This window comes from Ischnura elegans, chromosome 8 (assembly GCF_921293095.1).
Source record: "Ischnura elegans chromosome 8, ioIscEleg1.1, whole genome shotgun sequence".
Taxonomy (NCBI): Eukaryota; Metazoa; Arthropoda; class Insecta; order Odonata; family Coenagrionidae; genus Ischnura; species Ischnura elegans.
Window position 1 is genome coordinate 10,206,677 of NC_060253.1, and position 64,021 is coordinate 10,270,697.

At 37.6% G+C, this 64,021-nt stretch overlaps 2 protein-coding genes across 2 annotated transcripts; one reads left to right on the plus strand and one right to left on the minus strand.

Annotated features, from left to right (window-relative positions):
- Positions 1 to 40,562: 40,562 nt before the first annotated feature.
- LOC124164100 lies at positions 40,563 to 41,802 on the plus strand. The gene is made up of 3 exons (XM_046541271.1): positions 40,563 to 40,727; positions 40,818 to 40,913; positions 41,219 to 41,802. The coding sequence occupies exons 1-3, from the start codon at positions 40,605 to 40,607 to the stop codon at positions 41,621 to 41,623; spliced, it is 624 nt and encodes a 207-aa protein (XP_046397227.1). The 5' UTR covers positions 40,563 to 40,604; the 3' UTR covers positions 41,624 to 41,802.
- A 4,410-nt stretch (positions 41,803 to 46,212) lies between these two features.
- On the minus strand, positions 46,213 to 58,105 carry LOC124163750 (THAP domain-containing protein 5-like). Its single transcript, XM_046540830.1, has 3 exons — positions 58,009 to 58,105; positions 47,007 to 47,113; positions 46,213 to 46,618 (listed from the first exon to the last, which is right to left on the minus strand). The coding sequence occupies exons 1-3, from the start codon at positions 58,103 to 58,105 to the stop codon at positions 46,226 to 46,228; spliced, it is 597 nt and encodes a 198-aa protein (XP_046396786.1). The 3' UTR covers positions 46,213 to 46,225.
- Positions 58,106 to 64,021: the final 5,916 nt, after the last annotated feature.

The window sequence follows — 64,021 nt, forward strand, 5'->3', positions numbered from 1 at the left end:
ATCTCTGATGGTTTTGTTGTTAGCGAAAATTTCGCAGCCGTAGAGTAGTGAAGGACGGACTATTGCAGTATAAAGTCGGATTCTAGAAGAATGCGGCAGCGGGGAGGATGGGGAACAAAGGGAATAAACCGCTTGCCGTGCTTGGATGGCTTTACCAGTACTGTATTTAAAGTGGGGTAGGAAGGTGAGTTTGCTGTCCAGATAGACGCCGAGGAATGTGTGTGATCGGGCTCTTGGTATACGGATTTTGTTGATGTATGGGTGTGTTTGTGGGCTGAATTTTTGTCTGCGTGAAAAGTGTATGTGTGTGCTTTTGGAGGCGTTGATGCGAATCTTCCAGAGATTCGTCCATTTATGGATTTGTTTGAGGTGAGCGTTGAGTTTGCCGATGTTTGTATCTCCCTTCCTTGATGTAGCGGCTATTGCTGTATCATCGGCGTACATGTGGAGCGATGTTTTGCGTGTGGAGGGCATGTCATTAACATATAATGTAAAGAGTAACGGGCTGAGGATGGAGCCTTGAGGTACTCCTGCTTCCAAATGCAGACGGCGAGTATAAGAGCGGAAGAAATGATTCGCTCGAGGTCGAATGGGCGCACCGCATGTCTCTCATAGGGAGCGAAATCAATTGGCATTTCAACTCAAAGCAGTATAGGATACACGACCAAGTGACTCGAAAAAGTGACTCCGCCCACTGTTGATAGGAAATGGGATCAGATACGATCATATACATGAGATCTAGAGGTGTGAGAATTCATTGTATGTACAATGTACATGCTTGGCAGAATTCCGGTAGAAACTACTCGCATTTTCTGGTAGCTTTCTAGTCGGATGGCTTTCGACTAACTAGCATCGCGTCTTGAATACAACTAATAATGCAAAACCTCAGTTAATCACAAAAATAAGAGATAGAAGTGTATGTAATAAAAGAAATAAGTAATTATTAAATTAAACCTTGAAATGGTTACATAATATAAAGTATAAAATGCTTATTTTCTCTCCAATCAATCGACCAAATTTATCTCTCGATGACACTTATATCGCGGTTTTGCGATTATAAATATTGGTACTTTTTCTTTCTAGTATCCTTCACTTCCACAAGCTCCAAATTTGTTTACATAAATATCGTCATTGGCTAGTTTTTGGTCCAAATGGGATGTATCGTGGGACATCCCTTTCCCGTTGCATACAAATTTTTGCATCGAAATTTTTGATCCAAAAATGTTGATGCAAGTTTACCGTGGGACACCGGCTTTATGATTTGCCGAAGGTAATACAATGAAACAAGCGATTTTATTGGTTTTAAAAGTAAAACTGAGTTCACACGAAATATTTCTCACACCCCATATCCGGTTTGAGAAAGCTACCAGAAATTTTCGGTGTGAGGTAGCTACTCCCAGTTATGGAATACTAGTGGTATCAAGTCCTGGTAGCTAGTTCGAAGCTACCAGAAGGGAAGTCATAGTTAGAGAATAGACCCCCAGGAAATCGATACACGATGAAAAAAGTAATTTATAGTTCACATGGTATCACAAGATAGTGCCTTTGAAGCCTATGATAAGAAAGGCTTCACCATTTCATGAACCATTATCACGTTCACACTATGTAAAAATTGATCGAGGGTGTCCGTGGAACAAAATTCCAGTGCCGGTAGTTAAGGCTGGGTTTTTGTTTTGAATTTAGAAAAAGTGTAGCAATGGATATTCACGAAGTCCACGGAGGAAGTCATTAAAAAATAGTAGTAAATGACTTAAATATTGAGAGAAGAAACAGCGTCGGTTGGTTTATCATTATGATACCCATACTACCCATACACACGTATAACGTACTTAGTACTCTATAAATGATGAAGTTCGAAGAGAATCACCTCGTACTTTTAAATACAAACGCACTCATTTATCTCTACAACGGTAAGTAGCTCCGATTTTGGAGAGCATGCGTATAGGTAAAAAAGCCTCAATTAAGTAGATCATTTTCTGATATATACTACGGAGATTTTCCTTTTTTCCAGCATAACTACATCGATAAACTACAGCAGAAAACACATGTAATATACAACAGAATGAAGAACACGACCCCTTATAATAGTCATAAAATCAACACGAACGTATACACTACTCAAAATCAGCTACCGGTAATTCATGAGTTTTCCCTAACTCCAAAAATTTAGGGGCTGTGAAATCCGCTATAAAAATATTGTTCTATTGTGTCTGAGATTCGTGATGGCGAATATGAAATCACGATTCTTCACAGAAAATAACTATAAGGGTAGTTCACTGGTTATAGCTCACGAAACAACCGCATGAAACTTCGGTTTATGGAATTATCTATGCATATAAATGAAAGTCGAAAATCGTATTAGTTAAAACACTTATAACTTGAGAAAGGGTGCACCGATTTTAATGATATTAGGTTCTTTGGATGCGTCTCAGCCCCGGATAACATATGGGACATTAAAAAAGGATAATTTCACTAAAAATTCATGTCCTTCTTAGTGATATGTTTTTAGGAGTTAGTAACGCAACAACAATGGGGAACATGCATGAAATTATTTCATCATGCTAGTAAGTCTTAATAAATAGACAATTTTCTCACGACCCCAAATATATAAGCCAAAACTCTCCTAGTACTCCACAAACTTCAGGAAATGCTAATTAAAAATGCTCGAACACCGCTCGAAATCACGTGACCTGAAACGCCTTCTGACGTCACCGCACGGTTCACCATTCACCTCGGTAAGAGAGTAGAGCGGTAAAGCCTTAATGCAAGATATCGAAATTAAACTCATCTTTGAGATTCGTTGCAGTTCCTTAAAGGAAAAATTGACTTAAGAGGGATTTAAGAAGGCACAATACGACAGTTAGTTTTGGTCGACTCCTTTATATGGCGGCTGATTTTCTGAAAAACATTGATTGCTTCGTCACTACCGCGATGTGTGGAGTAGAAACACAAAGGTAAATAATTATGCCGTTAATGTAAATTACATTACGAACGTTTTTAAATATTTCATTTTGTCCATTAAGATTAAATAAATCCATTGCTTACTAAAAATCCATTTTACGTATTTACTTAGTAACCATGAGGAACTTTGATGAGCTCCAACCCAAAAAAACCCCAAAAAACCCCCTCGCTGCGTCACTGCTTCGCTTCGCTGCATTTATTTAGCTTCATCCGCTTTATCTTGCGCCTGATAACAAAACAAAAACTCTTATTTATCAGAAGGTGCTTGATTTAAGTCATTAAACCAGAACGTGTAGGGCACACCGTGGTGCGTTTACGCATGCAGCACGTTTACGCAGTGCGTTTTTTCCAAACAGAGATACTATAATTGGCGCGCCTTAAGTCATTTGATACGAATGCTGCTTCATAGGGGCTTTTCTTACACGATTTTGAGAATCAGTCAAGCGTCGGTCTGGCGTTGTGTTAACCTTCCCCGTGAACGGGCCAAGTTCACGCAACGAATTTGGACCTAAAAACATTTTTTTACGGTTAATAACACAAATAGCCAACAACTGAATTCGTATAATTTTTATTTCATTAACTGCTTTACAAAACCACAATGCCCAATATTTCTTAAACAAAATGTATGAATATTTATTGAAAAAGCTCCGCGTAAACGTGGTCCGATCCACCCTACGTAGATTAAATAAAGAAAAAGTCTATCTGACAAGCAATATTGATACTCATTAACGTATTTTTATTGAAATAGTATCCTTATTTTATTATAATTAATCAAATATGATTAAAAACGATGAAGCCACTCTTGATTTATAAATGGTGAATTTAACTTTAAGTTCAATGACTGGTAGGCGGTAAGAAGTTCGCCGAGTCAGTTGGTCATATTTTAAAATTATACAATTCTCTGAGCTTATCATTATCGTACTTATTATCGTAATTATTATCGTCTTCTTATACGTATAATTATCCCTATTTTGCCTTCTTAAATATATGAATAAAGACCGTGATATGCACCGTCGTACGTACGTCAGCATTTGAACTATGAACTTCTAAATATGACAGCTGCAGTTGTACTCCTTATACGTCACCGCGTCGACATTGGCGAGGATTCGGAAAAATTGAGGTTTTCGTGAATAAGTCCCCATAAACAAAGTAGATAATAATCCGCTTAAGAGCTTAAGTCAGGATAATTCTGCTAAAAAGATTTTGAAAACGCATTTTGCTGTATTTGCTGCGAGTTGTACTTGACCTTTGAATGTTTAAATATGTGAAAAAGAGAGGTCGGCTGTGCCCAGAGCCGATCACCTAAGAGTTCGCGTGTGTGGCATCTAAAGAGATGCTTCGGCGCTGTTTTCCTTACGACCTACCTATTAATCTCGACTGAATTGTGTTTGGGACATAGCACGTGGCCCACTTGGTCACCCCGACCTCTCAATTACAAGAAAAGAAAATCCATCCGCTTATATCGCTTAAAATGCATTTCGAGGGTTACGAAGTTGAACGCTAACCATTGAGGGTAACACCTCAAAATCCTGTTTCTTTAATTAAAACATGAATTTTAATGAAATTATTGAATTATAACGCGAGAATACTACCATGTCTTTTCTTCAATCAAATTAAGATACAAAGTCAGGCACATTCTGCTAAAAAGATTTTGAAAAGCGAATTAAGAACCCCTCTATCGAAAAATATATGCTTTGTTTACAGTCCTCACATTACCTTAGATTACTCCGCCTGTAATAGTAGATTATTCTGAAATAGAACAACAAGCCCTTTCGAAGATTAAATTTAAGTTAAGTATCTTCATTCCGTCAAACGGTGATTTTTAGTTAAATATACCTCAAATAAAAATGCGAATACATGAGCACATAAAAAACATACGCATCGAATCCTATGCTTATTTTCTTGTCTTGGGTCATGTATAGATAGACGTAGTACTATAAGAGTATGTATATACCTCCCACCATGCAAAATATAAAGCACTAATAACATGAGGAATGGTGATAAATTAAAAAAAAAAAAACATAGCCCCCAAAGAAATACGCGTGGAAATTAAGTGCCTTTTTTACAAAAAGAAAATCACTCCGCAGTTGCACTTTTTGTAAATCGAGGATCAACAAGACTCGAAATCAATGTCGAGGCCTATATTATGCTATTACCACAGACGTCCATGCAGAGGAATGCCTCGATTATAGCCTGAATTTGATAAATCACATCAACATGAATGTAAACTTCAGTGGACGATCCTAATTATTCTTAATTTCCGCGTAAAAACTCGGATTTATATCTCGGATTCGCTATGGATAACAACACAGAAGCCGATTAGAAGATCCTCTTTCTAATATTCGAGGAAAAAAATTGGGATTCTTTTACCCCGAATTATGATCTTCATACAAAGGAATATTGATTTAAGTATCAGATCCTTCCTTTACCTATTCATTTTATGAAAAATCCCAAATGCCGAATTAGGAGTGAAAGCACTGCAGCGCGTAAGAAAGGTGAAATGTAACTGCTGCAAAAAAAAACCATACCTGCATAGCATGTAGTCATTCAATTGTCCTTGGATCACAGTCATTGGTAAATCAGGGGTTTTAGGGGGTCAAAGAAAAAGAACTTTCACTAAAGTTAATCAAAAACTATTACATTGACTCATACTTCCAAGACTAGGGTTGACAACTTGCTTGTCCAGATACTCCACCTCATGCGTCAATAACAAATGACCTCCGTATAGCCGTTGGTGGTGAACTGGGTGATCTGCAGGCCTCGTCAATAACTTTTCAAAGTTAAAACGCAATGGTAAGTCAGTTCGGCTGCCCAGGTAGTGCAAAATAAACATCATAAACATTTGCCTAACGCATGAACCCTGGCGATCACAAGTTGACAATATCGGTATGTTGACTTAAGCATACTTGGAAACTTGGACATCTTACCAACCATGCTGCTTATGCCATCCCTTTGACAACGGTGGTTACCACCCCTGTGTCCTCATTAGGGCCACGGTATATTAAAAATTAGTGTTTTTATTTTCTCAAGACCTTTAACCGCGGTTGTGTCATTTTCACCTAGGTATTCAGAAGTTTTTCAATTTCGAAATTTCTTAGCATGCAAAACCCATGCAAAAATTTACTTATGGACCCACATTGTGAGGTCAACAATATTCTAATTTATACTGTTAAGTATTAGTGTAACTAAAATGAAAACTAGGAGTAAAAATATAATTATAAATTTTTCACCAGTAAATGAGACAAAAATAATATTACAATATTGATATTCTCAGCGGAAGCCATCAACGTGGATGGCAGGTTAGAAACTCTGACTGGGCACATAATAACAGCATTGAAGAAAAGCCTACCAAAAAAGGGATTAAAAAATCGCAGTACTTCAAATTTTTATTAATTAAAGTAATTCTACATAAACTTACAAAAAATAATATGCAAAAAGGTAATAAAAATTATTGCCATATTTTAGCATGTAGAGAAAGTTGAATCATGCATTTTACAAAAAATCCCCAATACTAACGAAAAGGAGGAACTAAAATGTATTTTACAACGAAAATTCTTAAATGGGAATATAACTTAATATTTAATTTTACAGAGTATAACATTACACAGCACAACATTATCAAGAGCAGTGAAAATGAATAAAGATAGTTAATAAATTTTAAATTACTTTAATTCCTAAAACAAAACACAGCAATACTTATTTACCATATCATTGTAATGAGAAAATATAAAAAACAATACCAAAATTGGTGGATAAAATCAGCTAAGATAGTAAAAAAGTGAATGAAAAATAAATCAGTAATGTTACCATAAAGCATATTTAACCAAAAGAATAAAAATAACAAAAAATGAAAACATTACAAACAGAACAAAATTAGATAACATTCTACCACTTCAAACCTCCTAAATACATGGCACAAATACAGAATTTGAAATTGCACTAGGATACCATACTGCTTTAGCCAGAGGAAAGTCCAACGCTATAATTGAAGCAGGAGATAACATAAATGATTCATTAAAATCAATAATTGATTGGTATAGACTTTCCTCTGTTTATCCCCCTCCCCACGTAGAGGGAGCAGTTTGGATTTTGAGGGGGAGGGAGGGTGGGGAGGGATTTTTAGAGAAAGGAAAGGAGAGTTAGTGTCAGTATTGCTACTAACACTACCATTAGTACTACTACTACTACTACTAGCACACACTCATTCATAAAATCACTTTACATTCACTCATTCATCAAATCACATTCCACTCTCTCATTCATAAAATCAATCCATTCACTCATTAATAAAATCACATTCATCCATTCATACAGCCCTGCCTACCTAAATACTACTTTATACGCCTGAATTATTTAAACGCCTAAATACGGAATCGTGGCCACGATACACGAAGACCTGCCTAATTTGAGTTATTTCTACTAGACGGTAGGACGCAATATAAAATCCCTACTCTCCTGCCGCAAATCCTAACTATACCTGGAAAAAGTACATGCATTAATAAAAAATATACAAACACCCTGTACAACAATTGCAACAAAAAAGGCAACAAAAAAACAACTATCTTCAGGTTGGTGTCTTCTTTCTTCCTATCTTCATTTTTCCTTTCTTCACGATAAAATCCTCAATTCTCTAGTTGTCGCCGCAGTAAACTTCAGATGTCCATTTCATGGACCTGAAGAGTTGTCTCCAAAAGCAATCGCTGTCGCTGTCCACAAGCTTGACCTGTGGTAATATAACAAGAAAACATTCTCATAATCCAACAAAGGGGATACCTAAAAAGTTAACTATCAGCTCAGAAATATCATTCCGAGGATGAAGTTTGGAAAATATAAACTTTTTAAGTGTCTAGAGATTTTTAAAATTAAAAAAATGCAAGAGTGGGTAATTCCAAATTATGTGACGATTATCTAATCGGCGACATTTCAATGTATTTTCATTATTCTTTAAAACTTTTATAGTTATGATTTGGCAATATTAAAATTTTTCCCGGAAATAACTACAGTGAGCTGAGTGTGTTATTAATATATCTTTTTTTATGACTTACTTGGACTTCATGGGTGTTACTAAAAATTGATAGCAAAAATATACCAATCTACATTTAATGTATGTACTATTTTATGAATGGAAAACAATAATGAAGTTATAACAATCGATACGATGAAATTATTTAAAAAGACGAAAGCAGAAGTTACAAATATGGAATCCATATCAAGGACACTACACCTATCCAGGAGGATGTATTTTAATACATTTTTGTAGGTTGTTTTTTAATAATTCAGTCTTCTGATACGAAAGAAATAATATTAGTTAATGCTCAAGATCATGCAAAGAGCCAGAGGTAAAAGTATTACGTCAAAAACAGCCATCATGAACAATTCAGAAAGGTAGAAAATGTGACCGGAATCTCATGTTTCCCTCAGGTAGGGGCTCCGAGGAAGTTATAACTTGAGCGCGCACGACGGATGCTGAGTTACCAAAAGCAAGGCCAATATGGAAACCTCGACCACCACATTACAATGAGAAAATAAAGAGCAAAGTAAATACTTATGATAGATTCACGAAAATCCCCATAACTGTCCTTCATTCGAATTATTTAATTTATTAGAAATGAAGTTTCAAATAGAAAATATTTGAAAATATTTATTTATTTTCTCACGCAATCATTACTTTTATCATCGAGGTTCCGAAATGAAAAAAATTATAGTGTACCTATGTGATCACTAAATAATGGTTCTGAACTGAATTCAAACCTTGTAAGAGGAATGAATGAAATCTTACCGTCTGCCTGCGGCAACGAGCTGTATTCTTTCGATCTCTTCGCACGTGGTGTAATCGAGGCCTCGAGTAGTCAACTCACACAATACCATCCAACGAACTCTGCAATTGAAAAAAAACAACATTCATAAGGACACAAACCATAGGAAAAATAAAGGATTGATTTTGAAGTGGGTAACCTTTCACAGGGCAAAAAAAAGTTAAATAATTCTGATTCAGAATGAAAACTCATGACGGAAAATAAATTTGTAATGAATAAACAGATAATTAGATACGAATTGCAAATAAAAGTTATTCGGACTGCTTTATAATGTGAAAATATTTTGCGGAGACTGTTAACGGAGGTGATATTTTGACTCGAAAACATTTGTAAAGAAAATACGTTTATGTGTTATTATAAGTCATCCAGAAAAAAGTTGGCACAAGAAAATATTTGGCCCATTGCAAATATTTTTTCAATTCAATTCAAAGTTAGTATAGGTCAATGAAATTATATCACTTCCAGTTACTAAGTACCAAGTACAATTTTCAAACTGAGTAGTCAATGACTAAATTGAGGAGGATATTAAGTTTATTTGTAAATTTTAATGGCATTATGGGGAAATTATAAATTCAATTCAAGCACAATTGAGTTCCGTTAATGAATAAAACATTGAACATTCTCAAGCAACTCGTTAAATTAAAAATTTATACGGAAAAATGAACCACATTTGAATGAATATTATGAAATCATACCGCTCCTTATCTGCTGCAACTTATGTAGAGCCGACAGAAGCCAGCTCGGTAAGGTACCATCCCATCTTCTTCCAAGTGTCTTCTTTCTCCTTTTCTCAGCATGTCCAGCGATGGCTTGCGGACCTAGGGAGAGAACGGGTTAGTGCATACACAAATAAATAACCCTTCCGAGGATTGCATCACTCCAAAGCAGCACACAAGAACGTGACAATGGCATCGATTGGAAATCATAAATTTCCTACCTAGCCACAACCACATTCCTGCATGACGCAATGGATTCCGTAATGACAAACCACGGCACAAAAAAACTAAAACTAACGCACGGAAAAAACGCCTCGCCTTACGCAAGTTTTTATTCATTGGCCATGAGGGCCCAAAGCTAAGATGAAGCCTTCTTCTGGTCCCGCGATTCCTCCCTCTTCTGTCGTCTTTTCTTCCGATGAATCTTCATCCATCTCTTCACATCCAGCGATGGCTTGCGGACCTAGGGAGAGAGCGGGTTAGTGCATACACAAATAAATAACCCTTCCGAGGATTTGCACCACTCCAAAGCAGCACACAAGAACGTGACAATGGCATCGACAGGAAATCATAAATTTCCTACCTAGCCACAGCCACATTCCTGCATGACGCAATGGAATCCGTAATGCAAAACCACGGCACAAAAAACTAACACCAACGCACGGAAAAAACGCCTAGCCTTACGCAAATTTATGTTCATTGGCCATAAGGGCCCAAAGCTAAGATGAAGCCTTCTTCTGGTCCCGCGATTCCTCCCTCTTCTGTCTTCTCTTCTTCCGATGAATCTTCATCCTTCTCTTCACATCCAGCGATGGCTTGCGGACCTAGGGAGAGAGCGGGTTAGTGCATACACAAATAAATAACCCTTCCGAGGATTGCATCACTCCAAAGCAGCACACAAGAACGTGACAATGGCATCGATAGGAAATCATAAATTTCCTACCTAGCCACAGCCACATTCCTGTATGATGCAATGGAATCCGTAATGCAAAACCACGGCAAAAACACGCTAAAACTAACGCACGGAAAAACGCCTAGCCTTACGCAAATTTATGTTAGTTGACCAGAAGGGCCCAAAAATAAGCCGCAAATATCGCACACGTCTTCTTACGATGCATCTCTTCTTTCTTCTGTGAATACTTCAGTCTTCAATCGTCTCTTCTCCCTGCATTCTTCACTCTTCCTTCCTTGAAGTCCAGCGATGGCTTGAATCTGTGAAGAGGTAAGATTAGTGCATGCACAAACAAATAAATAAATAACACTAACATGCAAGCCCCAACGCGACGCAACGGAAAAATACTCGCAGCACACGCAAATATAAATAATCACACGCAGAAAAATATCACACGAAATCACACGATGGATAAAAAAAAACACACGCAATCGGATTCTTGCCATTCTTCGAGCTAAATTAGATGTCTTCATTCTTCGTGGCTGGAAGGGAAAGACTTACAGACATGTTACAATTAAGTACAAAAAAGCACTCTCAGTTCAGGCGAGGGACTATCAATGTCCACTCATTCCCAATACACACACACATTATCTTCCCTCTTCATTCTTCGAGGCCCCCTGCGATGTCTTCAATCTTCGGGGCCTCAGCTACGTCTTCTTTCTTCATTCTTCACTCCTGCAATAAATGGTGTTAGTACAAAACCCACCCAAATACGTTACAAAAAAACTACACACACAAAAATACCCACGTGGATTTCCTGCCTTAGAATGCATTCTTTGTCTCCTGGGAGCGGTCTCATTCGTAGAAAATAACTTTAAAGTGCACTTTCTGGTACCTTTGTTTCAGCGCTGTTTCGAAACCTTTTCAAACTTGCTCCTTCGACCCGTTACTTTTCGTGTACTGTTGTTACCTAGAGTTCGTGCTTTGATAATCGAGGGTGAATTCCCTTTCCACCAGGAGTCTCTCATAACTCCTGTTGAGTGGTTCAGGTCGGCCCTTATTTACCATTTCACGTTCAAGATTACCTGATGGTAAGCTGATGAAAATATACGGCAATGCACAGCGTCCCAGGAAAACTGCACTCTTAACAGCCTTCAACTCAAGTCGATGAATGGTGTTCTAATTCTTCAATATTCATTCTAAAATTGAAAAAGCAAAAATTTGGATTAAAATTCGAGTCAAATCTCTCCGAATAACATAAAAGGAATTAGCATTGGATGTCCCGCGAGGCCATTGTCTTCTTCTCTTCTTCGTTCTTCCTGCTCCACCTTTCATTCTTCCCCTCACGTCCGGGGATGGCTTGCACCTAGAAGAGAGCAAAAAATTATATTAAATTCGGGGGTTAGATTATTAAACATGGGTCACTACACCTTAATTCAACAAGCTTTTGTCCCTAAGAGACTCAGATTTTGATACATGTATGGGTCTCCATCAACCTCAAACTAAATACACTCAGATCATTTTTTATATGTGGTTTTAAAACGTTATCGAATTTTTTTCCATAAAAATTGCCTTAAATCATATAAATCCCACAATTTATGTATCAAATTGTCGTAGAGCCAATATTTATTGCTTATTTTACAGCTAAGTCCTTTCGGAAGTCACTCTGAGTAAAATATTTATAAAGTGCACTTCCCTATTATTATTATATTTAAATGTTTAAAACATTGTTATTCAACTTTTCTCAAATAATCCATCTCAGCATTGGCCCAAGCATTTATTTTTTAGAATGTAGGCTCATGCATTGCCTTAGATTTACAAAAATTAAATTTAAATCAACTCCTGAATGATATTTTTTTTAAATATTTAAACGTTTACTTTTTCTCCCGCGCGGCTTTCCGATTACTATTAATACCAGTCTACGGATGTGTACTCATAGGCTGGTATTCTATATCATAGTAGTATGACCTACAGCTTCAATTATAAACTATCAACCATGAATTCATCAAAATCTGAGACCCTACGGGACAAGCTATTTTGGCAAAGAGATGGAATGACTGAAACTATTATACCCGTCTGTCTTCAAAAATCGTGGAAATGGATGCTAAAACATGGGTCTGTTTATTAAAATGTTTATTTAAAAAGAAGGGCACTCAAAAAAATCTCTAGAAATTCACATTATTGTTAATGACTTTTAAACAACGGGCTATTTTTTAGGGAGCTTGCTAACGTGATATTGAATAGGGTAGGTATATTAAAATCTCTCGTAAACAGATTTCATTATTGCACTTGAATGTGGAATTCTTTATATCCACTTGATTTTAGCAGTGAAGGATTTGTATAAATATATAAACTGACTTAGAAATATATAACTTTAATTATTATAATAGCAACACTAGAGAATTAGTAAGATAAGCAGTACCAAAGAAATATATAGCAAACTAACATTTTGAGAAATATTACACCGCATCAACTATTTTGTTTAAAAAAAAAGCAGACAGCAAAAGTTAAATACATACCTCCAAAAATTGAAGTTATTGACCAAACAATGTTAGTATATTACAAGTTGAACAAGATTCTTTAACTATATTGGATTTGTACAAAATGGAATTCAAAGTTGCTTTCCTTCCACCGAGATCACGATTTAACTTTATCTAGTTTATTTCGGATACGTTATTTTTGGATAAATTAATACGGAAGCTCGTTTTTAATCAATAATCAGAGTCAATATTTACATAAAAATTTCCTTCTCTATTCACGTAAATCCTTGAAATTGATACTGGAAACAAAGGAGGCAATCAAGCGAACTTTATTTCTATATTTCACGGGTTATCTTAGTGGTAAAATGAAGAATCAATAACTTAAAACCTTGACCCATAACCATGCGTTGTTATCACGAAAGAATTGAATGCGTATTTTCAGTGTAAATACGTTGATTTTACCTTCATTCGTTATATTTAATAAAAAGCAATGTTTTATTATTTTTTATGAAAAAAATACGTGATACTTGCAAGAACTCCCTCGTTCCACACGTGAGATTGGGTGAGAATCGGCTTGATCGCCTCGCCCCTCCTAAACGCCAGATCTAATGAACCCTTTCGCTACTAACAAAGTAAATATTTTCTGGACGGTCGTAACTTCCTTTCTTCGCAAGATTAATCGCTCACGGACACTATAAAATTAATATGAAATTATTCGTTGGCGGTATAAAAAGAACTCTGATCACTTTTTTCGTGTGGCAATGTTCTACAAATATTCCAGTAATTTTCCTGGGCAATGTTCCCGATTCCAAATGAAATTATTCGAAGGATAGAGATTTATATTATTGTACCAGCTTTAACTAAGGCACCCCTTTTCATTTTTTCATAAAAACCAGCGCAAATTAATATTTCAGTTTTCTACGGACAAATAATGATTAAAAAGCTGATTTTAATCAAACAGAATCACTACTACTTTGTAGTTTTGCTATCATTGTTCTCAGTTCATACATATGAGGTTATTTTACTAAACTCTCTTCTCTTCGGCAACCATTATCATCATCTTTATTGGGAAATTCTTTTGAACTAATATCATCTACTTCGGACACCGCAAAGTAAAAGTTTCAATATTTCTGACTCTCGTCAAGAGGACAGGGTAAAAATTCATCATCATCTGAATGAAAAAGGAAGATTACATACATGTATATACTAACGAATTTTATCATTAATTAATCGTTACTCATCATCCGGGCGTTATTTAGACGGTGCGTTACCCTTTTACACAACTAATCCACAACATAATTTAAATTATTTAAAATTATTTAAATCACCTAAATCTACACCTACATACTAACCAGCAAGCCGCCTAAATAGGCGTGTGGCAGGGGGTCACCTGCCGTTGACAAATAAAAATGATATGCTCTAACGAAATTACGCCCAGCATTTAGTAATGTCCTTTATTGTCGACGGGGGAAGAACTAATACTTATCCGTTCGGCAAAATATCTCTCTCAATTTATCGTTTCTGTCAGACCTATAAATGTGGTGGGGCTCTGATAGATGTTCTCCGTTTTCGCTTCGAAAGATATCCATTGTCAATTGCTCAAGCATTCCAAGTCTAACGCGCAGCCTCCGAATTTACAGCGATTCCCAACCTAATTCGTTTAACATCTATGTAACATTTCTGTACGCCCGAATCGGATTTATTACGAATCGTGCAGCTTTCCTTTGTTTTTATTAATTTCACGAATTCAGTCTTTCTGCGTCGGATCCAATACGCTCGCTGCATATTCAAGGTGTGGCCTGGCGAGTGCGAAATAGCACCTCTCTCTAACATTCTCATCCGAAAATCCACCCACTAAATGCTTGACGAATCACAGCTTCTTCAGGGCTCTGACAAAAATATTTCTTAACCCTTATCCGGGCACCTCAAATTTCTAACGTAACCGGGCAAGCAGGGCCCAATGGACCCTCCTTGTTAATTTTTTTGTTTTGCTCAAGTGGGCCAACCTGCTAGCATAAATATCATTGTTTTTTGTCAAATAGTGCAAATTAATACAAAATCAATGATTTCAAAATATTTTTAATGTTCATAAAGGAAAATTTTACATGTTAATTAGCAACAAAAATTTGGAATCTAAAAAAATTATGATTCATCCTTCAAAAATTGATCTCTGGTGGAAATAATTTAAATTTAGAATTAATTAACATAAGGGATAAATAAATATTGTTTACTTATGAAACGAGACACGGTAGAACATCAAAACTTAATGTTTGAGGGAAAAAACAAAATTTTATCAACGAATCCAGGATAGGCTACCCCTCAAAGCTTTTTTCACTTTTGATTTAAACGTTTTACCTCACTATGTTCATTGCGTACCGATTGCTCACAGTTGTTACACATTTGTTTTTCTTTATATTGTTTCTTTTATGGCATATATATTATCTCATTTTTGTCATACTATAATTTGATGAATGTCTTGGCTCAGAAATTCCTTCATCAAAAAGTCCTTAGCCTGTGTTCCCAGACAAACACAAGTTGGATCGTCTTTCAATGTGGACCTTAACCAGAATATTGGAGGAACTTTGAATTAATATTCTTCTTGAATAATGTTTACCAACATTTCAATTTAGATCAGTATTCATCCACACCACATACACTGCTACTCTACTCACATGCAAGTCACTAATGAAAAACGCAAACGGCCAACTATTCGTGCGTCTTTTACTCATGTGCGTATTTATCAACTGGTCAAGGAAATCGACTTCACCTTTGGTGCAATTGTAGTAACTGATAATTTCAGGTTTAGCATTGACGTCTTCAATAATTTCATTAATTTGCATGAATCATTGAATAACTACCAGCCAACTTTTCACCTTGGGCAATGACACGAACATACCATTTTTGGTGAAACCAAACAATGAAGAAACGACTTTACCACTTTTATTGGCTTGAAAATTTCCTGGAGTAAATCGCTAATACTTTCCCATAGTTCCAACGTAACTCAGAAGGCTCTATGTAAACTTTATAACAGAGAAATTTTTGTCACTCGTTTCATTTCTGTTCTTATTTTGGTATGGTTCGATGAGGTGCTGTACAACTCTTCAATCCAAAACAGGCATTGCTCTTCATTGGAACTCTCCTCTTCGATTGGCTGGTCATCCAAATCATCGTCACTAGTTTATTCAATGTTCAGCAGTTTTTGTGTGCCATCTTGAGACAAAAATTTTGTCTAGCCATGATCTAATAATTATAAAAAAAATATGTTTTTTCATAGAATTTCTCTAAAAATACGAATTACTTCCTCAGTACTCATCTATTAGAACTTACATGGGCATGTGATGTCTTCGTGAAGGAAACTTGTAAATACTTGCCATCACTCCGATGACTGTGTTACTTTTACCCAAAAGAATTGCATATTTAGGCGGTAGTTCCGTATAGAAGCCCATATTTTTGGAATCAGTTATGTGCAACATCTTATATGCCTTCATCTACGTTGCCCAGTAGCAATTTGCTAGCACTCTACTCTTTTTTCATACATGCCGTAGTTTATATGGGAAACAAGGATGGAGGATGTAGAGGAGAAAGATGGTGGAAAGATGGGCGGGGAGTGCAGGAGAAGGAGGAAACAGGGAAGGATGGACTGTCATCAATGCGTTAGGGTTTGGAATACAGGTGGAGGATTTTTAGGAGTCTGATAATGAACAGGAGCGTTCAAATTCGAAGCTAAATCATCTGCATGCTTTCTGTATGACAGGATATATCCTTTCCTTTATCCCTTGAATGGACGCCACCAATAATTTCCGAGGAGCAGTGTTTTTTTTTTTGGAAACTACTGGATCGTTTTAGTGATCATTCCCTAGGGGTTTCCCGGTGACTCAATCCAACTGAAGGAAAATTTCTCTTAGCATATGCCCTTCAACGACCGCCTCGGTAAAATAGCAATAAGCGAAGGAATGAAAAAACTTTCACCATCCTTCATTTATGGATAGAGATAATGATATTTGTTGCGTATTGCTCATTCCTCTCCCATCTCACTCTCCTTTACCAGGATTTTCCAACCGTAATGCACCAGTGACTCTCCAGCCTACTCTATATTCCCTTTTCACCTTCCCCTATATCTGCCCCTATCTTACCACCCATGATACCTAGAATAACATTCTGCGTACATAATCTAGTTATTTAATTTACACTTATTACTTTTTCCTGCCTTGATGGCAAAAATAAACTTCGTGATTGAAGCTAACACAAACTGGATATATATGCTCGTAAGTATCCAAGTGCAGCGTGTTGCATAACTGGTGAATACTCACTTCCTGCCATACGCCACTGAGTTAGGGGTTATTTAGATGTATAGGTGAACATTCCCAAATAATACTTGAAAAATGACAACATAATACCATTTATATTAACCATCTAATGATGTGCAACTGATCGCGTGTGTGAAGGGTCCATCAGACCCAGCTTGCCCGGTTACGTTAGGAAAAGTTTAAATTTACCATAAACAAAAAAGAAATATTTTTTTAAATTTAAAAATATATTTTTCTTATTCCATTTATCCGTATGAACAAAGTCACAGAAGTTCACAGCACTGGGATATTTTGTTCTCATGTTATAACCTGAAATAAAGGCTGTAGGGTCCGTTGGACCCTCCTTGCCCGGATAAGGGTTAAGGCCCGTTTACACGGTACATTAACACGTACGGGTATAACGCGAGAGTAAACGCCAAAATGCACCGTGTAACCACACAACTTACGTAAATGGATGCACAGAAAATAGAACCTGTTCTAATTAGGTTCATGCATTCATACGTGTTCCGTTCCGATCCACAGAAATCATTCTTACACGAAACATTAACTCGTACGTGTCAATCTGTCGCCATAATGTTAAAAACATCCACAGATAATACATGGAGATAGTAGGGTGACCCGAGAAAAAATTCACTGTCGTACATTTGATCAGACTAAGTTCGAGACCCCACTACTTCGTTTGAAATTCGTTGATGGAAATTAAAAGCCAGAGTGATCACTAATATGGCGGGATGGATGGCAACGTCGCGACGTTGCCATCTATATATGTGTTCGAAGGTAAGGTTCGAAGATTTAATGTTAATTCTCACAGCTATTCTGTGTTAATTCTCACCGCCATGTTGCATCAATTCTCACGTCCACACTACCACCATTTGCTTATGAGTCTTCAGATTTCCATTGTTATATCTGTGTTCTTTATAAAACAAAGTTCAAACTCGCAGATCAAATTTAGTCGGAAGTGCTTCTGTGCTTATTAACATTGAACTTTATTCCTGTTATTGTGGTTAAATTGTCTCTCGTTTCTTGTATCTCCTGATGATGTTTTTAATATGTTATGATTGCATTTTAATAATATTTTATGTCATTTGCATAAAATTTGACGATGATATTAATTCACTGTTTATTTTGCTATTTTTATTATTATAACGGTGGATTCATGGAGAGCCTTGCGGAGTAATCATCGAGAGCGTTGGCAACGGAGGTTATTGACGAGGAGAGGAGAGTGAACAAGAAGGGATTGAGAAAAATTGTATGTTTGGAGTGACTTTAATATAACTGTTTTTTTTTATATTGGGAATAAATGTTCTTTCTAGTGTTCTATGCAACAAATGATTTAAATCTAATTCGATAATTGATTTCTTAGTGGAAGTAAATGAATATCTAGTAGATGGAACGCAAGAAGAAGTCACCAAAGGCTTATTCATCTCGCAGTTAACTTTCACGTTTTACCATCGGATCTTAGCCGTATGGTATGTTTAAATAAGCACCCTGGGGATTGAAATCTTCAGTAATAAAAAATGAGCAATGAATTGAATCATACATAGATTACGTACTATTGTTTTAAATGATACGAGCCGTTGATATTGTATTCCATTCCTCCAGGTACGTAAACTCTAGACATACTGCTTGTTCACTTTGCGAGGGCCCAATGACTTCTTGATCTTAATCATTAATTTTCACCTTGAAATAGGCAAAACAGGTTTGCCCGATCAGTGCATTTCTCAAGCGTGATGCAGTGTAATTTTTCCGTATGTAATAAGGACATTCAAAATAGGAAATTTTTCAGTTCATATGGATGCAAATAAAAACTAAAAAACTGCCACCATTGTAAAACTTAAAGAAATTGCAAAGAACGCCAGAATCTAGAACAGGAGTACCAATCTGATCCTACAATTTTTGATATAGTTACATTTCATAATGACTGTCAAAAACCAAAAATGAAATTAATTTTTAGCAATATTCAAACGAAATTTATAGGCTATCTATTAAAAGGTACGTCAATAAAATGAAGACCAAGATTATGCTGTTTTGTAATGAATCTAGAGCAAGGAATGTGAGACTAAAGATAAATGCTCAGCACAAAACACATGGATCACACTATCCGACAACATTAACTTGCAACACTTTGTAAGACAAAAAAATAAATAAAATATGACTCCTGTCGTTTTCCTAAGAAAATACTGCTGCTGGCACCACATACTTGGGAGAGGAAGAAAACCCTCTCTACTGCCATATGGCGGAGTATATCTTACGGGAGAAAAGAAACTCTCGGCCCGAGAAAGACCCTCGACGGGTGAATCGGGGGACACGGCGGGGAGGACCTGCTGATTCGGTGGCTAGATTGGAGTGCAAGAGACCGCTCGCACGCGAACGTCGCATGTTTCGGGGGAGATTCCGGGGAGGAGTGGGGGGAAAGGAGGGGAGGGGTGAGGGGAGTTGAACGCTAAAACCTGTTTTCGTGCGCGATCTGTGAATCGCGGAAATACCCCGGAACTAATAATATTCCGTCAGCTGATCGGCTAGGCAAGGACGTCGCGGTGGAAACCGTGACAGGTGGACGGAGAGGAGGAGGAACGACGAAGTGCTGGATATGGTGGTTGAGGAGAGGCATCTTTTATATTAGATTCGGAGGAGACATAAGGTATGGATGGAGCGAGTACTTAGTGGGGAGGGGATGTTGAAAACAGTGTTAGATGGTACAATGATTTTTACAATGGTTTTAGGATTTGGGATGCGCAACTTTTTTTGTCAAGAAACCGTCCCTAGGATACTTCGAGGGTCGCACCAGTTTTGAGTTGGAAAACACGCCAACTGCGAACGTTTGCTCACGATTTGTTTTCATGGAGGCAAGCAAGCTTTTTTAGGATGAGACTCTTAGAATTATTCGTCGACAGAATTAAAGGGTTCATTGGCTCAATTATCAGCCAATCGGCCGCTTACATAGATTCCAATGCCAATCTTTGATCTTAATTGAATGAGAGTTATAGATACGGAAAGTGACGCAATAAGCGATGGAAAAAGGGACGGTGGGAATGACCGCGAGATTCATAATAAATGATGGATCAGTGAGCGATGACTATTTTGGTCCCTGAAAACCTATCGCTTAACCTTTCAATAAACGGGATGGAAAAATGATGGTATGATTCCGGATTCATGAATCATACTCAACTTTACAAACTAAAGAGAGCTTTGGCTGAAGTTTCGGAGAGATTTTATATCAGATAAGTGAACGAATAAGTTGATGTACAATTGATGGTGAAATGCATCATTATATGATACTATGTGACGATGAAGTTTAGGTTATTAATTGCAACCTATGTGAGTACATGATGGAGATAACAAGCATATAAGGGGTGAGTTTTAGCCAACAGGATCCGGTGATAGCAGTGAACCCAATCAATGAGCGGAATCACTATCATCAAATCAATTAAGCTTCACAAATACAAGTCCAACTAATGAGATCTACAAAGAAACTTATTAGTCAGAAGTTGTTTCTACTCATCAGATGGTAAATTTCTACAACCAATCAGGCCGCGAGTAAAATCTCCATGGCAACCATAACAAATGTAAGGCTACACTGGATGAGTACTTGCAAAAGGTAATATTATTGATGGATTTCTTATTCTGCATATGACGTAACAAAGCTTTTGGGACAATGGACTAATGCATTATAAAGGCCACCAAGTAGTCCATATAATCCAAATAATCCGTAGGCAAAACGAGGGGTGGTGTAGATATGATATCGGAAAATGGAATAATCTAAAGCCGTGGTTTGCTTCGCGCTCACCATGCATCATTATGGAGCTAGAGAGTCACTATCGTAATACTCGGTATCTATTAATTTACATCTAAAATAAATTCAGAGAAAATAGAAAGGAGGTTCTGATTCGTGGCGTGGTAAATATTTCATGTGTAACCAAGAAACTACTTCGTCTTCTAAGTCGGCAGCACTGCGTGGTTTTGTGTTCTCTCGTGTGTCCGAGTCATTCAGTCGGTTCTCTAATCTGCTCCGGAATAGTTGTTCTTGAATTGTTTTCATTGAACTTCTCAGCAGTCAGCAGCACTGTTGTGATGTGATTACGTGTTCTCTCTCTCTTAGTGATGGAGCTCAGAAAATTCCTCCCCCAGAGAGAGATCTTCGGCAGGACCCAATGACCATTCCAGTGATAAAATCAATCAGGAGAATTACCATTTACCGTAAATTAGGCGTATTTATAAGTTACCGTTCATGCGAAATAATGGGATCTGTTGATGAAGTAAAAGATTAACACCGTTTTAGGTTAGTTAAAGAATACGCTAGAGAAAATTGATATTTATAGAAAGGTACCAAAAAGGCCATTGAAAATGTTCAGTTCAATAGCTTCTCCCTTCACATAGTCACACCGTATTAATTTGTTTCCTTCAGGTATAACTAGGCTACCGCAATTACGGTTATCAGAAAAAAGAGAAAGCAAATGGAAAATTAAAAAATACCCTTGGTAACAAGGCATACAGCTCACGATTGACATTTGTAATCCCAACAGGTTTCAGGCAACATAACTAGTGAAGCTATAAATTGATTTTCATAAGTATCATCATTTTGAAGATAGTCTGGAGACTTTCAATGTCTGTGGGATGTGCGATTGAAAGAGTGAAATGAAAGTAATGTGCTGGAAAAAATTTTTCCTTGGCGAGAACTCTAAATTGAAAAGCGTGCAAGACATTACAAGGATGGAAATTCCTAGTAAAGAATTATCTCAAGAACAAGAACTTATAGAAAGCAGTGGATCCCAAAACCGATAACGACGGTAATGAATTGCCGATAAATGGAGATAAAGACTAGCTCGTACAACCGTTTGCACACTGTTAGAACCTGTATTCCTCACCAGAGCACGAAACGCGATCTCTTTGACGCGGGTTTGTATTGAGGACAACTGTTGAGGCAGATATCAGAGACACTGCAATTCGGAAGCATCCCGATCGATGGCCGATTATTTGTCGAAAGTAATGCATCTTGTTCATCGGCTTAAAGATATAGACACCAATGTTTCGAATATTGGGTCATATCGATAATTAAAGGCGGATATTCATCTATCCTAACTGATCATTACGCACCGTTGACCATGCCCATTGATGATAGTAATTGAGTGGTTAAAATTGAAGAACTAATGAATAATATGTTATCTGAGAGTGACCGGCGGCAATCCAGTGGAGTACAGAACCGTGAAAATATGGCCCTGGGGCCCATCGCAGCGAAGAAAAAAGCTAAAAAAATGGGCAAAGGGCGCGTAGGTCAATGCAGTGCTCTTGAGCAAATTAATTGTAAGAAGTTTGAATTCGAGTGCTATCAGCGCCATAAGGAAGGACACGGAGGGTCTGAATGTTAATAATGAAGTTCTTAAGGCTGCTGGCAGCACAAACGTCTCCATTTAATTTCCAAACGGTCCTCTTATATCGCTCATGTCCGATGTCGTGTATGTCCCAGAAGCAACTACTAACCTGCTGTCAGTTAGCAATGCTATCCGCTAAAGGTTTTGCGTATTCTTGGTGAAAATAAGGATGCCTCATCTTCCGTAATGATGGTTTTACTATAAACGGCGATTTGATAACTGTGCCCAAATATATCGTTGTGATTATCAGATGGAGGTTGTAACTGTGGAAAATGTGTGATAGAGCATAAGAATCCACAAGTCTGCCATATCACTACCAGTGCTAATATTCGAAGGAATTCGCCAAGGAGCCCGAATGAAAACACTCCCAAGGCTCTTCCTCAGTGCATTCCATTTGCTGACATTAATTCCTGTTTTTCACCGACCCGGCTACATCAGTTAAGTGGGGCTCGAGGGTGTCTACATTCAATTGAAAACTCAAGAGTACATGTGTAGAGCCAGAGTTCTTGTATCAGGCTCTGTCTTCAAAGGAAAGAGGAAATTGGGTGCAAGATAGGCATGAAGAGTCAAATTCCCTGCAGGCAAATGGTACTTGAGTACTCGTAAATAATAAACAAGTGCAATGTAAATTGGTATTTCGGATAAAACTGATAGTATGGGTAACGTGATTAGGTAAACGGCAAGATTAGTGGCCAAAGATTTTACTGAAAAAACGTTGTTGATATTTTTGCGACTTTTTTGGCAAAGGTTAAGTACTCAGCGTTGATGGAACTAATTGATCTATCAGCTCACTTTGGCTGGCATATGGGCCACTGGGACATTAAGACGGCATTTCTAAATGGAGCACTGAAATAAGACGCAACCAGCGGATAAGAATATTGCAGGAGAATTGCGAGTTAAAAAAGGCTTTGTGTGATCTAAAAAATCGTCTAACGAATGGAATGAGGAGTGATATTCTGTTCTACGTCAATTGAATGAGAACCATGTGCTTATGAAAGGGTGAGAGGGAAATGTATTTCTGTTGTTGCAATATTTGTATTTCTGTTTTTGGCAATGATTGTGTTGAAAAGGCTTGTTGTGCTCAAAAGAAAACTTCTGATGATGTTTGAATTGAAAGACCTCGATGCAGTGAAAACTGCTCTTGATATGAGAGTAACAAATAAAAGTTATGGCATATTGGTAGATCAAAGCAAATGATTTAATGAAGTGTTGACCAAATCTCTAGTGGGCAACGAGAGTGCTGCGCTATTAAAAGGGGACTTGTGATTACGGATTATTTTCTTTAATGAGCTAAATAATCACTGATTCATATGAATGATATGTAGATGCGTCTCACGCTGATGATATTCTAAATCTTAAATAATATACAAGGCTTGATATAATTCCAAATAGAAGAGTTTTTTTTCATGAAACAGCAGAAAGAAATAGAATGCAGCGATTTCCAGCACAGAAGCAGAATACTTCTTAAGTTCTCACTAAGGGTAAGTACCAAAGAATATACTTGACTAATCTTCTCCATAAATTAACTGGAAAGATGAATTGTGTACTCATTGTCTTCTATGATAACCAGCCTGCTCAGAAAATGCGATTAATAGAACTAGAACTAAACATATCGATGTACTTCTTCTTTAAAATTATTTGAACGGAATGAACGACAGCATGAAGTTCACAACGGAGGTGGAGGAAGACGGAGAACTTCCTTTTTTAGACGATTTCGTGGAAAAGGAGGAGAGTGGAACATGGGCATATACTCATCACTCCGCACAAATAAATGGAGTGGTAAACGCCCTGAGTCACCGCTCCAACACAAAAATCGACCGAAACAACTTTGCCGAAGAAAGGCGGAAACTAGAGGCCTTTCTGCGGGGAAATGAATTTGACGAAAGAATTACCTCACGAGCGCTGAATAAGGTCATGAAAAAGAATGATGTGGACAAAGGAGACACCGCAGAAACAGCGAACTCCTCAACAAATAACGTAAGCGACCGAAAGAAAGTCTACTGCGAATAAAGGGGACCACGGACAGATTTGTAAATATCCTAAGAACATGTCAGATAATGACAATCTTCTCTCCTCACGTGCAGATAAAAAATCACTTTAAACCATCAAGAACAGAGCTTCACTGCAAGTCAAAGGAGTCTACCGGATCCCTTGTCAAACCCGTGGGAAGAACTACATTCGCAGATCAGTTAGAACATGCCAGGAGGAACACGAGAGAGCAATTCAACTGGGGTAGTCAACTAAGTCCACGGCAGCCGAACACGCAGCGCTGGGCCACGCAATCGACCCTAAAGGAACAGAAATGGTCCCCTATGTGAAAGGCTTTCAATAAAGACTCGTCAGAGAAGCCATTGAAATAAAAATGAGGAGAAGAACAATCTTAACAGAGACATCGGCCTTCAAATAATTCGTACTTGTCAAACCGTAATTCGGAAAAACTCTGAACAACCTACTCCTCTAACCTCCAACTCCCATTCCCCCCTGAAACGAATGCCAATAAATATATAAGAACAAAAATTCCTACTTCATTTGATTCACTTGAAAGGCGACCATCATTCGTCGGGAAATGTTAGGGCCACCCGAAAATTGACGCAGTGACATAACCTTTTTTTTCATTGGCATAGTGATTATCGCTATCACATTGTTAGTGGGGCTGTTAAGTATTATTAGGTTGAACTTCGCTACACCCTAGCGGAAGAAATGATAGTAAGCAATTTAACGAAACATCCGAGAGCATTATCAAAAAAATCGATACTTTTCTCACTACAGGCGCCGTAATATCAATTAAATGGCTAAAATACTGTGACGTAGAAGGGAAGGGTCGACCACCACGTCCATCCCTTTATGTCATAGCTACGAATCGGTGAAATACAGTTGCCCGAAGTGGGAGACTTGTGGAGTGTAAGCTACTGACTAATACACGAGGGATCGCTAAATATTAATGCTGGAATAAGTATAATGCTTATCAAAAGCGCCAATTAAAAAGCCACCAAATGTATGATGAAAGGTAGGTAATGGTTAAGATATAAAGCAAAGCCCATTACTTCTGCATCTCCGAATGTTTCTAAACCTAAAAAATTGCTAAGAAATGCAGAAGTGGAGTGAGTGAATCAAGATACCGCGGGAATAATCATGCAGATTAGAGGTGAAGAAAATGTAATTAATCTCGGTGAATTTAATACCATCACTGAGGATGTTTAAGATGGTTGAAAAGCCGAGAAACAGGGATGATGTATCCAAAATGAAAGACTGACAAAGAACACAAGCTAGTAGTTGCGAATACAAAATAAAAATGATCACAGTCGAAGAAGATAAGGAAAGTGATAGTAGACTTGATAGATTCTAAGTTGATTAAATTCTTCAAAGATGAAACGATTCAGCGACTATAAAAGGGACGGCAAAAGTTACCCTAAGGCTTAAAACGACCGAGACTATGTCTCCTTATAGATGTCATGTCACCCAAAATAATAAAATAAAAACTTAAGAAAGCTGTGAAAAGTATTTGGTAAGCAGAAAATTCTGAAAAATCGGTATCAAGTGTAATTTCAGGAGGTAGAGGAGAACAAAATAGCATCGGAAATTAGAGGAAGAGAGCCAGAAACATTATTATAAAATATTACAGCGTAGTAAAAAACAGGGAGTCAAGAATAGCACAAAATCAGGGAAAGAAACATTGGAATAGGTCGACCAGTTAAATGTTTCGGTAGCAGAAAAACCAGGTGTAGAAACAAGAGAGAAATAATCAGTAGAACAGCCCAGGTGAAGCGATGCTAAGGAAAAAACGATTCAGGGATGATACGATAGCGAAAATAAAACAATTGAGGAACTAGGAAATTGACGGTAAAAGTTACCCTAAGACTCTCATCAGCGACAATGCTATTTCACCCGAAATAAAAAAATTAAAAACTGAACAAAGCGGTGAAAAGCATTTGGCAAGTAGAAATTTAAGAAAACTCGGTATCAAGTGTAATTTCAGGACGACGAGTAGACCAAAGTAGCATCGGATGTGACCGAGAAATCAGAAGAAGAGAGTCAGTAACACGTAATCCGTGGGCTATTGGAAGCAGCTGAAGAAGTTCTTGGGAGAAGGAAAATCATCTGAATGGATCACGCAAAAAGTCTCGAATCTAACTGAAAGCACCACTTAAGTACAAGAATACTTAAGCTGTGGAGCATCAAAGGAGAATAAGGAACGGTATTTGACATAAAGCCAGGGAGGCCAGAGAAACATGGTCGAGGAATATAAAAACATCGTTTGCATGGAAAAGTGGAGGCTCGCTAGGGGAATCTCTTCAAATTAATGAACGTTAGATGAATACCGTAAGTGAAAAAAACAAAGAACTTATGACTGGTGACTAATAAAACTGAAGACATGTATTGAATATCTGGATGAGACGTGTATAGGAGAGCGACTACGTACGAAATCAATTTAAATGGATATCGATTATTAAATACTAGTGTAGCAAAAGAATAGCATTAAAATAGGGAAACATACATTGGAAGAGTTCGAACAGTTTCTCACCAAATTCCTTTAGTCTTCTTCTTCCTTAAATAATTTGACGTATCAGTAGTGTGGATTGAAATTCAATGCTTATAATATTGAATGAAGTTAATTAGCAAAGCTGAACAAATGTGTGAATGATCCACAATTCATTTAAAAAAAGTAGGGGTGATACTTTATAGGGCCCAGCTATGAGGAATCAAGAATTAGGAACAAGGTCAAGTCATCTGAGGCTGTGTTAATCCTCCCAGAATTTTCAAAGTTTAATACTTAATGGGCACCGATTACAGAAACAAATTGGGAGTTTACATTTATGATTATCACCGAGGAGAAATCAGCACACGCTTGAAACATTTACAAAATTGAAAAAGAGTCGAATAAAGATGGGTAGAACAAAGAACTATGCCATCTGAAAATCACCATCAAATATTAGAGTGTAGCAAACGACAGGAGGTTAAGAATAGTATAAAACTAGGGAAAGAAACATTGAAAGAGGTCGACCAGTTTAAATATTTCGGAGGCAGAATAAGGAAGTGTAGAAACAAAAGAGAAATAATCAGTAGAACAGCCCATGGGCAAAAATACTTTTCATAAAAAATAAAGTATCAATTTGCTTATAAAAGCAGGAAATTTTATTATGAAATTTGGAAACTTTTTATAAGAACTTACAATTCGAGTATGCTTCTCTATATGGCAAGGACTGATGAGCAATGACAGCAGTGAAGAAACTTATGGATATTCGGCTGTATGAAAATTAAAGGGATCGTTCGAGTGAGGACTGCGGGATTCCTCAGAAAAGTGGGAAAAAACAGAAAGCCTAGTCAATACTTAAAGTAGAATACACACCATTGTAATCGAACATATCTTGAAAAACTGATGTTGATGGTCTAATGAAGTCAATCCTCGAATGACAAGTGGTTACTAAGAGCGGAAAAGTAAGACGACTGATTTCGTATTTAAGAAACCAAAAATGAAGGAAATGAAATAGCATTTGAGAGACCGTGACATGTTTAAATGCTATAATGAACCTCTCAAAATTCACCCGAACTACGTAAAATTATAACAGCTTTAAATCCATCTAGTTGCCTTCATAGTCACGGATATTCATACCAGTAAACAGCTGAGAATTCGTAGCATAAAACACTACTATAAAATAGGAAATGATGAAATATCTTCCTAAAAATTATCACAAAATAAGTTACATCTTGCGCACCACGCAGGATTTAGATCTTAACGAGCTTCTGGTACTAATAGAGACAAAGACTTGCATAAGATCTCTGTATGGGAACATTCAAAGGCCTATCAAATGAAGTGAATGATAATGACTCACCATATATTTCAGTCTTCCTCTTCCTTGAAACCTCATCCTAATGCCCCATTCAACCCCAACCGTTCCACGGAACTGATCCGCTACCCCTAATTCAATCGAGTACCTGAAAAGTAAAAGTTCGCATTAAAAGCTAGCAATATTCACGCAATAAAGGTTCACACTTTACATGGAGCATAACTGAAGGAGTATGGTAAAATTAAAGGCTTAAACAAAGTAACATACCAACGACCACAAAGGTTAAATAGGTGGAAAAAAGAAAGTTCCAAGTGAAGTGCCTGAAAATCCAATTATGATCGCCAATATTATACTACTTTTCCTCATCATAAAATTATATGACAAATTATTGCAGAGCGGTTTCGGAGTGTCAGATGCATTTCTTAACGAACTAAGTCGGTTATAATTTCCTAGGTTCAATTATCAAGCACTTTTTGAAATGCCTCGTTTCAACTTTAATTATGCGGAGTAACTCGCCATTGAGGTAAACCAATTATGGTAAAAATTTTGAAGGGTGAATAAGGGATTCTGGCTAACAACTGAGGAACTCGCGGATGGGAGCTTCATTTTGAAATTTCAATTTCTCTCACAATCAATAATGACGCAGCGTGGTTGGCATGAAATACACTGTTCCACGTCTAATGTTAATACCTTATATTTACAGTCACTGAGTTAAAGTCATCACTTTAACCTTCGTCAAAAAGTAACTTATCTGCTGAAGTACTAGAAGCAAGCTACCGGATTGCCGTGAGGATCGTAATTCCTGCAATCTAGCCGTTATCTTTGATGTTCTAATAAACACGATAAATGTAAAGATAAAACTACTCACAGGTTACTTACTCATTTCAAAAGTCGGCACTTCATGATGGAATGCAAACATCACAATTTAAACTTATTACCCTCGGAAACAAATATTACGTACTTAGTCAAGTGTAAAACGAGTCTTATGATCGAATATTCACTCTTGCAACAAACCAAATGCGGGATTTAGTCCATTGCCGATATAATTTTCACGAATACTGTAAAATTTCAATTCTTAGGTCACAAGATAATGAGTAAAAATAGGACGGTATTAATCGGCCAGGGTATTTCCCTATCACTAGCGTTCTTTAAAAAAACTACTTTGACACTGATATTAACTTTTAGGCACATTTCACACGTGGTAATAAAAGGTGGAATGTGAAGACAGCTGGCGTAATAAATACTGTCACTCAAAATATACACCACTAATATCACGATAACGGAATGAGGTCTAACACATTGTATTTGCGAAGTATCCTACACTTCAGAGAATAAATTGAAAGTGCATTGAAAATAATATGAAAAGGATTCACCAAAGAAGAAGTTATGGTACTCACCTCTTAACCCCAAGAGAACTTGCCGCGAACTGAAGTCCAGAAAAAAGGGGAGGGGATGTTCCGACACTCCGTCAGCCATGTCACGTGTGCCTGTGACGTCACGATAAATTCGAACCGATTTATTTATTTAGGCAACGATAAATCTTTAAAAAACTCTGGATATGGTAAAGGTCATTTGAAATTTTATCCTATAAAATAAATCAATAAATACGGTCATGTTAAACATTATAAATAATACAATATATCGCGCGGAAAATCAATAATACGATTAACCAATGAGATTCGTTCATTAGGTGCTGCTGTTATAGAAAAACAGCGCGGAAATTCTCAAGCGCCCAACGGTCGAAACACACGTGATCAATGTTCCAGAATATTCTATTCATCTGCGAAGGTCATTAGGTACGTTTGCAAAACACGTCATCGCATTACGAAAAACAGTATAGCAGGGTGTCAACGGTCCGCATTCAACTGTGGCCCGCAAAGCAGCACCTCCCTTTCCCCCTGCTTACGAAGAAAGCACAACCCATTCCCTCACCATCCGTCCTTTCGGCGAGTCACTCTTCTGAATGTTTTAAATTTGTTAAATTTATTTCCTGGACTGCTTCAGCCGTTCCTCCGTTCGTTGAAGTCACCGTCTGATTAAGCGGAAACGAGGATAGAGAGCGATTACTACAAGCTACATATAAACAGAAATACTAAAAAGAAATACAGTGGTATTGACTGAGGTAAGTGAGCACATGTAATTTTTATGAAATAGTGAACAGAGAAAGTAATTCTAATCACGATTATCCTTACCCATAAACATGTCTCTCATATAGCTCATCATGTAAAATGTTTGCATACGGCAGTGAATAGCGGAGATATGTATTGAGTTCACAGACGATTAGTACATAAGGGATAAGTATTTGTGTGTTCTCTTTAGTGCATAAAAATTCTCTACTTTACGATCCAATTATTGTCATCGAGTTTTCATATTTAGCGACGATTTAAATATAAAAACCACGCTGAACATTAATAGCTTCGATTCAATCAAGGTCGTATGCATTGCTTAGATTTAGACGTAGTATTTCGGTGGAAAAGATTCCATGAAACGGAAATGTTCTATTGATGTACGCCACCTGCGAATGTGTTATTCGATATTCTCATAATTGGTGCCATAATATTAATCGCAGAAATACTTTCAAATTACCCCCAAAATATATATATCATCTTTTTAACTGGTCGATGGTAAACAATGAATCCAATACAGAGCCAAATAAGGAGCTTTCAATTGCTTCGAAGATCTTCAGTCTTCGATATGATCTGTGATATTCAATGAAGTCATCAATGTGATCGATCATCTTGCATGTGCACGCCGATTAAATTTATAGCTCTTGATTGAATTATAAAAATAATATAGTAGTATTTATTTTTTCTGGTCATTCGCAGATTCGTTTCCATGTTAGCCAAGCTCAACTTGAGCCGTATCCGGGTGGAGAAACCTGATGCCGTCAACTTTACACAAAGACATTGCTAAATGGTTCATTGCGAACCAACTGAAGATATAAGTCACCTGCGAAAGTATCTACTTCAAGGAAAGCATACGAACGAACGGATAAAATTCATTTCATTCCGTGAAGATATTCAACATTCTTGGTCTTCATCGTCGAGTCTTACTCAAAGTAAGTCTTTGTGATTTCATCATTAGAATAAATCATTTGGCAAACAACTAAAATTAATTATCTTTTATATGGCAAATTTTATTCTTCAGTGAAGGCATAACAACTGGTATCTTGAGTTGCTTTAAACATATTTAAAATTAATACACATTTTTGGTTTTATTTTCCCCGAAATAAAACCATTGTCAATTAGAATAAATGCGGATTTTAGGCGCCACTTCTTGGCGCCACCAGGCATGCCTATCAGATGTTCTCTGTTTAGAGAGGTTAAGTGATGGAGATTTCACGACAGATCATCGAAGCAGCAATGATTCGACACTAACATTCTTGCAAATTTCAAGAAGCTGTACGGAAATAATCAATGAATTTCTGCTTCAGTAAAAGCCAAGTTCATTGGTATTAGCATGGTCACCTCTACTACAATGAAATATCAATTGATAAATACTTACTAATTGAGTTCCGTCATTTTAATAGACGCGTTTTTGAAAGGTAATATTTCTTAATGTGTAATTCAGACTTTGCATGCGAGGTATGCTGATTATTATTGTGTAATTTAATAATTATGGTCGTAGTCAACACATAGTTGACTACGACCATAATTAGTAGAACACATAGTAGTTTTGCTGGGGAGAGATCCTTCGTCTGCCTCATAAATATGAGACATGAGATAAGCCGACAAAATATTCGGTCAATATACTTGAATTTTCTGGCGCAACTCACGAGTTATGGCAGTACAACAGGAAAGGTCTCGTGGTTTACCTCTGCTCTCAAAAGATTTCGATTTTTCGGTAAACTACATAACGAAGGAAAAATATGGGGAGGAATTTATCTTTGACGAACAAGTAAAAGAAGCAAATGGGGAAAATATATAAAGTTAGCACTTATGGCTTCTGTTGTGTCTGAGGTTTAGACCCTCGGTATGAAAGGCTAAAATTGAAGGTATACACCCTGAAAAACGCGAAAGAATAGCGTTAGATTATTTCAAGTAAAATAGCTAGTTTAGGAAGTAATCTGTCGATTAAAAAGATAAGGCCAAGAATATAACCATAATTTCGAAGATAAATTCGGTCAAGCGATAATGGTGCGTCTGTTTATGTCATGTTATATAGGTTAGAGAAAAAAAAACAATCTTAAAACTGATAAAAGAATCCAGCCTTCACCATTAGGGGTGTCATTGGATAAGAATCGGTCAAATCCGCATTCCCTGCCTTAAACGGTTTGTGCTTCACGCAGGTTTGAACGGTCACGCGTTAACAGTGCAGTGGGAAGTGGAAACGTAGCTTATGTACTTGTCCCAAACAAACACCTATCTCCCTTTAACACACATTTCCAAAGAGGTGATTCAGTTACGTAAAATCTGACGCTTTCCCGGCGAATATATTCGAAAAGGGATTTTCGAACTTCCAGCCGGGTGGTCTCCGTCCATTCATGATGAGATTATTCAAGTGTTCTTTTTTATATTACCTTGTTTTCAATGAACAAATACTGTTTGAGAACTTTATCCTCACGACACTGATAGAAATTTCAGACACTTTCATGGAGTAAAAACTGTTAGGAATGTCGTATCAGTGACTACGATTATCGGGTGCAAAATTAATGTATTAGAGTATTACGAAGTTAATTATTCATTCCAAAGTATCGTAGAATTAACTTAGTCGAGCATGTGAAAATATGTGGCCGGGTCACGCGATACCGAAAGAGCAATAATAGCATTTAATACCTATTGAACTAATCTGAAAATCCTTTTTTATTTACCCCGCTGTACTACAAAAACGATAGCTCCAACATTCAAAGAGTATATTTCATTTACAAAGAGACCTCACGAATTGGGTCAAAGAATTTTCCTTCTCATCAGGAAAAAATGGAGCTAAATCACTTTTAAAAATTTTTTTTCTGCAAAAACTGTTTCATCTCCATGTTGAATCAAGCTGCATGAGGAGAAGACTCCCTACCTTTTATTTGCTGCCGGGTCCATCGTCGACAGAGCTCAGCTTTACAACAGCGACTCTCCAAAATACTTATATTCACCTACACTTCACAATGAACACAACACTGACAATGAGCCCTAGACACATTCACTTCACTCTTTAGCTGAATGAACACTCACTCAATGGGATGAGTAACACATTCAGGTAACTTCACATAATTCCATGAGACATGCACACTGCTTCCATGATAATGAATAACCAATGATAACAATCCAAGCGTTGAGGAAAGGGCTTGAAGAGATAGTTGACACCTTGATTTTAGGATTGCAGTGTCATCTACTGGAGTTATTGAATTGTTCACTCAACCTTTCGTAAACTGTAAATAAAAAAGATATATCTTAAGCTATAGCACTAAAAATTCGGCACTGATGAAAGTAGAAGAACTTAATTATTATACTCGCAAGGAACATGAAGCCTAAGCGAACAATGTGGGTGCAAAAACTCCTATAATTGTGGCCAAATCATAATGCCAAAGAATGTACCATTCTTGAACAAAATTATCAACAAGTGTGTTTAAATTTGTAGATTATCATGTATTGATAGGTCATATACGAGAATAGGACTTACCCGTTCACTTCAGCGAAGGAGGATCCACCTCCGACCGAACTGCTGCGAGACTAAAACTTAACTAGGCATGTTAGAATGAGGAGGAATACCAAAGTGATGCAATGCTTCCTACTAACAGTCCTGAGAGGTAATGGAGGGCGGGGAATCACTAAAGATGTAAGGGGAGGTTGCCGTGCATATATAGCTCAAGTCAGAGTCAAAATTATTGGCCCGATTTCGAGTCAAAGTGCATCGCGAAGGCGTTCGGGAGAGGTTCGGTTGGCGCGTCGTAGGGTGGAGACCTGGTTGTTAAGGGCAGGTATTGAAGGAGAAAGAGAGGGGATAGGGAAAGGGGAGTCAAGGCGCCACAAAAGAAACCCTCTACATTCCTCTCGTGACGTCACATACTTAGGTCACAAGGTTCGCTTAACGGCGAATAGTCGCACAGTGAGCTCTTATTTTAATTTAATTGTGTTAAAGCAATGAATTTACGAGTAGGAGTTAAACGTGAATAAATGAACCAAATAACATGAATATGGACGAATATTATGCAATTATGCGTAATATTACTATGGCCATGCGGTGGTCCTCTTACATGCTGCCAGTTGGTGATTAATCACTCCCTGCCAAACACCCTAAAAGTGGCTCGCACAGAATTAGGTTGATGTAGAAGAATTAGAACATGCATTATTTTCTGTTCAATTGCCTTAACAATTAGGTCGGTTTGGCGGTGAATTCTTAAGTTAATACTTAACACATTTCCTTCCACGTTTAAATGCATCCTATTATCACAGACAAACAGCAAGGAGAAGTACTTAATCATTAGAGGTTATCGAAGGTCCACGAAAGAAATCACAAGTAAGAAACATGTGATAAATATTTCCAATGATAAGTCCTAACTGGATTATTATAGTAAGTTTAAATGGCTCAACTCAACTATAAAATATCAAGTGATTAACTTCCATTCAAATTTCAATTAATTTTCGTAGTCACTGTCAACTGTGGTACCAAGAACTGCAATAAATTACTTATTATTATCACCGCTTAATATGTAATATTATAGCAAAATTTTTATACCTGGGTGGAGGTCGTGGGGATGGCGGTAGGTGACGATGTTAGTGGTATTCTGATCCCCCGGGAAACCAACCACCTCAAGTATAAATAGTTTTAAAAAATGGCTAATATTTTAAGCCTGAATATCCTTCATGCGTGTTCAGTATTTTATTTCTTTCTTTTTGATCCTCCTGACTTGAGTTAATATTCTGGGCCTGAGTATTTTTAATTATTTTTTGTATGTTCTTTTTCATTTCCGAGGGCCGTCTTTTTCAATCTCCAATGTGTCATGAATAAAACACGAAGTCATTGATTAAAAATCATTACATTGCTTAATATAAGTATGCTTTTGCTTAACTTTCGGCGTTACCTCCCAGGCGATTGATGTTCTTCATAGATCGTTGCTGCGAATGCCGGCATCCTGAATCTAATCGTCCGCTTGACGGACGGGCGTTGTCATGTATCAGAACACTTACAGAATTCAGAACGTCTCTCATTTTATTTCGAATGGATCTGCGCAATCAGCTTGTTATTTCACACCAATCACTTGCATTTGTCGTTAAACCCGCCAGAATGAATTCAAAAAGTAACTCGCCATATAGGTCCCAAAACAGAGAAGAATAATATTTCGATTGTTTAAGGATCGCCTGAATTTCATTTGTATGCTTGTTGACTTTTAATGCCTCCATTCCTATGTCTGTAACTTTGTTTCAGGTGCGTCTTATGGAATCCGTCTAATCTATAGACTCAGTTGATTTTTTAAAAAGTTCTCTTTTATCGGCATAAATGACAAGAAATTTCAATTCCTATTCAACAAGTTTCGTTGTTGTCACTCCATTGTTCTCACCAAGCGAGAGAATCAATGGCTGTGATCTTGGTAATGAGGCTTGCTACTCGCATTAAACGGACAACTTATGTTCTCAGATGACTGATAATACAGATAAGCGGAGCAGAGCTACCTATCATTTTCTGCCTTCTCCCTTCCCCAGATCCTGCAATCGAGTCATTGGTCGCCAAAGTGTACCTGCTATCTCCCCATGTCCAACCGAGAGAATATCTGTGGCCCAAGTCCAGGACAGAACGGCTTATGATGGTGTTGGAGGAAGGAGATAAGGCGGTGTGTTCCTGGAATGAGCGGACGAATTGGGAAGGCGGACGAATGAGGAGAAATCTTTGTTTTCATCAAATTATAATCTTAAATAGTCTTCTGTGATCCTCATACTACCTGAGCTCTACTTAATCTTAAAATTTAAGGTAACTTCCTGTCACACGTTTGAGATAACATTTCATTAGTAATTCTTCAATGGACTTCAATCCATTATAGAAAGTCATGTAAGGTATCTTGCTGGAGATAAAATCAATCCAACATTCGCAATATCGTCGAAGTTAATATCTGCCACATGTTTCTGAAAGAAATTTCTTCGCGACCCAGGCAAATTACGATAACATGAAATACTTAAAATTCCAATTTGTAACAGCATTAAACCCACCATATTAAATCATTCTAAATTTCATCTTACGCCCATTAGGACCCCTGTATTTTCCTCCTACTTTTTTCAGCAGCATCTTGTCAATCTTTTCTTCTGATATTATCAAATCCTATAGTTGAGAGCATACATGATTCCATCGCCTAATAAATGTTCAATTACTTCATGAAAACGGACGTGTGACCATAAAACAATTGATTTGGCAATGATAACTTGTGGAAACTCTTCTCCACCATTGAATTCAAATATATATTGTAAATTATCTCAATAACCTGAGCCTTATTGGCTAGGCTAAAACAAAAAGGACGAGTTTTTCAAACATGAAGAAGTGTTCATCTTTATCTACATTTTACCCCGCAAGCCGCCTAAAAGGCATGTGGGTGGGGGTGTTAGGATTTAGGATTTAGTGTAGGGATTAGGATCCGTTTACAAATAAAAATGAAGTGCCCTAACGAAGTTGGGACTAGCGATTATTAAAGAGCTTTATGGTTCGGGGGAAAAATGAATTCCCATATCTGTACGTTCGGAAAAAAATATCTCTTAATTTATCGCTTCTATTGGACCTGGAAATATAGTGTGGCTCTGATAATATATTCTCCGTGTCGCTCTTAAAGATTTTCAATTGTTCACGCAGTAGAAGCCTAGCGCGCAGCCTACGAGTCTCAAGCGGCTCCCAGCCTAATTCGCTTATCACCTGGGTAACGCTGTCTGTACGCCCGTAGCAGTTTTTAACGAAACCGGCAGCCTTCCATTGTATTTTTTCAGTTCGCGGATTAAGTCTTTCTGTATCGGATCCCGAACGCATATTCAAGGTACCGTTAGACGAGTGCGAAATATCACCTTTCTTTTACTTTCTCATGCGAAAATCTTCCCACAATAGGCTTAACGAATCCTAATTTCTTCATGGTGGTGCCGTAAATATTCCTTATATGTGTTCGCTACGAGAGGTTCGACGTAAATCCCAGGTACTTCACTTCGTCTAATGCCTTTATGTTGATACCATCCACAGCATAAACATGGTTATAGTTAGACGAATTCCGCCAGAAATGTACCGTCATGCATTTGCTCAGGTTATCTTCGAGTTCCCACTCTTGGCTCCACAAATGACCGTTGTTTAGTCCGATGATAGAATTTCATAGTTAGAGTGATCACTAATTTCGCGATAGACGGAAGCGTCGTCAGCAGATAACCGTATTTATTGTTAATGCGGGAGTAGAGATCATTAATGTATACAATGAAAAAAATGGGGCGGATTACGCTTCCTTGTGGAACAAATGATGTAACTTTTACTACGTCAGACCTAATTTCGTCATGAAATACCTTTTGAGTACGGTCACTGAGAAAGTCGTGAATCCAGTTCACCACTGTTTCGTTTAATCGGCATGACTGTAATTTTTATAAAAGTTTGTTGTGAGGTACCGTGTCGAAAGCTTTCATAAAATGTAGAAATAGTGCGTCAACTTGTCTTTTCGATTCACCAGATTTTAGAAGAACGTGAAGAAATAGCGCGAGCTGTGTTTCGCACAAACTTCCCTCTCGGAATCCGTGCTGACAGTCGCGGAGGGAGTTACCTCTGTTCAAGTAAGTCATGATATTGCCCAAGACGATATGCTCAAGTATCTTGTCTATATTCGAGGTTAATGAAATTGGTCGGTATATGCCTGGATCATGTCTGTTTCCCTTTTTGAATATCGTTGTAACGCTTGCAATTTTCCAGTCTAGCGGTAACTTTGTTATGTTATAATGTAGTGGACTAATTTCGATTAATTTAAATCACAGCACCTCACAAACAGCCTATATTATATATATACAGCGATATATTTATGGAACGAAAGTTCGCAGCTGTGCTTATAGTAATCCTGAAAAACATGAATGCATTCAAAACAAAAAAGAATCCCTCAAATGCTACTCCACCCTTTCCTTCCGTTAGACGGGTTAGTTTTCGCCCTCACGCGGCACATTGTCCCTCTGTCGCCTCCTTAGCGGCCTCCTCAACCACATGCAGGGCAAACGACGGCCGAAAAGGCCTAGGCTATTGATTGCGCCCATCGGGAAAACGACTCCACCGCTCTCCGTACACTTGTTATGAATTGCACTTTGGCCACCGGGGATGAACGGAGTAAGCCTTTTCACCTTTCAAATGTGATATTTACTAGAAAATATAGATAATAGCATCGCGAACCTCACACTGTGGAACCCCCAAATTACTTCTAGACATCGCTTGCCCGAAATTTTCTCGCCAAAACTCAGTTTTACTCAGATTTTGCCAAACGAAAGACGTGAAAGTTAGTTTCCTCAAGCGTGAAGATTGAGTCTTGAAAAAGTCGAGTATCCTCGAACTTTTTAAAGAAGACTTGTGGGGTTAAAGAAGAGTGCCCATAGTGTTTTAGTTCGATAACTCTGAAAATTTTCACGCGTCTTGAGATGCATGAAAAATTTCTTGAAAGTGGAAAAGGGTCCGTATCGTTTAAAAACCAATACTTATTGGATTGCTGGAGCAACAAGATAGAGTTAGATGAGGACATTAATTCAAAAGTTATCCTAAAAAAATTGCGGAGAAGTGTTTTTTCTCTCAAATTATATTCGCCGGTGGAAGGAAAGAAAAAGAAATGACAGGTTTTTTAGAAGAAAGTTCGCTGACTGCCTAAATGAGAAGTTGAAATTTCCTCCACCTTTATTTAAACAATTTGAGAAGTCCAGTGAAAGGGCCTAGAGATGGAAAACGGAGGATCTTAGAGCTAGCACATCGCCAGTAGAGCATCCATGAGTTATCGAAGCAAAGGTGATGAGTTCGTGGCGAAAATAATAAATGAGGTGACAACAACCACTCTCTCAAGAGCGCGGCGAGTGTTATCAAAATGGAGAGCCAAGGATGTGAGGCAAAGTAAAATCTCCCACGAAGAAGCCCTTTCCATGATCGTTTCTGGTAATTTCACGAAACATCAGTACTTGCTCCTCCGACGGACATCTAAAGAAGCTGCCTTTCCTATTGTCCACTTGTCCGAGGAGGCAATGGAGGCGAGGAATAAGGACATAAGAAGATTCAGGGAGCACCATGCAAGGAAATTTTCCTGGATAGCAACGAATGAAGACCTGTTTAAAAGATTACTCCTAACTTCAGATGCAATGATATCAAGTATTTCTAAGGCTCAAAGAAGGAAATTACTTCAATTACCAGTCGAGGTAAAGAGTTTATTAATCCTGGAAGAATTGAGTGGATGACGACTGTGATGAGGATTTGTCGGATAGTGATCATGAATGCATTTAAATTTTTTTCGTAACAATGACTGAGAAAGATAAGGAGAAATGTTAACTTATTTTTTTGATAATTAAAAAAGCCCAAATTAATGGAAAATCTCATTTAATTTTTCGTACCAAATCATGTGCTCGTTAAATTGATGCCTCACTTCGTAAAGAGCTTATTGCAAGCGTATCAATAAATTTGGCGTTTAACTTGAGTTATAGGAGTTATTAAATATTGTTTATAACATTTTAATGATTGTAATAATGCCTCCGTTGAAACTTGTGAAATACGGAACCCCGTTTAAAATTGCTTCCAAATCCATTGGCACGTTACAAGGAACTATAAAATTGTCTACTTAATTAGAATTAGATATTATAATTTTTAAACAATTAATGCAGTACAATAATATTAATAATATACTTATAATATAAATTTCCAATTAATATTAACTTATTTTTCGTATCAAATACGATCAAACAAATGAGAAAGTAGAAAATGTTCTCTTGGTTCATTCAAAATAAGTTGTTCAAAATTTGTCCAAAAATAAACAATGCAGTCATTTTATATGCATTTATGTATGTTTTAAATAACTAATTCAGTTTTATGATATGTATAATTTTGATTTACTATCACCAGTATAATCTCAAATTCCAATGTTAAAAAAATTAATTGTTTAAACAAAATGTGAAATAGCAATAAAATTATTGCAAATACATAAAAAATAGTTATAAATTCAGAATAAGCGGGTCAAAAACAATAAGAATAGACCTTTAGGTCAAATATATACATAATACCAACGGCGTAATTAATTTTGGCCAGCTTTTTTCGATTTGGGACCACTGTGGTGCGTTAGTTACGCAATTATATCAGAAAAAGGTATGATCCAATTGACATTTTTTTCACTATGGGCAGGCCCAACACAACAGCGGAGGAGTGCCGGAAGAAGTGGCATGCCCTCCGCACAAATTACATGGCGGAGAAGAGGAAGGTGGATGCCACAAAGAAAAGTGGTTCAGGCGCCGATACGGTACGTACATTCTCTTCAATAAGTTTATGTCGACATATGTCCTGTGGTATGTATATTTCACGCATTTAATTTCACATGCTTTTCTTGCAGGTGCGAACACCCTCGCTATATTATTTCAAGGCCATGCAGTTTTTGGAGGAGATGATTAGTGTTAGGCCCCATACCTCTCCCTTGGGGTTGACCGAGGTAAGCAGTGATATGGAAATGAACAAGAGTTGCTATAATTGCATTATTTGCTCTGCTTCATAATGTTACAACGATATTTCATAATGAATAGCTAATGAAAACAATAAGCATTTTGGAGTGTTGAAAAGGAGTTATACCTCCGCTGCATAATTCCATTTACTCAAGCCCGCTAGGGTAATAAGGAAAATGGATTTCCTGCAGTGCCTAAATAAATGCACAATTGCATGAATTTGTGGCTTCTTTGTTTCTGCCGACGTTTTCTCAGAGGACACTTTTTCTACAGTTAATGCATTCATCCTTTCTAGGAAAGTGGTGTCCCTGCTGAGGAGCTGGAGTGGGAGCTCCTCCTCGATGACGATGGGTCGGTGCTGGAGGTACAAGATTCATCTGCCACTCCCTCACCTGCCCCCTCCGACTGCAGCAAGTCGATGGCCGGCCCATCCACTTCTGCTGCTAGGGGCAAGAAGAGAAGGATGGATTCCCCTAAGCCGGAGCAAGCTGCAGAGCTCCTGCAAGCGGCGGCGGCAGCATTGGGGACTCTGGCCAAAGGGTCGGATGAAGATTCCGAGGAAGACGCTTTCGGGAGGCTGGTGGCCCAGCGGCTTAAGGCCATAAATGATAGGAGGGAGAAGAGCAGGCTAATGTTTGAGATTGAAAAAGTTTTTATTGATGGAATGATGAGGAGGGAGGAATCCCTATTATATACTTAATAAATTTATACAATGAAATAAGCCCTTATGATTTATTACCTTTAACGCTCTATCTACTATAGTTATTTGCATTCTATTCTAAATAGCCATGGGTGCTTACCTTATTATTTATTTAAGAGTATTAAAAGTCCTGTATTATCACTGAACTGGAAGCCATCATTCAAACAAGGGTGACTTTTGCTTTTGAGGAAAAAAGAATAATTGGAACATCTTCACTGAAGTGCCCTATGACTATGCTCTTCCCTAGTCCCTCACTAACATGAGTAAATAATTTTATGAAGATTGGGAAATTACCTGATGAGCAGCTCATCCAAAGACAAGGAATTACGATACTTGCAGTTATATTGAAATCAGCACTAGGTATCAACTTCATTAATATGCTAATAATAATTACAAAATCACAAATAATTTCACCCATCATTTCATTAATAAATAATCACAAAATTATTTATTAATGAAATTATGGGCGCACATTTAAAAAATTACAGTCACTCTGCCAAATAATTAAAATAACAGCAACATTCGTTTCATAGCGAGGGATTATAATAACATATGTGTAGATGCCGACATTTTCCAAATGTCAAAGGTTTCTTTTAAAAAATTCTTAATGGACTGTTTGAGGTGCATTTCCTAAGGTACCCTTTTCAGTCTTGTATTGTTTTCAATGTATCTATTAAACTTTATCTATATGTTTGGTATATGATGATATGATGTTATGATATTTCGTATATGTTTATACAGATTTATATTTATGTATGTTTTTTGTGAACTACTTCTAAGTATGTATTTTTATCTCCTAATATGTATTTCATGTTATTGATATCTATGTTTCTGTATTTGTAGTATTATTGATATTGTGATTAACTTTGTGCAATTTTAAATTTGTGCTAATGTAAAAGGGCTTAAGCCCGTGAAATAAATTTATTATTATTATTATTATTATTAATTTGAAATGCCAAGTTGCCAGGCCTGTTTCCCCCTTGCTGAGGTAATCCAGGTAGGGCATTCAGGTAGTCCTCCACATAAGGCGTAGGTACGTTACTCCCACACAAAAAGTTGTGTAAAGTCACGGCAGCCAGTGTCACCACTTCCACTTTCTCTGGAGCTAGGTTCATGGTGGTCAGGAAGACACGAAACCTATTGCTAAGAATACCGAAGGCATTCTCCACCACCCGACGGGCCCTTGAAAGGTGGTAGTTGTAATGCTCGAGCATACTTCCGGAATTATTCGTCCAATCGTGGTCTCATGGATTCTTGTCGAATACATTAATGACCGGAACGACTCGCCAGTGGCAAGGAACCGTAGAGTTAACGCAAGCCTGAAATCAGTTATTTATTTGCAACATAAGCAGCACAATATTCATACTTTCACCATGACAATGGAGCAAACATAGTACCTCTTGTCCGCGGATATGGCTCCTCTCATGAGAGCGTCGACCTTCTCATAATCCCTACGGGTTACATTTAACACAGTTTCAAATTGTTCCTCCGTCATTCTGAGGAAATTCCGGAAGGCTGCCCGGTCCTCCAAAAGAAGTTCCTCCTGAACCATGTTCAGCGTCCCTCGGCCACTATCTCTCCTTTCTATCCACGGCCTCGTCCACACGCTCTTTCTTCTTCTTCGGTTTCGCTGCACTAATAGCACGGCCGCGGCAGCAATAACGGCTACGGCCGAAGGAATGGCTATTCTTCTTTGCCTGTTGTTCATGTTTACACCACCACACAAGCCGCAAAGGTAAACAAAACAGCTCTATTGTTGCTAAGGCGTACCATTGCGCATCCTCTGGGCGCAGATCATTCGCGAATTTCATGCGCGTCGTCATGCTCCGTGTATAACCAACGCCACCTAGACTAAGGCCTGAGGACTCGCGCGTGACGTCACAACCCGAAGGCCATTCGGCCGATTGTGAACCATTCATCGTACTGAAAGCTCGTCTCTTGTAAATGTAAGGGAATTATCTATTTCGTCCAACTCCGAAAATCAAAGGATGAATATAACTAGTGCAACCGCGTATTTATCATAGCCATTAAATTCGCCTCTATGGAAACCATGACCCACTCAATGAAACTTTACCGTAAATGCATATTTTTCACTTTTACACAAACCGTAGAAAGCCGAACTTTTTATGAAATATCAGAACTCATTAATCGGATTCGTCAGATAGTAGAAAGACTTCATCTAAATTCTTTCACAATCGGAAAGCTTTTTAGAAATATTAAACACCCTTGGAAGAATTTCAACAGGGACCAGTCAAATTTCACTTACCATTGTTAATTCTTTCGTTGATTCGAGGTTCTCAAAGAAAGAAATGCGAACGTGCGATTAAATAAGACACCAGGATCTTATAAAAAACTGTAATAAATAATCAAGAATACAAATTCATTATATCGCTATATTTATTGATGCTGAATCACTTCACAAATTTCATTATCTTTCTTGCATTACTAACACGACAGCATTCGTCATTCTTTCTACAACAGTAATTTTTTAAAAAGAATTGGCACAAACATATACATTTTTTTTATTGCATTATTCATTTGGTGTCCATTGTCACAGATATTGTCATTTAAGTAGTCATTTAGAATCAACGCATTCATGCTGACACTGTGTAATACATTCCTCTGACTGACTTCTTTTAGAAATTCTTCTTCTAAATCACTGCCGATGATTTTATTCATCGCAACATATACATGGACAACAGCATTCACAGCAACTTCCTGAGGCACAAAAAGACCACCTCGACTAAGGCACTTAACCAAATTATCACTGCCTACCTCTTCTAACATTCTTTCCTTCATTAACATTTTTTTACAAAATGGGCAATTAATCAATTTTAAGTATGATCTCACACAATACCCAGCTATGTATGTTAACACAGGTAGAGGATTGCTTACATTCTTTATATCGTCAGACTCCACAGATATGTGGTAGTGTAACAACGAATCAACTGACTGTTTTGGCTCAAGTACATCATCAACATCATCATCATTTACACGGTCCACTAATATATTTTTGAATGATTGAGACTTAAGCTTCAAAGGTAAGTAGATTTGAAGCCTTAATTTGGTCTCTGACTCGTACAACTGCCTGATAGAAATGTGATAGTTAGAGCCAGCAAGCTGCCTGTAGAGACCAAATCGCTCTTCAAGGCAGTCGGTTTGAACTTTGCCAGGCAACATAAACTCCATCCCTAACTCCACCGTACAATAGGATGCCATTTCACAGAGGGCATGTGTGGTATGCATGAAGGCGGAATGGTTTTTTTTTGACAACCCACCCTTGGTACCATCACACCTCTGCACCCAATCGAACACTTTCTCCAATACCTTTCTCCCTTCAGAATCCAAAGCCATAGGTGTTTGCAAGGGGTCTTTTAATCTAATCCCTTTCCTGGGAGTCTTTACATTAACGACCTTCCACCAATCTGAAATTATTTTAACAAATTCAGCAGAGTCATTATGATGCTTCAAATTTTTATCTTTCCCCAAAGTCTTAAGGGCTGTGACCACATAGTCATTAAACACTTGCAACGCCAGCTTCAAATTCTGTCTCTCTATGTTTGAAGGGTAGAGTGCTTTCAAGGTGAGTGGATGCCCAAACCTAACAATCTCACCACACTCAAGAAAATAAAGATCCCTGATAGTCTGAAAGGACGCAGTCAATTTTGGTGCACTGTCATCATTCAAATCAGGGAATAAGAATGACTGCCCATTACTCTGATTTAACCAATTATTCCTAACACATTTGATTAAGTGAACGGAGTCAAATACAAAAAATAGGGGCCGTGTTGTATCGCAAGGATGTTGATATACAATGCTTAGTTTCTCTGGTTCTATGAACATTGAAACTGCTTTCCTATTAATAGCATTGTTACCCGAGACAATGCTCACCACTCTGTAACCAATACCCTCCAATGCGATGATTATTTTTTTTGTTACATTATGCAATTCCCTAGCAGGAAAATTACACACTGGAAGTATGTGAACCACCTCTTTGAATGGTGACGTTAAACTTGAAATCATGAAAACATGTGCAGTTTTGGCAACTGAGGAAGAGCTATGACTAAAGCCAACTACATTACCTCCTTTGTAATCAACAAATGTCTTCAAATGAATTCCATTCATCATGAGGATGACATTTCTTTCATGGCATTTAAGTTTGGGAAAGACAATTTTGGCATATGTAAGTGAGTTACATAAATCTGCTACTGGGCTTAAATTTTGACTAGAACACACTTGACGAATGGCTGTAATGGCAATATACAAGAAAAAACTAAAGTTTCACTTCTATAACGATAGGTAAACTTGTTCATCATCATAAGCTTCAGTTGCTCAATGATAAAGTTAACTTTCACTCCTACTTCATCATCTGCTGCCATAACATCTAAAATAGACAAAATGACCTCTAACTTAAGGCACATTTCTGACTTTTCAACCTTGGGTCTATTCCCCATCAAAAAAACATTTAGCCCATCCAAAATTTCTTTCAGCACATTCATATCATTAGCATACATGGGAAACTTATATTTACCAACTGTTTTCAAGGAAACAGTGCCTAAAAAGCTTCTGACTTCCAAATCATTTCCCACCAAAACACTCGCCCTAATTTCTGGTTGTGATATAGCAGAGAAGCAATTCATCACCTCTCTTGACATTGGAAAAATTACCCAACCAGTCACATTCTCCCAATTTGTTGTGAAGTCCACATGAATCCTTAAACTTCACCTTTTCCTCGGAGAGCCTTCTCTCTTCTTCACTCACTTTAATACACCTCTCCAGGTACTTCATATCCAGTCTCAGTCGCTTCGTATCGGGTTCCTCACGTGATGATGAAGCCGAACTCAAGTAAGACGGGCAGCCAAGGAAAACAGAAGGTACTGCACCAGCTTTCAGTCTGGGAGTTGGTAATTTCACTGCAATTACCTTGCCAGTCTTATCATCAAAGGCGGATGTTTCCGAGTAAACATTATGAGCCTGGAAATGCTTAATGCATACCTAAAGTACAAGGGAAAATAGTATTGTATGATTACAGAGTACAAATACAGAACCTCCATAAACTAAAAACTAGGCGCTATTATGAGATCTTTCTACAAACATTAGCATTAAGTTATTTCAGCGAAAAACTAAATACTACAATATTTCAGAAATATATCTCGTAATTGCCTGGTTACACAAGATGAATGAAAACATAAGAGATAACGTACAAGTGCACGTTCCAAAAACTAACAACAACCTGCACGAATGCATTGATAAAATATAGGATAAAAATATAGGATAAAATAGTATCGGTTCAATTTTCGTCCAAACCCTCGTACATTAACTCGTAAATATTAATTAATTGTACAACCAGGCATTAATATTGTTCATACCCTTGCCAACTTACCCTAGAATATGCCGTAGGAATGAAATTCTCCCTCGGAATTCTCCTAATCCATTTCTTCTTCAGCTCGTCGTCTTCCGGGAAACGAAAAACGGAAACCTTCTCACCACCTGCATAATAGGGTTGTTCACCATATTTTTTTTATTTAAGAAATTGAAAGATCGTGCTTCAGAAGGAGCAATGACAATTATATTACGCTATTTTCTTCATTGTACATGTTTAGAGAAGGCTTAAAACAGTGACAAATTTGACGTTACGCCAAAAAGCCCTACTTCCATCTTGAATTGATGTGTGACGTCACAAGCCTGTAGATGCCCTGCTGCAGTGTTGTTTAAGTGGCTCAGCAGGGTTATTCCCCTTTTTTTTAAGATCTCCAGCGTCTGCCGCCAGATCAGTGTTTAAAGAAAATCCAAATTTATCCTTTAATAAGAGTAATAATAAGCAAAATTACCCTTACTTGTACATATTTATTGCTCATCATATCATAAATAGCACTACAACGCACACATTTCACGAGCTGTCTTTTTGATACGTATAATAAGTATATTCCAAATCAACTGATTCAATAAAAAACTTGGCTCACAATAAATATAAAACACTATTATGTAACACTAATAAAACATGAAAATCGGTTTTCCAATCACTCTGCACACACAAAAGAATTTGCACTCCTTGAAGTTCGAAAGGATTCTCCACACCTCACTTACCACTCATCACTAACGACTTAGAATCAGTTTACGTTATTTTACGTTGACATTACGAAGACAATGAAATGAATAGGCTGAAACAAATTATTAAACTAGCTAAACCAGTTATTGTAACATCAAAAAACTTCGAATTTCACTTTCACTATTACCGTAACCAAATATGACCAAAACAAACAACAGCGCAACGAAATTCGTGAAATGTAAACACTGACGAATGCTCCAACTGAATTGACAATAGGTAATAAAATCAAACAGAACTTAGAAGCGAACAAACGAATGAAAATTAATATACTTTCGATGTATCCTCTAAGTACAACTAGCTCAAATATGAAACATATCCTTCGCAATAGTTAGATACCTTAGATCGAAATGTATAGGGTTGATTGAACCAGCTTGGAAGAAATAAATAATTTCGTCGAAGATGTTACATTCACAACTCACTTCACTTGTCGCTTCACTCTTTACTTCATCGTCTATATGTAATCAATTCACTCAGGGGTACATTAAGGGCACAAATTTTGTTCACTTGCACTAGCGGCAAAATGAAAGTTCACTGCACGTAGGTAGTTTCCTTGCAAATGCAGCTATTCAAAACTTTCAATTCCTGTCAACAATTACACTACATACGTTGCCTGCCTAACTTGAATAATGGATTTTATGTCGCCTTGATCCATCCGGAAGCTTCATGCACAACATAGGCCATTTCAAAATAAGGAATAACCTTGGCAAATGTCCAGTCGGCATGCAGAGTGCTCAGCTTGGCATCGAGCGATCGAGGGTACAGGCCAGCCGTGCAGGCTTGTTTCGTCATCACCTCTATTTCAAGATGGCCGACCGTTTTTGGCGGCGTTTAAAATTGTTCGAATTTTGATTGCTAATAATTCCATCATTACTTTTTCAACGCATCTGTCATTCATCCCAATCAAAATAAAATTACATCAGAAGTGATATACATTCGTTTTTTTAGACCGTTTTGATAGGCTTGAACAACCCTATTGCCTCGGCAGTGAGGTACACAGCACTTATTCACCATTATCCGCTTATCCACTTGTTCACTTCAAGTTTTTTTAATTAAAATCACCGAAATCCGCGCAAAACTTCACTAATACAAGCAGGCATGCACGCAGGATACACGTTTTAAATGTACTTATCACGTTATTTATTATAAGGCCTCCCTAGCAACGAGAGGGTTCCAGACTTCGCTAGGCCTCCGCCTCGTGACGTCAAGCCTTCAGCACTCAGGCCCACGGTCTTAGAATATGAGAAGGTCTGGACACTCTCCGTTCAGGCATGGTCATTTAATGAAGCCGTTTCCCGTTGAGGCCGGTTGGGGCGCCACCTATCCTGAAGGGCAAGTTTCCTACGTATCTGTATACGATACTTCAGTAATTATGAACTAATTTATGGCAAAAATGAATATAAACACATGGACAGTGGTTATAAGTTGACAAGTTCATATGCACTTAACATCTTATAGCGAAAAATACCTATAAATCGTTCTCATACGTGAGTATTAATCAAATGGAAGGCGTTGGATTTCAGCTTCGTCTGCTTCCATACCTTTGTAAAATCAGTTACAGCCATAACGAAAGATTGTCAGCAGTTAAAACCTTATGTAGTGAGGAAAGGTATTTTTAAGGAAATAATTATTTATAGCTATCTTGTGGTAAACGTTAATATAAGTTGTCATAGAAGCTACGTACGCACCATTGCCTCTGAGCCCATCGGCATGTTTCCACGGCCATATAAGAATATAGATGTTATTCCTTGCTTTCAAACACTATTAACAAATATAATATCAGAAACGCAAACGGCTTCTTACCAAGGCCGAAGTGAAATACTTCTTATGGAGTGACGTATGTTAATGTTTTTAATCTCCTGAGTCTCGATCAAGTGATAATAATAATGGCAGGGCACAGCAAACCTAAAAAAAATGATTCTATCCTAAAGACGTTTTGCGGGTATAGAATAGGCATATTTAATCGTTGAACAGGGTGAATAATTTCCGGAAGTACCATTATTACCGTTAAAGGCTATTTTATAACGATGCTTGCCTACTCACCGAAGGAATAATTTGAGATTTAAGGAAGTAAAATACCTTTTGAAAGATAAGAACGAAAGAGATTTTGCAAATAATTTCCGAATAAACTTCCACGAAAACAGTACAATGGATATAGTCCGAGGGATTTGCGGATGTCTGATCACTTTCAGGTGCTGGCAAATCTGAAATATTATCCCTCGCCCAAAAATAAGATTAGTAGTACGACAGAAACCACAGGCTAATACTGCTAATACGCGGTAAATGTAATTTTCATGAGAGTTGCACGCACCATCGATAACAGCTGCATTAAAAGAAATCATCGAAAGAGGTATTAAGAATGAAAACGATTCACATTTTTCCAACGTATATAATGTACACACACATCAAATCTACATTTCCAGAATGATTACACAACGCTATTAAAACTGAGATTATTTATACAATCAATGCAAGGTAATGTCATGAAAAATAAATTTTAAGTACTCACAATTTAACATTTCTATTAATTCTTTCTATTACTAATTTCTATTTCTAATTACTAATCATTCTAAGAGATTCAATTTAGTAGGAGAGAATGATGAATAGTTGATGATAGCCGTCGCACATCTTGCATTTTCTCAGTGTTACTTCATTCCTCCATTGTGAATGACATTGACCACTGGAACAGCAGAACCTGTAATTTAAAATATGTATAAATTTTGGAGCTTTAGCACACCAAAAAAAGGAATCGTACAGCTATTTCATCGCTTCTCAGGGTCCTTGGGGACTCTAAAAAGCGAAATCCCCGAAGTCTTGTGGCCATAACCAGTGGTGCAACGCGGTACCACATGCGTCCACGGCATTTTCCTTTTTTCAGTAAATCCGCGATATATATCCACGAAATATTAATGTAGAACAATAAGGAAATAATGCAGAAGGCTAACATTCGAAAATGAATGAAAACTAAATCTTAATTAATTACAAAAATGACTATTTCCACTCACCTGTAGTATGCGCTCAACAATACGGAAATTAACTTACCCGCTAATTCTTGCCCTCCAGAATACGTGGCGCCGCCCCGGCAAACGTGCGGCAGGTTGAGGAAACGACTTCAATAAAAGACCGTGGGTTCCCAATGGAGTGGGATAGGAAGTGTCATGGGGCTGCTCAGGCCTTAGTCTAGGTAGCGTTGGTATAACCCTCAGAGTAAGGATTGGGGTAGAGGGCGCTTTCAGGTTGCGCAGTAGCAGATTCTTGTAGTCAACATGGTTACCACGTGATCGTGGGAAGTAGTGCGGGAATCCCCTGTGGGAAGAATTGTGGGAAGTGTGGGATGTATATGCTGTATATGCGGGATCTTGAGTACATGCGCAGTAGCCAAAGCGCACTCTCCCCCATCCTTACTCTGAGGTATAACCCCATAAATTTACATCACGGCGAATGATTTCATTCGCATGATCATTCAGCATGATCATACGCAAGATCATTCGCCGTGTATAGCGGCCTTTACATATAGAAAGTGTAGGTATTATCCACACTTAAACCGCATTATGGCGGGCCACACTATGACCAGGGGTCAAAACCATTATGGGGCCATAATGGCAACCCACTTGGTCCCCCATAAATCCTCCTATGTTGGATGGGATCATTAGCGAAACATTTACCCTGAATTCTCCCAATGGATCCAATTTGAATATGAAAGTCTAAAAAAAACCTCAGAGATATCTTGTAGATATCTAGAAAGAGGACATTCAGATATCTACTAATATCTAGAAGATATAACAAGATATTTTCTAGACATAAGCTGAAGACATTCTAGATATCTTCTAGACATCTAGAAGATATCTTCAATATCTTGGATATTTTAAATATCTGCTATATGTTTAGAAAATATCTTCAATGTCTTGGATACTCTAAATAATACATCCTACTTTATCATGCCTAGAATATTCTTGTGTTGCACAGTGGGGACCAGGGAGTTCGGACCTTCCCTACCCCCCTCGAAATATTAAAACATTAATTTTTTAAAATCATTATTTAATTAAAATATCATTAATTTTTAAATTTTGCGGGGGTTCCAGGAGTCCAGACCCCCCCTGAAAAATAAAAACACATTTACTTGGCTTCATAATAGAAAAAAATCATTAATTTTTAAATTTAGGGGGGGGGTTTCGGGAGTCCGAACCCCTCTGTAATATGAAAATACATTTACTTTGTTTCATGAAAGAAAAAAAAATGAAAAATCAATTTTTATATTTCTTCGTGGGAGGGGGGGAAGGTCCGGACCCCCTTCAACCCCCTCCCCTCCCAAAATCCGAAATATAAAAAAACATTCACTTTGCCTCCTAAAAGGAAAAATTGAAAAAATCGTCAATTTTTATATTTCGGGGGGGTCCCGTGAGCCCGGATCCCCCCCACCCCCCTGACCCACCAAAATATAAAAACACATTTCCTGCCTTATAAAAGAAAATAAATTTGAAATTTGGGGGGGGGAATAAGGGGGAGAACCGCACCCCCCAGACCCACCTACTCGCTATTCCCCTGATTGAGGCTCTGTAATGCACAAAATAAAACGATCATAATGATAAACTGTGTTGAAATTCTTGCCTAATTTTAAACCATTTAGGGGGGGCACATGCCCCCTTGGTTCCCCATAAATCCTCCTATGTTAGCTGGGATCATTAGCGAATCATTTACCCCGAATTTTCCCAATAAATCCAATTTTGATATCAAAGTCTAGAAAATATAATCTCAAAGATATCTTGAAGATATCGGAAAAGCGGACAGATATCTACAAAATATCTAGAAGATATTACAAGACATTTTCTAGACATTAGCTGAAGACATTCTAGATATTTTCTAGACATCTAGAAGATATTTTGTGCTATGTGGGTTGCAGTATGGGAAAGGCAACTCAATGAGAATATCTTGTTTTTGGTGAAAGTGATCATGATTATTAAATTATTATAAATGCAGTATTCCACAGGGTTATGTGTCCATAGATGACCGTTTTGCGAGTTAGTCCGACATCTTAAAAATGTACTTTTTCTTTTCAATTGACTGCAAGATCATTTATTTTACTGAATGAATTCTATTCCTTCCTCTTTACATTCACCCCTCCAACACCGTTTAAAAATCCCCTCCCCGCTAAGTATCATCCATGACTTCTGTCTCCTCCATATTTTATCTAGAAGCTTCCTCTCCACACCCACCTCGTCGTTCGTCTTCCTCTCCGTCCACTTCACCTTATCCATTCTTTTCTGGACCAACATTCCACTTTTAAATATAATGAAAGATCTTGTAATGAATTGATGAGGAATTTAAAATTTGTGAGCGGTTATTTGTTGCACCACATGACATTAAACTTCTATGATAGTGAAAAAATGGTAAATATGGTATGGAAATATTTCTGGTAGTTAGTATGAAGTATCTAAATAAAGTATTTATATAATAATATTTTTAGACAACAGGCTATGTAAGACATGAGCAACCAAGATTTCTTAATGATAGCTGAAGTATTGCATTGTCATGGTTTGGTGTCTAACAAAATTTTTTACTTTCCTCAGCAATTCAAAAACCTAGAATCACATTCCTTCCCAGCACCTGAATAACCTTCTCCCTCCATCATCACCAGACAAAAACTCTAATCATAGCATTTCATCACATTACATCAACTGAATCCCACCAACTTCCATTCCAAATCCCAGGAAATTTTAAATTCATCCAGAGTCATACATCAGCCATTGAAAATACAATTACCAGGCATATTGAAATGTAACCATGGCTTCAACCTTAAAAACGTTTTCAGCAGAAGAGAATAATTCCCCTGCAGCCCTTCCTTACCCAAATCCTGCAAGCAGGGGCACAGCTAGGAATTAAGGCTGGTGGGGGGTTTAGGTGGAACTAATACCGGGTTGTGTGGGGGTATGGAATACCCACCAGGGTAAGCGGTAGGTGCGAGATTAATTAATGGCGCAATACTAAGCTAACCGGTAAAAAATAGTGAGTTTTACATTCTATGAGGGAAATTTTATTAATTCTTGCACTATTCTATTAGTAGTATCAATCAAATTAAATAAAACGGATTAACTTAAAAATTTCTCTGAGATTTTGGGGGGGTTATCCTCCTAACCACCACTTTGCTGCACAACAGCCTCCTAATGTCTTATCAAGGGTCAGAGAAATGAGCTGCTCTGCTCTCACCAAATATTGAGAAATACTAATTACAGATTTAGTAGGTACACAGGGGACAAAATATATCCCTCATTGCTCAGCTGCTGTTGCAATAGAAATATTGTCGTATTGCCTTACAACTCATGAACAACCTCTAGTTAATATTATTATTCTTGTATCAATACACAATCTAAGAATAATCCATGATTGAGGTATTAGAAAGTACATGATGTTATAACAATTTTTTAAGGTACTGGGGAGTAATACATAATTAAATGAATGTCTTCAGATAATTATAGAACAAGGCTATTATTTTTGCAGATGATTATTCCAATTATATTCCCAGACGGCACAGGAAGTTTTCGTACCTAAATACGAGGGTGGACAATCAAGATACAAAAATCGCGCTTAGGAAGTTACTTAGAAGGTTTTGTTTCTTTATTTCCTTTAATGACGAAAAAAGATGCAAGAGGACTGGCAAATTCATATGCATCGATAAAATTGTATCTCATCGATAAAACTGTATTCGGTCTGGGACTATTTTCTTTCGCGGGTGGTGCCATCTGGTGCCATCGTGCCCTATCCTCCTAGAAAGATCACATGCCTTCACAAGCCGTTGGAGATCGCGTCGTTTACGTCACGTCTCACTACATTTCAGGGATTTTTGTGGTTAAGTTAGTGAAGAATAGAGTGTCTGGTAATGGTGAAGTTTCCCTTATTCTTTAATTTCATTCACTGGGCTTCAGAAACGTGTTTGTGAGATATTTTTGTTAGAAATGCCTTTCGTGTGTGTATTGTCGGGATGTAATGGAAACTCCGGGACATATGGTTCAAGTTTTTAGCTCTCCAAAAGATCCTGAGTTGAAGAAGAAGTGCATTTGGGCGATAAGAAGAAAACATTTCACCCCTACGAAAAACTGTGAGGTATGTACTCTTTCTCGCTGTAATTATTTGGATGTAATTTTAAGTCAGAAGTGGCTTCGGGATGTTGATGCATCAACATCCCGAACTATTCAGTACTAAAAATGGTGATTCAAAATATTGTAGCAGCAATTCTTTTGAAAATTCTTGCATTTTAGTTGTCTTTTTTGTATTAATTCATTCGGTAAACGTGTGGTTAAAGGAGAAACTAGGAATAAGCTGCCAAGTTTATAGGATCGAATATTGCTTCTTAGCTTGCCCTATGGTGTATTACACGTCGGCTTTCATCATTTCAAATTATCTTATGCTATAGTTTAAAACAATAAAAATATCAGGCATACAAATATTTACTATATTTACGAGCCTAGTAATTTGATTTCTCATGCAGAAATACCAAAAATTGGAAATGATTTGACCTAATAAGTTACATGGTATTTTATTATTTATTAATTTTAGGTGTGTGAGCTTCACATTGCACCATTGTGATATCAGAAAGTAATCTGTGGCCTTGGACGAGAAGACGAGGAGAAAATTCTTGCTGAATGGAAGGTGCCCAGATTGGAGGAAGGTACCATTGCTTCACTGTTACCTGTCGCCAAGAAGACAGACATTGTGGCAGAAGTGACATATTTGTATATGTGGATTTGATTTGTGCAAGTTGGTGCAGTGATAGTGGACGTTCATCGGAGAAAGTATTGACGATAGTTTGTATGTATCGACCAGTCCTCTTTTAAATAATTTTCTATTCGAAAGAGAATAAGAGTAATTGTTTCGCTAAATTAGATGTGGGATAGAAGAGAAAATTGGAAATATTATTGTGGTTGACAATAGAAAATACATAATATATGTATTGTATTTCTGTGGGTTTTTTCTTTCCTGCCTCTTTAAAATTTCTTGCGGTGGTGACTTCATGCAAAGTAAGTATAAAATCGGAGGTGTGATCTAAGAGATAACATGTTTTATTTTACAAGTGTTTATGCTGGTGATTTGGCAGGACTTTCATATTTTTAATAGGTTGATACATTTACTGCAGTTACCTAGGGACTTTTACTCATACCAAATAATTTTTCAAATACTTTAGCGCCTGATATGGGTAAGTTTTAGTAGCTGAGACTGAACTATACGTTAATTTTTGCTTGCATTTTGATGAATTCGATCATACTAATAGCAGATGTGTCAGCAATCCTGTTTCATCGGCAATTTTTATTTAAAAATCTTATTTCGTCAGGCTTTAGGGTAAGCTTTTTAATGCTCGTGGGCTATGTGATGTCTTATTTTGTGTCAAAATTAATAAGAATTTACTCTCATTAACATCTCAAGGTTTCCAAGTAAGTACGAGCCACTTAACAATGCTGGATGCTGGTGGTGCGTGAATTAGCCGTGAGAATCTCATTTTTCGCAGAGTTATTTAAGTGGCCGAGTAAGTTTTGTAAGTTCTCAATGGGTAAATAATACTATATCATGAATTTTAATTTCCATGAAAAACTCACAACCGACAAAAACTTTGTCGGTCGTGAGTCTTTCATGGTAATTAGAATTCATGATATGGTGTTATTTACCTATTGAGAACTTACAATTCATTCGTATCAAGGTTCTCGCTACGGTCGGTAGTTATCGATTGTGTTGCGTTCGATACATTTTTCGATCGTGCGAGTTACGATATAACTAATTTCGACCTAATCGATTGAGATTAGCCTGAGTGCCGTGTTCCTGCGCGCTATGTATCCAATCGTACGTGCTTAGTAGCGGACATTCACATGCTGCGTACGCGCTTCGTCGACAGGCCGCGAATGGTATGTATCCATTGACGAAAAGCGACGGAGCGGCACAGTATCCCCTTAGTCAATGGGTACTATGTACATACGAATTAGATACGGAGGGTTCTGTGCCGTCTGGGTTGGTATGGCATCAAAGGAAAGGGTAGACGACGGCAAGGCAAAGGTTATAGCCTTAATTAGTTTGGCATAGACTATGAAAGAAATATCAGAATATATTATAATGGCCTGCCAAGTAGTATTGGATGCCAGAGCAAGTGTGGGATTTTAATTCAGATTTGAATTTAATGCATCCAACTTTATGAAAAATGAAAGTAAATCCCTCCAGCACATTTTATTCCCATAAAAATCTCCATTTGAAAGTATTCCAAGGTAAAGGATTATGCTGGGAGGAGGGTTCAATGTAGCATAACATTGAAATGTACATTCATCTTTTAATCATGGAAGGCTAAATATTTTATTTTTCGTCCCCAACATAGACAGAGGAGGGCCAACATGAATTCATATGTAAATATATCATTTGCTTCAATAAAATATTCTACACATATATGTAAATGTTGAGTTGTTGACAATATCAATCATAATTTCTGAAAAAGGTATTCTCTTAATGACCTTTCAATAATGATAACACCTTACCTCCTAAAGTCTTTTAATCTTTTTCTTCTTATTGATCAACCTACCCGTGTGACAGACCAATCCTCTACTTTGCTTGACAACATCATTTCTAACTTTGACCCTACATCTACTGTCTCAAAGGTTCTCAAGTGTGACCTGTCTGATCACTATCCTATTGTAGCTTCCTTTGCAATCACAACTGCAGCCCCCATCAAATTTCGTATGGGTCGCTCTTGGTCCCAATCCAATATAGAAACTTTCCTAAGCTTATTGGATAATGAGTCATGGGATGAGGTCTACTCCTCAGTTGATTTTAACACTAGTTTCAATTCATTTTACTATAAATATTTAGCCTTCTTTGAATTTTCATTTCCTGTGACCAAAATTAAGGCTAAACCTTCTCCTTGTAATCCTTGGATCACAGATGACATACGTCACCTTTCTCACATCCTGAAAGACCTTGCATATGCTTGTCACCAGGCTAATAATCCTGAACTTAAGTCTCGACACAAAGAGCTGAAAAAGAAATATAGAAAAATGATCTCTGAAGCTAAACATAACTATAATAACATTCAAATTGCATCTGCTGATAATAAGTCCAAGGCCATTTGGAAGATTATAAATAGTTCAAAACTGAATGTAATTCCTACTCACCTTCAGCTCAAGGATAGCTTTGGCAATTTCATCACTGATTCTCTTCAACTAGCATCTGCCTTCAATGATCACTTCTCTTGCCCCTCTGGCTTATCCCCCCCTCCTGATTTCCTCCCCCTTCAACCTCATCCCTCACCTACCTCCTTCTTCCTTCATCCTTGCTCTGAACGTGAATTGACCTCTATCATCTTCAAGTCTAGCCCTAAGTATTGTGCTGGTCCTGATGATGTCCCCCATTTTCTAATATGTTTATCATATGAATACATTAAATCTCCTCTTCTACTACTCATTAACAACTCTCTCCAGCTAGGAATTTTCCCAGATTCTCTAAAGAGTTCTAAAGTTATCCCACTTTACAAGAAAAAGGGTTCTGCTCATGATTTTAACTCCTTTAGACCAATTTCAATTATCAATCAGCTTGGCAAGGTTTTCGAGCAAATTTTCTACAACAGATTGACCTCTTACCTGGAATCAAATAACTATCTTTCTCCCCATCAATATGGTTTTCGAAAGAAAAGATCAACTTCCCAAGCTATTTCTCAGGCAGTCAATATAATTCTGAATGCTCTAGACAACAAAGCTGAAGTACTTGGCTTGTTCTATGACTTATCTAAGGCCTTTGATAGTGTCAACCATAAAATTCTTATGAATAAGATATCCTATTTTGGTATTAGAGGTATTCCATTTCTCTGGTTGGAATCATACCTCGCCAACAGATCACAGACTGTTGCTGTAGTGTCCAATGGTGTGACATTTATTTCCCCACCAAAAGTTATTTCCCAAGGTGTCCCCCAAGGATCTGTTCTTGGCCCTATCTTGTTTTTAGTATATGTGAATGATCTCACTAACTTTGTCTCTCGATCCTCTGATATCACCCCTGTGTTATATGCTGATGATGCCAATTTTGTTGTTACCTCATCTCAAGTGAATAGCTTATGTACCTCTGCTAACTCTGTATCCCAGCAGTTGTATACAGTGGAACCTCGTTAAAGCGAGTACGGGCTATAGCGACACCCCCGCTATTACGAGAGATAGCCGATGCACCGTCAATTGACCCTATAATAAGCGTGTTAAAAAATTCGTTTTTACGAGACCCTTTCGGTGTTGGCTCTCGCCATAGCGAGGGTTTCACCGCCGGAAGACTTTCATCGAGACTCCTTAACCTCTGTAATTGCTAGCGATCTGTTAGAAATGAAGTTAATGGAGTGCTCAGTCTCAAATTTATGTGGTAAACTGTCGTTCGATAAATATAATGATTGACGAAACAATGCTCTGCATGATTTTTATTCAGTGCGGCGCTTATAACTTGTTTGAATAGTTAGTCGTTATTTGAGTAAGGAAATTTAGTGATGCAAAAAAACATCGCCTTTCGTCTGGATTTATGCTTACGTTTATCGGATAGATGTTTATCTGTCGCCGCACCACTCCTGTTCCTGTATATCTGTTCGCAACAGGTATATTGGCTATTATTTGCTCCACCTCCGGTAAAGCGACAATTCGCTATAGCGAGTGTTTATTAGTGCACCGTGGGGTGTCGTTATATCGAGGTTTCACTGTAAATGGTGTGTTAAAAATTGTTTGAAGCCTAATGTTTGTAAATCTCAACTTATCTACTTCACAAATATTGGAAAAAATAATAGGCAGATCACTGTGGACCTTAACGGTGCATGTATACCACAAGTTGAGAGTACAAAGTTTTTGGGTGTGACTATTGATTCTAATCTTTCCTGGGCAATGCATATCAGCGAATTGGCACGTAAGCTCCGTTCTGTGTGTTATCTAATCAGGTATATACGCTCCACTGTGTCACTAGATGTTCTGCTACTCTTGTATTATGGTGAATTCCACTCTCATGTTCTGTACAGCATTCTGCATTGGGGTTCATCTCCACATGCCGTTACCATATTCAAAATTCAAAAAAGAGTGGTACGCTTATTGTCCAACAAACCCTATCGGACACCCTGTCGGCCATTGTTTAAAGATCTACGAATATTACCTGTGCCCTGTCTTTATATATTCACCATACTTCTCAAAGTAAAGACTAACTTCCAAGACTTTGTCCCAAACGCCAGCATTCACACTCATTATACGAGGCAGCACAAAGATTTGCATGTCCCCTATGTACGGACTAAAAGTGCTGCCTGTGGTGAACAATTTATGAGTCTACTTTTGTACAATAAGCTCCCTATGGAGCTAAAAGATCCCATGAGTCAAGGGGTATTTAAAAACAAGCTGAAAGACTTTTTACTTTCAGGCTGCTTTTACTCTATATCAGAGTACCTGTCACAGTTATATTATATATGCTCACCTCACTTTGCTGTTTGTGCCTTATATCTTTTATTTGTACCCAACCTGTGTTTTTGACGTGCCTTATACAATTTATGTATTGCATATAATTGTCTTTCAGGCAAATAAAGATTATTATTATTATTATTATTACCTTGGTAGGACAATTTTGCTAGTTTTATGGCCTCATTAGCATACATGTAAAACACATGCATTTCTCAATAGTGTTTCTTTAAACCCTTTGGTAAGTTTTCAGTATCATATAATGGCATAGTTTAATGGCTATAGAGACATTAGGCTCAATATTTTGCTAAATAAACCTTATATTAATTTTATTATTTTCTCATATGTGTCTATTTCCAAAAGTAAATGATGTAAATACAATGCATGAACAATTAATAAATATCCCTCATAAAATATATTTAAGTATGGTCTAACTAATAATTCGTAACATTATTCCCTCTCTCACCCATTGTGCCTCATTAATTAACACTCTTTCTTGGATAATTGGGGGGTTAGGAGCAGGGAGGGGTTCATCATCTTCCTGTACATATATGCTAAGGGAGAGGTGCACTTCCTCTCACACACATATTATGCAGCTTGCAACATACTGTTGTTATTCCACCAGCCTTAGTGTAGAGCATTCAAAAGGTGGTGTTTTAAAAGAAATTTAAAGTGATTTTGAATTACTCTAACACACCTCTCAACAGTGGATCGAGCCTTGCAGTGTGTATACATTGCCTCATTAGCATTATGGGGGTTTGCAACCAGGTCAAGTGAGGGTATCCTGAGTCATCTACATCATAAAGTATACAATATAATATGGTTGGAGTTATATAGAGCATTGTGAATTGAAATTATCACAAAATTAACTTTATCGGTTACAAAAGGCTGTACTAAAAGCAACAATGTCTTAGTTGTCTGTCCATAGTTCACCTAGAACTATAGCATTCTATTATATTTTATCTAAGAATTGGTTGAAACACCCTTCCCATTTCATTGTGATCTTCACTATGGCCCCACACATAAGAATCATGAGAGCTTCAAGGGAATCTTAAGACACAATTTAGCGGCATGAAGTCACTATCACATATTTATGGAAAGGTGAACATTGATTTTATTCAAGATGGTGAAAAAAAATATCTACATGACTACTTATCTATACTATGAAAATGGAGAGTGTGAAGTACCTACTTATTTAAAAAATTGATTTGGTTAAACTAAAAAATATAGTTGCTTTTTTATTACAGTATTCTACCGATTAAGGTAGCATTCCATGGAGTACTAAAGAAGTGATCTGGGAGCCTCCCTTTCCTTCCAGTGCACTACGGGCAGATTAAGAAATTAAAAAGTTCCTCTGCCAATTTTCGAAATACTAAGAAGAATCTTAATATTTTTTGGAAGTTCCGCCTCCTGTGTGAAAAACTTTCTGAAACAGTTTTTGGCAACAAATGAGGGAGATGAGATTTTACAAATTTTTCTGTTTTCAAATGATTATAGAGTCGCAAACATAAGTAATGGGTTTATTTACATAAAAAATTTTTAAGAAAAATTTTGGATGTATTTAATGCCCTCTGGAAATCTCATTAAGAAAATCAGCTGTTTGTTGTTGTTTGTGGTTTGGATAGATTTCATGATTGTTGCGTGCAGGTGGGTTAGGTCATTTTTTCTTAGTAATAATAATGATTTATTGGGAATAAATGATGAGAATGTTAATTATATCAGTTCGTTTGTCCTACAAAAGATGTATACTATGCAAAGTATCTCGAAGCTACAAGACCTCAAGTGTCTATATATTTATGCTTTACTTTCCCGTGCATTTTCAGGAACGATCTTTATTGTGAAGTGATTATGGATGAAAGCTTCTCAGGTTTCCAACGGGGTCAGGGTCTGCTTTGTGTAGGCCGACGTTTCGTTGGGAGACTTTCCCAACATCCTCAGAGCTGATGATGCCAATATCGCTGTGTTTTGATATATATACCCTCCTCCTTCACCTAGGTGGTCTCTGATTCGTCCGTGATTTTTCCTCCTTTCTCGTCCTATTTATTGCCAGGTTCCAAGCGCTACTTAGCTGCAGAACTCAATCTCTATTGATGTTGTTTGGGTGAAGACGGATCTGCACGGCTTTCTTAGCAATACGGTCCTAATAGCCTCTTGTTCTTCCAAGTTCCTTCCCAGTGGATGTTGTGATTTTCCTGGACACAGTGTTCAGCGATGGCCGATTTTTCAAATTGACCGAGTGGGAGGTGATGTCGATGCTCCTGGTCTCAACGGTCCTCTCCGTCTCTCCAATATACACTTTACCACATTCGCATGGAATGCGGTAAATGCCGGCTGTCTTGAGACCAATAGGGTCCTTGGCTCGGACTAACTGATCCCGGAGTTTGTCAGGAGGAAGGTGAATGCTACTAATATTGTGTTTAGCAAGAATCCTCGCTATATTTCCCGAGACCGTGGAGACGTATGACAGGATGGCTTTTGATGCCTGAGGCCGGTGAAGTGATTAAGTTAAGAGACTTTAGTGTTACATAAATGCAGACCATTGGATAGATGGATATTATTGTGTTTTAATTAGTGACGGGTCGATTCCAAAATTTTAACGATTCCGATTCTGATTATGACATTTCGATTCCAATTCTACTGATACCGGTTCCAAGGATTCTGATGCCATACGCTCCAAGAAAAATATCACCTAATTCCAGGCAACAAGATCACCACTTAAAAATTATTACATCTGTGAAAGAATCAGTTGACAAAAGCATCTTTCATATCATCACCATGTAATTATAATATAGTGTCTGGCAATGTAAAATAATGTATGGCAAGAAACTTTTTCGCTACTACTTTCAACCTTGGGTAGGAGATGCAGGTCTCGCAGTATTTCACAGGGAAGGAATTTGGTGGTGCATTCACCTCTGATAAATAAGCTTCCACTTCAGCTTCAACAGTTTTTGCTAAGGTGACTTTGGGTACTTTTCCAAGTGCATCACTGTATCTTGGCCATATACCTGTCACAGGCTCCCTAGTCTGCATTTGCTCCTCCGGAAAGGTGTGCCACTTAGAATCTACACAGTCGAACCTCGATCTATCGCTTTGCAGGGGTTGGACGAATACGGGAAAACGATCAATGCGGGAATGTTTGGCTAGGTTGCCTATTTCCCAGGAAACACAGCATTTTCGCGAGTAATTATGATATTTCTAAAGGATTCAAACAAGATTTTAGCTGATTACGTGAATACTAGTACTTTATCGAGATAGTTAGGTCATATTGTGCATTCAGCTAGTATCGCTTTCAAATATCCTAAAGGAACACGCAACCTCGCCAAATAAGGTTAGCTCTCCTCTCGGCATTCACAATGCTCATTGCAGGAAAAATGAAGGCTCAACAAGGACTGGAGAATGTATACACATTGCATGAACACGATTCTATATATTCGAGTAACCCGCGTAAAGTTTCAGTCATTTGCTGGGGTACCCAAGCGTCGCAAGACCATCGTCCGCTCGTTTGTGCAGCCCAGCCCAAGAAAATGTACAAGGTGAAAGGACAGTGTCTTCATAAGCCAAGCTGACTGCGTATGCTTCACTATGCAAGAACCTGCAAGTACTGTGCAACAGTATTTACTGCAATGCTTGTGAAAAAACCGTGAGTATCAATACAACTTTTGAATCTGACGATTTTTATAATTATAATTAATATCTTAAGAATTTTGTAAATAAGTGGGTATCTACCATTAAGAAGGTAGGTACTTGCCGTTAATAAAACTAAAAATAAATTTTCAAATATATAACTGCAGAACTATAATAATTAATATTTTCGAAGGTATTTTTGAAAGCACCATGGCGCTTGGAAATATACAAAAAATTTTG

Excerpts from the sequence above, each read along its gene's own strand:
- LOC124164100 (XM_046541271.1), top strand. The coding sequence starts at position 40,605 with ATGGGCAGGCCCAACACAACAGCGGAGGAGTGCCGGAAGAAGTGGCAT. Across the intron at positions 40,728-40,817 it reads GTGGTTCAGGCGCCGATACG|GTGCGAACACCCTCGCTATA; the intron begins GTACGTACATTC and ends CTTTTCTTGCAG. Across the intron at positions 40,914-41,218 it reads CTCCCTTGGGGTTGACCGAG|GAAAGTGGTGTCCCTGCTGA; the intron begins GTAAGCAGTGAT and ends CATCCTTTCTAG.
- LOC124163750 (XM_046540830.1), bottom strand. The coding sequence starts at position 58,105 with ATGGGGGACATCATCAGGACCAGCACAATACTTAGGGCTAGACTTGAA. Across the intron at positions 47,114-58,008 it reads AAGGATGAAGGAAGAAGGAG|GTGGTGAGAAGGTTTCCGTT; the intron begins GTAGGTGAGGGA and ends CCTATTATGCAG. Across the intron at positions 46,619-47,006 it reads TTCCTACGGCATATTCTAGG|GTATGCATTAAGCATTTCCA; the intron begins GTAAGTTGGCAA and ends CTTGTACTTTAG.